Here is a 72,089-nt window from a genome sequence, read left to right as displayed (position 1 = left end):
TTGGCGGAGGTTATGAAGTTCTGTCCTCTGGATGGGTGGTCGGGTTCCGCTTCAGGACAGCGGACTGGGTTTCCACGGACGAGACGTAGAATGGGATTATCTGAAAAGCTCCTCTGCATCCTCTTTCATTTGTTTGCGTCTGAATCTTCAGCCAGGAACCAGAAAACGTAACGTTTGTTTGGATCTGGATGCTCTGGTGATGCCGTGGACGTAATGAAAGCCAGTTGGAAGTGGACGTGGTGATTTTCTGCTCAGGTAAGGTTGCAAATTTGAGGGATTTCAAGGTTCAGATGCACGTTTTGGCCACACATACTTGTGCTGATTATGAGCAAAATGAATTGTTTGTTGGATGAGTGAAAGCAGGCCTTGAGCCGTCGGCAGAGCCGGGTTTTTCCCTCCGGTGTCTGACATGAATAGACAAGAACAGAACGTCCTCAGACTGACACACAGGACTCTCATTGAGTCATGTGAACACAGACAGGGGGACTTTCTGATGGCCCCTATTGTGGCGACAAAAGACCTCACTGTCTGAAGAGCGACGTACCTCCAGGCACTGCCAAAAAAAAACAAAAAAAAAAACAGAGAAAGGGCCGACCTCCTGGTTTTGGGACCTGAACAGTTGCCATCAAGCGTTGTTCCTCTGAAAATGAAAATCCCTGCTCCTCCACCGGGCCCCTGGTAACCTGTTCAGGAGCAGCTGGTGACCACCTGTGGAGAAAGTCAAATTAGCGAGGGAGTCCTCCTGCTCTGGTTATTGTCTGGAGGGTTTTCAGCTTTGGTCCTGCACGGCGTGGCGGCGGGTCAGCTGGCACCGCAGTCCCACAGAGGGTGCAGTATTTGTTCTTGTTGCTCATATCAGGTTTTTCTCACAAACCAACCAGGTGCAGTGTCAGAGAAACAGACTAATGAAGTGAGAATGATGCACTGCAAAAAAAACAAAAAAACAAACCTTGTAAAACTCAGCTAACAAAATTCTTTAAAAATCATTTAAATGCACAACTGTGTTCACCATTTTTATCTGCATCCACGCAAAGCAACGCCTGGGCTTCAGCATGCACACCTCAGCCAGCGGTGTCTGAGCCGCACACGAGACCCAGGATGCCCTGCGGACCAGTAAAAAGAGGAGAAACGGCCTCCGTCCGTCTTCCTGTTGATGATCCAGTTTGGCCTCGACAGCCTGCAGACTCAAATTCCTTTTTCCTTCCAAACAAGAGACGCTGTTGTTCCGTCCGACGTGGAGATAGAGAACAGATATTAATCATGATTTGGACACACCGAGAAGAAGAAGAAGAAAAAAATTACTTCTGGGTCACGTCGGAATGAGTCAGTGCGGTCAAACACGGCGCTTCTTTGTGCTGTGGTTTCCTGTTCCCAGAAATACGCCACATCTCATGACTCGAGGTGAATGACTTCACCGGTTGTGCTCAAATTTGAATTCTGACACAGTGGCACCTTGTGTTCCTGTCGACCCCGCTCCGTCCTCTGTGAGGCCCAGATTGTTTGGGCTCGGCCTTTTCTTTTGCGCTCAAAGAATCGCTCCTTTTCTCTTGCTGCTCTCAGGCAGCTGCCGCCGTATGAAGTGCAGAAAATGACACTCCATCTCATGATGAATGGTACTTGACCTCTGGACTCCTTCCTGCGGGGCTCACACAGTGCTGCATTTACTTCAACCAGGAGATCTCACGCACGCACTTGTTTACATCCACGAAAAACAACCAACGCGGTGCTGCCACCTCCGCCGCCGCCACGGTGCTGCAAATGAAGATTAAATATTTGTGGATCAACCTTTTCTGCAGCATTTCCCTCTCGACTCTCGCTTCCAGGTTTGACGCACATCAGCAGCAGTGGGGTCACCTCACTGAGAGCCCCTTTGTTCCATGATTAATTACTCTGTGCAACAGTTATGGTGAGATTAACAATTAGCTGGAGCTGTCAAACAGTCAGTCTAAGATGGCAGACTAATTGAGCGGCTGGTTGGCCATTGTGTCCCAGTATAAGGCCGAGGCAGTGAGGATGGTTCACGAGCCTTTCATCTCTTTTACAGGCCTAATACCGCCGCAGAAAAGGGCCCGATATCAGCCGTGGCGAGCTCGGCTAATTTTTCATGAATATTCATACGGCTCCTCGATCCGCGGTGAACTTTACAAAGTTACCTTTATGGTGCATATCCAGGAACGTCTGCGACAGACAAGAACATCCACACTTTTGGAGGGAAAAGGGGGCAGGGGGATCCTAAAACCAGAGAGGGAGAGGGATCCCGTAAGAATCAACATCTTGCACTTCGGTCTGCAGGATACTGGAAAGCTTCAACCAAAATATGTGTGAAAATCTTTCAAAAATTCTACTTAAAAAAAAAAAAAAAATCTGTCATGTCTCCCACTAGGGGGCACCTCAAACAAACAGGAAGTGCCACTAAATGTGATAGTTTTAATCTCATAAGCTGCAGAAATCAGATACATCTGACTGCTAAAGATGTCTTTGGGCCCTATCTTGATATTCCATAGCATATGGTCAAAAGTGCATATCATCAAACTCCTTGTTCTTATTTAAACAGTACAAAATGTGCAAACCAGCCATATATACAGTCAATTAATCATGGGTGCATTTCAGATTCTCATCTGTTGTTGCCTTAAGAAAAAAAAGACACTAATAAATACTAAAAATTAGCATGAAATTATAATTATTTCCTCAGGTTAAAACAAGATTTTACACAGCACCGCTACAGGCTGGCACACATTGATGGTGCCATCACAGATGTGTAAGTTGTCCATGCCATGGGCACTAACACACCCCCATACCATCACAGATGCTGGCTTTTGAACTTTGCGTTGGTAACAATCTGGATGGTCTTTTTCCTCTTTTGTCCAGAGGACACAACGTCCATGATTTCCAGAAACAATTTGAAATGTGGACTCAGACCACAGCACACTTTTCCACTTTGCGTCTGTCCATTTCAAATGCGCTCGGGCCCAGAAAAGGCGGCAGCGTTTCTGGATGTTGTTGATGTTTGGCTTTCACTTTGCATGGTAGAGTTTTAACTTGAACTTGTAGATGTAGTGACGAACTGTGTTAACTGACAATGGTTTTCTGAAGTGTTCATGAGCCTACACAGTAAGATCCTTTACACAATGATGTCTGTTTTTAATGCAGTGCCGCCTTAGGGATCAAAGGTCACGGGCACTGAATGTTGGTGGTTTTACGTGTAGAAAGTTCTCCAGATTCTCTGAATCTTCTGATTATATTATGGACTGTAGATGATGGAATCCCTAAATTCCTTGCAATTGAACATTGAGAAACATTGTTCTTAAACTGTTGGACTATTTTTTCATGCAGTTGTTCACAAAGTGGTGCTCCTCACCCCATCTTTGCTTGTAAATGGCTGAGCCTTTTGGGGATGATCCTTTTATACCCAATCATGACACTCACCTGTTTCCAATTAACCTGTTAACCTGTGGAATGTTCCAAACAGATGTTCTTAGAGCATTCATCAAATTTCCTAGTCTTTTGTTGCCCCGTCCCAGCTTTTTTGAAACGTGTTGCAGGCATCCATTTCAAAATGAGCAAATATTTGCACAAAAACAATAACGTTTATCAGTTTGAACATTAAATATCTTGTCTTTGTGGTGTATTCAATTGAATATAGGTTGAAGAGGATTTACAAATCATTGTATTCTGTTTTTATTTACATTTCACACAACATCCCAACTTCATTGGAATTGGAGTTGTAGTTTTTTATTTTTTGCATTCAGACATCATAAAAGGAGTTTGTTTTGTTTTGTTGTTGTTTTTTTGCACTACCTATACAAAATATACTCCAAATATTTGTCTTATACTGAACAGTTATATTATTGTACTCTAGTTGTGTTTTGCACATCATTATTCATTAATTTTCTGCCTTTAACTCTGGTCCGGGTCTCGACATTAAGCGTCCCTACGTCAGATGTTGATGATGATGTCATTGTTTGTACTGTTCCAATATTTATTTAAAAAAAATGTGCCGCTTAACTGTTGGGCCACCTCATGGTATCGAAAATTGTATCAAGTATTTTGTTGAGTATTGGTATAGTTAAAAATTTTAGTCATGGAAACAACTCTTGCTGCAACAGGGTGCATTGCCAGCCAACAGAATCAATCATGTGAGTGGAGAGCAGACACAAAAGCTCCCTGAGGTGAAGCAGTCAGGCAAACTTTTGCATTTTTCCATTGCTTAGTTTAATTTTTGTTTTGTTGTGTGTACAAGCAAAGTGTATATGCAGTATGAAGCTGCCTGTCTAAATACTGCACTGCATAAACAACAGAGGAACTCAGTGCCTGACTTCAGACCAGGTTTTCGTTGGTCTCTGGTGCAAATGCTTTCTGCTGCATCACAAAACCAATGCACACCAACACTGTATCTGACCTCACCCCGTTTATAGGCCACCATGCCCACGGGGTGCACAGATGAACGCTGGTGCAATTGACAGTGTAAATCCTTAACTGCCAACGACTGCAGAAATCCTCTCAAAGTCAAAGAACTTGATCTAAACACATCAAAATAACATTGCAACACTCGGTTATAATCTGCGGCTTATCCCCAAATGACAAACGGAAAAATCTGAGGTCAAACCTTCAGGATCAAGTAACGCAGTCACAAAGATCTCGTCCATGTCTGTAATATATCATCTGAATAAACCACATAAAGACTTCAGCACCAACAAAGAAAAACCATCACGGTTCTCCTGAAGCCAAGTTTTGGACCACAAAACAAAAAAAGAGAAACCTGCGACGCGGCACAGCTGAAGTGGTTTCCTCAAAGAGTCTTAGGCCCCGGTGTCCATGGGAAGAACCCCGGCAGAACAGCTGCAGCAGTGAGCCGTGGCTCCTCATGAAAGCTTTGGCCTGGAGGCAGACGGCGTGATCGCGAAGAAAGTCAATTGTTCCCCCGCTGAAAGGCAAAAAGCTCAGGAGGAGCAGGGCAGCCATGTGGGGGACATATCAAAATATCTGACAGACTTCAGCATCATGAAAAACCTTTTTTTGTCTTTCCAGCCATCGCCAACCTGTCACACTGCCATCAGGCCCCCTGACTGTCCCAGGTCATTGTTCGGGCCCCGAGAGTTCAAAGCGGGCCCTTCAGCAGCCGCTCAGTGTGCACCGACACCATGTAATGAAATTAGAAGTTGCCACTAAACAGGTTTCAATCAAAGAAGCTGAGCCAAAACTGAGTTCCGGCTGCTCGACAATCGGACGCTCGGTGAGTTTCGGTCGTCGGTTTTGTCTTTATTCAGCTGTCACTCACACAGGTAGTCCCACCGGGGGGGGGGGGGACAAACAAAAAACACCAGTGTTCAAAGAAATGATAAAATATCCAAATTCAATCAAATCAGCAGAAATAATCTTATTCAAAACTTTTTTCTCCGGACTGAGCTCCAAAAGTCACATTTTCCTCAAGTTCAAAAACAAAGAACAAAACAATGTTTGATGGAAGTTTAGAATCAGATCAGAATCAATAAAAGTTTGTGGAAAATCCACCAACAGTTCTGCACATGGTAAAAAAAAAAAGATACATTTTTATTTTTACTGTTGTAATTTTTTAAGAACATAGAGCTTTAAAAAATATAACTTCACAGATTTTTTTGTCATCTCAGATTTAAATCATCTGCAGTGTCAAGAAATCTGCAACAAAATCTCATCCGTCTGCTTCGTCTTTTTTCTTCTATTTCACAGCTTTGATGGAAGATAGAAAAAGGACATTTTTTTAGAAATGAAGCCATATTTTAATATTTTTCAACATAAAATATGAGATTAAAAAAAATCCAAATATAAAGTCAAAATCATAAGAAAAGCTGCTCGCACACAGACGGTGTGTTTGTGGTGTTTTATTGACACGTGCAGCACTCGCCACAAACACGCCACAGAACACCACAAGGCCACACAGTTGCCCCTAAAATGCCACTAACATGCCACACACACGCCGTCTGTGTGACAGGCTGAACAACACCAGGTTCACAAACCCCAAATTTGTAATAAAATGAAAACAACAACAACAACAAAAATGCAGTCACATGACGCACACACACTGGTATTGGAGTTGGTTACAGCTTGCCGACGGTTCCCACAACAGGCGGCATGTTTTGTGTGTGGGAGGGGCTAAAGTCAAAATTTGATCATTCAAAGTCACATTAAGAGATACTAATCTATTTATAATTATAAACAGAAATGTCAGTTGTGTCTGTATCATGGCCCAAGCAGAGGGTCGCCCTTCTGAGTCTGGTCTGCTTGAGGTTTCTTCCTCAAATCCTCAGAGGGAGTTTTTTCTTACCACTGTCGCCTGTGTTCTTGCCCTGGGGGTTGGTAAGGTTAGACTTTACTTTACTTTGGCGCTATATAAAGTTGAAATAAATTAAACTGAAATCATAATTAGACTTGAATTTAGACAAATTTTTAAGGTTACAGTCACAAGTTCATAAATCTAAATTTGTGAAGTCAAAATGTAAAAAAGTAAAAATTGGAACTTTCTAACTTAATTATGAGGTTCAAAACATTTTAAGATGAACTTTGAGGAAACCGTTTCTGCGTTGTCACACCGACATAAAAGGCATCTGAACATTGAGTTCTGCGTTCGTGTGATGAGTCGGTTCACATCCAGGTGTCAAAGATACGCAACCGTGATAATGCAGCAATACAGTGTGTGTGTGTGTGTGTGTGCGTGTGCGCGCAGGAATCATCCTTTAATGCATGACATGTGCACAGCTGCACTAACAATGGCCTCTGCCAATCAGTGCCACTCGTCACGTGTGTACATGAGGCGTGTGATGCATGTGTTTACATGTGTGTGTTCTTGCCCCGAGGCTCGTCTCCTGAGCCACCGACCCCCTCCCTAACCGCTTACCCCCCCCCCCCCCCCCAAAAAAAAAAACACACACCTACAACTGATGGCTCTGACTCACTGGCAGCCCTGCTGCTAATTTATTTGCGCTGAGCATTATGGGAATTAATGTACCTGACATTCAGTGACAACAGCCGGCGCTTTGTGGGCCTTTTTACATTTCATCACATCGGCGGCGTACACGCTGAAAAACGTCCACGTGAAAAGAAAGAGACGCACGGCGAGCTGTGAACCTCTCGGCGCAGGAGGCTGTTAGCGCTGGCGGATGATAGCAGCAAAACATTAACATAATAATTAGTGTCTTGTAATTGTTTCATTAAAACCAGTTGTTCCATTTCTCCTCTTGTTCTCCCAGAAGACGTGAGACGGAGTTTGGACGGCAGCCAAAGGGAGGGCCGGTCCACGTTTGTACCCGCTCGGGATACTGCGGGCGCTCCGGCCATATGTGAAGACAGGACATGTGCAGCAGGAGGGACAGCCGACATGTTCGAGGTCTGCGACTGAAGCGCACACACTTGGAAACAAATGAATTTGTTGCATTAAGACAGATTTTGCTTTGATCTGGAGCTTTATAGCATTCTTTCTTTCTTTATGACATCACAGAGACGTACAGTAATAAGGAAAAAGGCCACATGTCCAGCTGAGCTCCTCTGCTGGTTGGTGGAGTTGATCGTGAGTGCTTTCCCAGTTTTTGATTGTTGCGTGAAAAGCATAACCCCCACCTTTATATCTGTGAGTACGTTCAACATTTAACACGCTGCCGCTGCCGGTTTGCAGCTGTGAGCTCTCCGCTCGCGCTCCCTCTGCGCCGTACACCGAGAAGTCACGGGAGGCAGTCAGAGGCAAACATCTCATTGTCCACGTGTGGGAGGGGTGAGCATGCGTGTGCACGTCAGCCGTCAGATAGTTAGATACCACCGCTGAGGAGTTGACATTTAGCGGGTTTTTTTGACAAACTTGTGACGACTGCCTCCCGCGGATCATTATCAAAGCATTTCTGTCTGTATAATCAAGACGAATGCTTCGGAACACAACCGGGATCATTCTGTGGAGGAGGAACTCTCCAGGATCCAAGGGAGGAAGGAGGGGCTGGTGGCGGTGGCGTCACTTGGGCATGCATTACACATACATTTCCATTTTCCCAAAGACAGATCTGTTGGCAGTGTCGATATAAAGCGACACCCCAGTGCTGACAATGTTTCTGTCAACTTATTGAATCTCCAGCAAAAAAAAAAAAGAAAAAAATGAGGGGGCAATCTCGGAGGCGGCGTGCAATCTGAAACATTGATAAATAAATATGGGGGCTATGAATACGTTTGTTTGTTTGTTTGTTTGTGCAGGGTGTCAATTTAATACGTGCTCCCCTTGAAAACCTCCCCAAAGACTGACTGGTGTCGCACACTGCAATTAACTCGGCGAGCACCGTCTATAAATCAACTTCCTGAACTCGGCGTGGAGGAGATGATGTTTTCGAAATTAGCACCATCCACCAGCATCTCGCTGAAAGGGAGGGGACGATCAAAATAACGTCCCTCTGATAAAAACATGCAGAAACAACTTTCAGAAAATCACGTTCATTCTTCACGCACGGCGGGGGGAGACGCACGCTCGTTTAACCCAAGTTTGAGCAGTGAACTTTTTTTTTTTAACTGATCGCTTCTTTAGTTGCAATTGAGACATCGACGCCTCCCTCATATTGGGCGCACGTCTCCACGGCGACATGAGGCATGAGTCGCTGTCAGTGCCTTCACAGAAGAAGAACATTTGGGTCAATTATCATTCCATTCAAAATCAGGTGTGACGACTCCGATTAAGAAAAACACTTGTTTATCCGCGCAGTCCGAGCAGACTAATATTTCTTTATCGCGTTACTTATTCATGTTGCATTTGTAATTGTGTTTGTTCCTCGGCATCCTCAAACACAGAAGCAGGAGCTCGGGTGACTTCTCGCCAGCGTTTCGCCCTGCGCCTTCGCTCGGCGCAGAAAGCAGCCGGCACTGAACAACGGGAGTCTCCTGACAGTCTGAGTCGCTCTGTGAATGTGGAAAAACGCAGACGAAGTGCCAGAGCTATCTGGGCCACTGACAGGCCTCCCCTGAGGTCAAATGAAGCGCCACCTCCTCCTCCTCCTCTTTCTGTAGTTTGCGGTAGATAACTCGTGAGAGGAGGGACAGACGCGGCTGATTCTGTCTCAGAACGTGTGTGAGCGCACTTCCTGTTCAAGAAGGGGAGGTTTTTATTACACTATGGCCCCGAGGCTTATGTTCAGATTCCGTAGGGTGAAGCCAGAGTCTGTAGCTCTCCCTGGAAAAGGGCGCCAGTCCAAAGTAGATTACTTCCCCAGCAGAGGATAGTACCCTCTTACAGCTGGGTGGACAAAGAACACAAAGACAGGCAACATGAGCGGGATTCAAACCCAGGTCTATATAACAGCAGGCTGGATTTTTATCCACTCATCCACACGGTCCAAGTGATCTACATCCAAGATGTCACCTTGCTAATGTGCTTGTCACTAATTTGAAGGGTGGCTTTGTCCAGAACACTGACTTGGAATCTCCTACATATTTTTTTTTAGCAAGGTGCCGCTGGCATTTAGGGGTGATGGGGGCTACTTTAAGGATCCCACAACAGATATCAAGTTGTCATGGTGACAATATTCATTACACACAAATACCAAATGTCAAATTGTTTTGTGATATCGCTAAACCAGGAGCTGCCCAACATCAGCCAGGGAACACTTTAAATCACAAAGCTAAACAAGCGTTTCCCCAAACCAGAACTCTGTTAACTGGACAATAATAATAATGTTAATAATTTGACAGACCATCGTAGGGATGAGCTAGCTTGCTTGCTAACTGGAAAAAATAATAAGCTAACAATTCATTGATGGGAAGAATCGCAGCTATAGATATAACTTGTGTTAATAATATGATTACTGTGCAGTCATTTACAACATGTCAACTATTAGCCAGAGCGCCATGGAGTGTGTAGCATGATAACCACAGGGATGCTATTTGCCCTACTGACGTTTCAAATTCCACAAAACCTCTGAGAGGTCGCCGCGCTGCGAGATCTCAGTAACATTGAGAACTGCATTGAGACGCTCTGATCACGCTGCACTTTAACCGCTGCACACGGACAGCACCATTAACATCGCAACATAAAACTATTTTTATATTGTGCCTAAAACTCTCATGAATATATTCTCTGGGTTTATAGATGTTGTTATTGTGTTTGTTTTATGTAAACATGTGAGAATCACAGTCTGTCTCTCCGTTATTTTCAGTGGGAGCTGCTGTGAGCTGTGATCGCTTCCTGATCATGTCGTTCTGGGGGAAAGTGAAGTTTGCTCTTTAACGTCTTGATTACTGTTCTTTACAACACTGTTTGTCCTCTTTGTTCCAGACTGATATATATAATATGTCTGAAATTCGGTTTGCATTTATTAAATTCCACGCAGATTAAACGTAACAGACACAGATTATTTGTTATAATTGTTTTAGCAGGTTTTCAGGGTATCATGCAGGGTTATTATTAACGTGACGAAAAGCATAAAAAATACATTTTTGTAGTATAATATTCATTTACAATTGTCGTCATGTGGATTCTCTATGTTGTTTTGACTGCGACTCTCTGGCACGCAAGGGATTATGGGATACGTCAATAGGCTGAATAAATGTGGAATCAAAGAAGAAGAAAACACTCAGCCAGAAAAACAAAAAAATCCAAATGAAGGAAAATGAATCTGCACAGAAGCCCGGTTAGCGCGGTTGCTAAAATTGATTAGCCTTTTATCAGGGCGCTGAACTCGCTAACTACTGGAAAACTCATTGTGGATTTTGTAGCGATATCCTAAGAAGAGAAAAATGTGTTAATTTCTGCACAGTGATCAACAGTGCAAATGTTTTATATCGTCATATACGTTGAAGATTGCACATGTGCGTTTTGTAACTATACACAAACTGACAACATTCATCTGTGTCAACAAGGGGTGCAAAAAAAGAACATCTGTATAGAGAAGATAACATTATGTCATTTAGTATGTTAAAAGGAACATTTCATTTGGTTGATAAAGGGGATTTCTGGAAATATTTACAGATTAGGAGTCATGTGGGCTCGGTGTTTGGCTTAAATCAGATACAGTAAAAGTACATTATAGGATTGGTTGAACACACACAGGTAATCAGCAAACTGCGTCAATGCTTTATAAGAAGCTTTCCAGTAATCACAGTACATTATGTAATGGTTTAAGATTGATCTGACAAAGGGATTTATAAACTGAAATTACCAAAGAGGTGTGGAGAAATATAATTTCAAATATAGGCTGGGCAGCTCGAGATGCTAGAAGCTAATTTATCCATCACAAAATGATACATCGATATTATTTTACACCATCAAAGCTGTTCAAAATGGGATTACTACAGAGTCATATTTGTTGGGCATAGATATTGGAATGCACCTTCACTGTTTCTGGGAATGTCCACTGGTCTTTTTATTTTGGACGGAGTTTATTAAAAATTTGGAAAAATGGATTTGATAACTATTCCAGTAGTACCATAGTTGTGCCTCTTGGGAGATAAGTCCTTCCTGCCCCCTTCATCTACAAAAGAAGTGTTCAGATTTTTGATGGCTGCATTTATAATGGCCATCAGATCAATCCTACGGATTTGGAAGAGTCTTCACAGGCCGAAACTGGAGGACTGGATTACACTGATGTCAGAGACCGCGGCCTATGAGGCGTTCATCTACAAAATACATAACGTTCATGATAAAGCCAGAAAAACATGGATAGATTTCATGTCATTTCTTAAAGAGAAAGACTCTGCTATCATCAAAATACCATGACTGTGTCATTGATTAGTTTGTTGTATGCTTATTTTGTTTTTTGTTTTTTTGCTTTGTTTTGTTGTTTATAATCTTTTTGTTGTGTGAAAAAGGAAAAATAATAAAAACTTGAATGACAAAAAACATTCATCTGTGTCCTTGTGAATATTTGCTTCTTGAAGTTGATGCTTTGCAGCGAGTCATAAATAAATATGTAAAAATGACTCAATTAAATTCAGTAAAATCCGTATTACCGATGAGCACACGCTCGTATATCAAACGATACTCTCACGCGTGCCACTAGCTCAGGCAGTGGACGCTCTCGTTTTGGCCAAACAATGCTACACAGTTTTTGTATATTCTGTGTTAGTACGCGCCTGCGGCCGATGTGCTTGATGAAATCCTGCGCAAAAGTAGTTGCTGTATTTGTGATTTGCGTTTTCATGGGTAACAAAAACATCAGGAGTATATCTGGCACAAGAACTTGTGTATCTCGTGTGTTTTTACGCCTAAATGATCGTAAGTCAATACTCCAGCAGCATCTTCTCATGTCGGCAAATTCAGCGCTGGGTCAGGTGAAAGTAGTCCGGTGAGCTGTCCCACAGTGCCAAAACAGCAGAGATGTCACTCCAATGAGAGTGCCACGCTGAGCAGTGTGATGTTAAACTTGTCGATTATCGAGCTAGCAGTCCTGCCACACGCCACTTCATAAAAATAAAGTGACTCTCACACCCATGCTGCACATCTCAGATACAAGTCGCCTGCAAGCGTTCACAGCCGGGTGCTGCTGAGCAGGCACACCACTCGGAAAACATCAGAAAAACTTTCTTTTTTCAAATACTGCCCACACCCAGCTTGATGCAACTCCTCGCAATCTTGGTGAGCAAACATCCTGCGCACACCTTCCTGAACTCTTGATATCTCGGAATAAGTCTTTCATGCAGAGTTGTTTCGAGTCTGCACCAGGTCACCTAGAGCCAAACAAGCAGTTATTCATATTAGCGTACCATCCTCATATACAAACCATGCCAAGGCACAGCTCGGGAAAACTGCACCAAACTGATCCAGCTATGAGAAATGCGCTTATGTATCTTGGTGAGCTATGCAACTACCATGCAGCTGGCTGATGTGTTGGTGGCTGAACAACTGGAGACCCCAGAGCAGAAAACAACACTAATGGGAAAATGAAACATTATTTACAGTCAGGGAGAACCAAGGCAGAACCAAGAGAGAGCAGTTAGCAGTCGGTTCTCAACCGTGTCCATGTGGAAACACCTGGTGATGTGGTCGGTAACAAAGGCGTGAGTTTGGCACACAGTTCGAACAGCAACAGTGTCCCTGAGGACAGCAGCAAAATCAGAATCCAATAACATCAGCAGAAGGTCATTAAACCAGAATCAAACATACAAGTCCAATAGACACCAGGCTGAATTTGAAAGAAACAGGAAGGCAACAGAGGTCAGCAACTGGAGCTCAAAACACTGGAGATAAATGCAGGAAAGCTGGTAAACACACATGGGAATCTGTGATGGTTAAACACAGTCTAACTCAGTTCATCTGGAAGTCAGCGTGGACATAAAACTGGAAACATGAGTGTCCAGGAAGTAAAGCCAACAACATGTACACAAAGCAGAACTGTTAAAATAAAAGCACAAGGAGAATAATAATAATGTGGAAGAGACACAAACTACAGGATAAACTCCAGAAATCTAACACCTGAATGTGAACCGTGACGGCTAGTTCAGGTCCTGGGAAGTCAGTAACCTGGAGGATATTTGCGTCCTGGTTTATAATAACTTTATCAACTTTTTCAACATTTTATAGTCTGGTCGAGCAGGATTGAAAATAATTGCACGATGTCATAAACATTTAAACGTGATTTGCTTTTGTTTCTAAGAAGGTCAGCGGGATCAGAAGAGTTTGTGTTTTGGTGCAATTTCACATGTCAAAGTTCACCAATTTTGGCACAAATTACTCAATAAAATTTCTGTTAATCTGTAGAATGTGTCAAATTTAAATGAAATTAATTCAGATTTGGTGCAATTTTTTTTTTTTTGGTTTGGCGCAACAACACGAGTTTTTTTTTTTTTTTTAACCAGATGAATCATCAGCTAAAGCTAAAAATATTCCATCTCCAGCTTTACTTTCCTCCAATGACACAAAACCCTAAAGTCCTAAAGTCAAATTTTATCCTCAGTTCTGCGAAACGTGTATCACCAGGTTCAGATGAGCCCGATTCTTCCACGCTGAGGATATATTCAACCATTTGTGATTCCTCTGACCCGCTGGCACTGCCGGGGCCCCTCTTGGCCCGTTCCTGGTATCAGGGGAGATCCTGACTCACAGAAGCCATGGCTGCTCCTCAAACCCGCCGGCAGATGCTCCCTGTCTTCTGCCTCACCAGCCGGCAGTCGCCGACTCGGCTGCCTGTCTGTCAGTCTGACGCAGTTTGTCCATTCGTCCGTCCATCTGTCCGTCAAACGGCAGAGCAGCGAGGCCTCCGTTATAAATATGCATGTTTACAGCTTCTCTGCAGAAGATCGATAAGATACCGATATGCTCCCGTCAATTATTTAGCAGCCGTCATGTTTCCACGTTAGAGAACTAACGATTGATTGATTTGATTTTCTGATGCTTTTTTTCCCATTTTCCAATGTTTTAAAACCATAACATTAAAGTTGTGCATTAAGTGCAGCAAAAAAAAATTAATTTTGTCATTGTTGCAGTTCATATATTTTACCAGCAGGGGTTACATCTTTTTTTAAATTACTTTTGTTTAAAGACATCATTAGTTTAAAAGGTGTTTGTGTGTTTGCATGTATAATTTTCTTTCAGGAACAGATAAATAAAATGAATATATAATACATTTTAAACCAATTTAAAAACATTAAACATTAAAAAAAAAAATTTCTCTTAACTTTACCTAATTGCTAAATTCGTTAATTCATCACATTTTACAAACTTTGCAAAGTTGTTTTTTATTCTTTGCAAAACAGACAGTTTTTAGATTTTGCAGTCTTTAATATTTCTTTAAATACAGTCTGTGAATATTTTAACTGTCAAATTTGTTGTTTGCAGGATAAAACAAAACAAAAAGGTGATTTTTAAATGAATAAAAATAAAACTGCATTTTTGTTTTTGTTTGTATTGAGCATAATTGATCTGGACATTTGTCATAAAACCTTGAACATTTAATTAAAGCCACAGAATGTAAATGCTGACTTTAATCTTAAATAACTCTTTCATAAATGTTCAAACGTCATAAACCTGGACGGTGGTTATGAATTTAATTTAAATCATTTAACGGACAACATTAAGGAATCTTGTCACTGTTGAGAAGTTTGTTGATTATGAATAAACCATTAATGACTGAAAATTTGTTTTTTCGTTGTGATGAACTCTGGAAAGCATCTCCGGCCATCTGCGGCCGTATGTGTGTGAAGCTCTGGTTCGGTGTCCACTGGGGAGACTCGGCTGCTGCCCCACTTTCCTCGCTCTCATGTCGGACCGGGACCATCTGACGAGGCTAAAGACCACTGTCACATGTCTATATTTGGCTGCCGCCGCCACTGCTGCCAGAACTCAGCACTGCAGTTGTTTTCTAAAATTGCACGGGGCAATCGATGATAATGAGGAAGGACATTTTAATTAGGACTGTCACAACCGGGGGACGACATGCGGGCTCGCTCACTGGGGGGTGACAAAGGAGTCTGGTCACCCTTACACCTTCTGGTCCTTTAACTGCACAAAACTGTTGCTGTGCACCGTAAATATAGATTGCATTAACGACACACCTGTGCTGAAGATGCTGTAGCTCCTGTAGAGTTGTCAGGGGCGTCTTGGTGGCTTCCCTCACTGGTCTCCTTCGTGCACACTCACTCAGTTTTTCAAGACGACCTGATCGAGACAAATTTACCATCAACTCCAGGAGGTAGGTAACAACTGTAACCAACTTCAATTTGCTGATTTATCAATTAGATATTGACGGAACAACACACACCAGGAAATGAAACGCAGATGTCCAATTACTTTTGGGACAGTTTGCACAGTTATAACTCAAGACTGAATAAATCAAATATATTACCTTCATTTGCGAACTTATACAAACAGCAACTAAGCTAGCTTGCACATTCTCCAGAAAAGTCATTAAAAGGGTTCAGCAAGCCAGCTAGCTTAGCGGATTAGCACATAGCAGGCTTACAAAAAAGTGCCTGCTGAGCACATGTTCAAGTAATTTATGTCCTCTGAAAACACAAGTATAATGTTAAGGCTTTTTTATGCTTTGACGACTCCGTAACTCCGTGGCAATGCAATCATGAACCTTTTGAAGTTCTACGTCGGGACTGGTGGGTGCTGCAATGCAATTCACCACCACAACAGTAGGGGGCACAACATTTTTTGTGAATACTGACGTACTATCCCATGAAAGTCAAGTGTGAAACCGGAAAATTATGATTCCAGACCAATCACAGCCCGCGTGGTCTCAGTGCGGTCACAGGTGCATGTTATGGAGAGGGCACGGAGGGGGTTCGCAACCACGCAGAGGGCTCTGCGTAGTTACGGAGGAGCATAAATCAGGATTTAGACTTCAGCCTACTTAATGCATAGAATAATTTAACAGTGTAGACATAATATTAGATATTTACCTATGATAATTAACTACGTACTGACGGCACATTAGCTGCTGCATCACACAAAATGTCGCTACATTACCAACATTCTAGCCCCGCCCACATCACTGCATTACATGAATGAAATTTGCTTTGATGGCAAAATTAGCTGACTTTAAAAGATCACTTTGTCCAGTCGCTTCCAAACTGGAGGACTTTTATTATTATTTAGGACTTAAAAACTTTGTGGTTCATTCTGGAATGATGTACATTTTGGTTCTTCAGGCTGTTAACGAGCATAGAAATGAAAGAATTTAACATAATTTGAGCAGGAAACAAATCTGGTAGAAATTACTGCAATTTGCAGAAGATTCAGAGTTCTAAAAAAAAAATAAGATTTATTCCACATTCACAGCCAGAACAGCTTCAAGAGAAGAATAAACCTAAATTCTGAGAACCAGCTGTAAAATATTCCTTTTGTCTGTGTAATGTTTATATTAAAGCAACTTGAGGAAAATAAATCTTTCATGAATATGTGGAATTGTAGTTTATATGTAGGAGCTCCACGGGAAAATGCACACTTCCCGAATTCACAAGAAAACAAGGCAACAATCCTGCTGCCACCTTATTTAATATTCATCCTACGTCCCCGAGCAAAAGGTGCACAAGGTCTGAGAAGAGACGCTGTTAAAGTAGGAGAAGTCTGTCCCCGTGTGCAAAAAAACAAAAACAAAAAAACAATGCTGACGCCAATCTGCGAGCCGCGACGCTTCTTCACCTTATGAAAAATGAAACCGTGTCACAAACCTGGAAAAAGCCAATGGCTAGTCACACTCACTAATCAACGGAAGGCAACTTCAGAAGGAATGACTAATTCAAGGCACAAAAAGAATAAGTAATTTGGGAGGCTCATACCCAAGTGGCCAAATTATTTATGCCTAATGGAACGGGGAGAGCGTTCGTTTGCAATTAACCAATCTGCTTTATTACCTGGCGACTGGCAACAGATGAAAACCTTTAACAATTACAGCGTGTGTGCAGGTCAAAGGTCACATAAAAATAAAACAAGTCAATCACATACTCCACTGTGACCCTCAAACAGGAAGAGGCGTTAAATGTCATGACCCTCATTCTACCAGCAGGGGGCATTGTTGCAGGATGAAATATCAAAGTTTATGGTCATAAAAAGGAACAGGTGCCAACACTGTGTAAAATACATGTTTTGTTTTGAGAAAATACATTTATATATTTCATAAATTATGACAGAATTGTACTTCATCACTTTTAATCACATACTAGATCAGATTAATGGCTGAAAATTACATCTGTGGTCAAAACACATCACATGTGACACCACATTTTTGTCCCCAGAACACGACATAACTGTGTGTGAGATGAATATAAACTATTTTGTAAGGAAACACATCTTGTTTTGGAACCAAACCAAAATTCACATTAAAAAAAAAATCTACAGAAAGTATCTCGTAGCCCTCAAAGGGTTACTTTTGGACAAGGTCAAGGTCATTGGACTCAAGGTCAAGGGATTAGATTTTTATCCCAATATGGACAGAACATGACCACATATGTAAACTAGAAGCACTGGGAGAGTGCAAACCTCCGCCAAGGCTATGGGGTCACTGACGCCATAACATCTACACGCCGTGGAATCATTGAACCTAAAAAAGTCTAACAATGATGTTTGCTCAGCAGTAAAAGTTTCATCTGCTGTGACTGGACAGCATGTATCCTTAGCGCTTGGCATCACAGTTTATTGCAACTTGCACCTTTCCCAGAAGCTACTGTCATCTGAGCACTGATATTGATATTGCATGTGCTTATAGACAAAAACAAATAAGAGACAAAATTCAATTTATTATTCAACTAAACTGCAAATATATGAATTTTTTAACATTTATGAAACACTTCTCTAAATAAATAACAGTATATTCTGAAATAGAACTATTTTTTTAAGTGTTGCATCTGCTACACAAGGCCATAGGGTCACTGACCCTAAACAATTCAGTGTTACAACCAAAACTATGATACATACACTTTTCTTTCCTTTATATTTGACATCCTTGACCATGAAAACATACCACTAGAACTTGGAACCACTTTTATGTCTTTATTAGTTCAAAAGTTATTGTACAAAAACGATTTTTCGGTAATGGTGGTTTTCTTCTGGATCTAGCTCCATAACATTTGAAGCTACATCAAATCTGATGACACCTTACTGAATCAGTACAGATTCAGCTACAGTTTGGTGTTAGTTGTGCATCTCTAGCTTCATTTGTCACCTCACACTGACACATTTTCCATTTTCCCTATAATTTTGCATATTCTGGATCACCAGATCCGGAATCCGGATCCGATCATCACCAAACTTTGTTGTTTGATAGAACATTTGACTATGTTACACCCTAATGTTTTTCAAGCCTTTCTGCCTTGTTTTTGTGGAGTTAGAAACTAGAATGTCAAAATTCCCCCTATCCCGCCTTGGTGAAGAATCCTTTAAAAAATTCCTGGATCCGGACTGTGATCCAGATCGCCACTAAAATTTAATCACTTGTTCCTCTTGTCATTTCCAACCACTCCACAAAATTTCATCAAAATGCGTTCAAAACCTTTTGAGTTATCCTGCTGACAAACAGACAAACAAACATGACCGAAAACATAACCTCCTTGGCGGAGGTAATGAGTCCAGTTCAGCCAAAGCTCTATCACTCAGGACACTATGTAATTAGTGTCAACATCAAGCAGGTCAAAGGTCAGATTTTCACCAGCCAAACAGAGTGACCTCATCGTTATTGACGCTTAACTCACACGAGCTCTTTGCCCTTTGTGTCTTTATGCCCATGAATACGGCAGTCTGGTTTTATGTGACAAAGCTTAAAGCGCTTTGTTCCCTGTTGGATGTTTGTGATGTCACAAAGCTTTCTCTGTGGTGGTGCTCTCAGCTGGACTTTGTGAATGAGAGAATAAAAGTTGAAGCAGTTAAGGTGCAGCACAAAGACACACAAACCCTCTAACGCCTGTTGGTCTTAATTACACACGGAAACCTTTATATTCCCCAAACGGTCCGGGATATTTAAGGAAACCAGAGCCCTCCTGACTTCTCCTCTCAGGGAACTTATACTTAACGAGAGTTCTGCTCTTAAGGGAGCGCCGTCTACGTCCGCGGGCACACAAGAACCAATCCCAATCACCGTGCCAACGTTGCCCCAAAAGCTCATTAGGTTTATATTTAAGAAGCGACTGTGCAGATGCAGATCTGAGCAGAGGATAGTGTGGACAGAAAACATCCTCACAACGATGCGTTTGGGGTATGCACCGAAAATTGACATCTCTGCAATTTTGCCTCGTTAAGATGTGGAATTCAAACCTTTATTCTAAGTGTCATCAACTCCGCTCTCTTCTGTTGATTGATAAACATAACTGCTGTCAGTCAGTGAAGAAAAACCAAAGAGCAGCAAGAAAATGTGCTTTTTGTTCCCGTCACGGTCCCAGCGGTTCCAACGTGATCAGCGACTTAATGAGGCCAACAAGGCGCCCCCACCTGGCTCAGGGTGCAGCACCAACACCTACTCTCAGACCTGAGAAGATGATTTACTGAAGGTCCTCGTTCTGTTCTGATCTACAAAGTCTGTCCATAAAAGTGGTTTTCAACACAAACCCCTGACCAGATCCTTTTGGACGGACTTAATCATTATGTGGACAGTTTACGGACCCGTCGCTGAACGAGCCGCTGCTCGTCGGCCTTCGTCCGCCCTGTGACTCAATGTCTGTGCACTAAAACTTTAGAAGCGCGGTGAGGGTCCAGCGGAAAAAACTAGCACTAATAGAGCTAACGAGCTTATTTGGACAAGCCCTCATTTCTCCCTCTGTTTCTTCTCAGCGGCACCAGCGGCCATCTGACTTCCGCTGAAATGAGGCGCGTTCGGGACGGGCCGCTCTGACGCTGACAGGCCCCTGGTTGAGGTTTGGTGCGCGGCGACCTGGAGCATCCATCAGCAGTAATAAAGCTCGGTGACAGCGGCCCGCTCTCATCCATCATCGCTCATTTAAGATACACGTTTGGCTTCGGCGTGGCACAAGTGAGGGATTATTGCCATTAGAGGCAGATCTTTTGTTTTGATGGCCCCTCGTAATGGGGTTGCATTAGGGGGAAGTCCTAGGGGCCAGTTTTTGGGTGATTAAGCAAGCAACACATTTACAAGTCTCTAATTGAGAAAACAATGCCAGGAAGCTGCAGAGTGCAGAGCCCGTAATGAACCCGTGCTCCCTCAACTAGCTTCACGATTAGCTTACGATGCTGCAGAGCAGCAACACACCTAAAAAAACAAACAACAACAAAGAAACAAGTTACTGTCAGCACTTGCAAATGAGGAAAAGTCAAAGGTCTTTTTCAGACTGACAGTAAAAATATGATTTATGTCTGAATCTAAATCAAAATTCACATTAAATTGCATCAAGTCTCATCTGTAGGCGGTGTGAAACATGATTCAAATGACATTTTTACTAATTTGTTTTGGTCTGAACACGCAGATCGGATTCTGAGTGCATTCTGTTAAACTGGTGACTTTTCACTCCACAGGGGAACTTTACATTGTGAGAAATGTGGTGAGAAATGTACACTCCCCTCCCCCCCAACACACATACACACACACACAGAAAAGCCCAAACTAGCTTTGTGTCATGTAAACTTAAAAATAGAAATATGTAAATATATAAATACATATAAACTTCCCATAACCTTTATTATTTTTTCTAATCCACATCCTGTGAGTCACAAAATTGTCTGTGGGTTAAGCTGGAGCATTCAGACGCAGTCTTGTGACTGTTTTGGTGTGTGACTTTTATTACTATAGCAACCGATGTGGAAAAGACTCACATCAGATCAGGTCATTTGCTGTATATAATGTGAACATCCAGTCAGTGAGATTAGATTTAAATCAGATACACAATGAATCAGATTTGAACTGGCACTCTGAACAAAGGTGAACAAACCCAAAAGTGTCATGATGGACGGCTGTTGAGATGTTGGCGCCACTGAAAAACATGCTACAGGTGTTTTTGTATATCAGGGTTGACTGAACTAACCAACCTGAGGTCAGGTCCACTTGTCCTGACGTGCCTGAGAGCTGAAACAATCAGGAACTGTCAACAGTATTTATTTTAAGTGCTTAATCATTTAAAATCAGAAACATCATGTTTTCGACTTATACAGATTCTCAGATTCTCGTGAGGATTTGCAATTTTTGTTGGGCCTGTCAAGGTCACCCAAGGTCTAAGGTCATATTACCAATATAAGTGTCATTATACGACTTCATAAGCTTCTTTAAGAGTAAGCACATGTACATCTTTAACTAATTTCTCAGTTCAGGCATCCTAAATATCCCATGTAAGATTCTGACTTTGGCCCATGTGACCTTGACATTTACCCATTTGTCTCAACGTCAAACCACTTTCTCCTTTGCAGAGTGTCAATCATTCCACCAAGTGAGGTCCAAATTACATCCAAACTCTTCAAGTTATGTTCTTTACAAAGAGATGGATGGACATTAATTAAAAACTGCTTGGCAACAGTCCACATGGGTATGAAGACAATAACCTTTGAAAACCTGACATTTGACTGGTAATTTTGAAAACCAGCTAAGTATCCACCACTTTTAGTCCAAATTAAGTTGAAAATCAAATGTCTTGACTTTGCTCTCAGTCTTTGCCAAACTGAAGTCTGGGTTAGCCTCCACTGACACACCACGGTTGGTACAAAATCAGAAAATCAGGACCTGGGAGGAGCATCAACAAACAGACAGGTGGATGACCTTTGACCCCCACCTGCAATTTTAACCATGTTGTGCAATTCCAGAAGCCACCTGCACATGTGCTTGAGCACCTCAGAGGATTAGTGAAACAAACAGGTTGGTTAAGATGTTCAGTCCTTCTTTTAAGTGCGTAGAATTCTTTGAATATCAACTGTCAATTGAACCGTTTTGTGGAACAGTCGTCGTGTTTGTTTGCGCCGGTCTCTCGGTCCTCGTCTTTGTTCACGCTGACAGAAAAACCCGGTTAAGTGGATGATAAGTCTGGGTGAAGCTCTGGATCGCAGGTTGTTTTGTGCCGTCTTGTGGCCTAATTAGGGCGCGTTTAGGGGGGGGGGGGGCACAGCATCCAAATGAAGCAGAAGTCACCTGAGATGAAGGCCACATCCTCAGCGCCAGGAGACGCTTCACATTTGATTTTTTATTTATACTTCAGCGCTGAGAAAAAAAAAAGTGGGTCATTGAACAGATTTGCAGAAACCAACTTCGGATCATCGGTGTTGTCTGCGTGTGTCTGGTTAAACATAGTTTTGTATCTGATTCCCTCGTGTCAATTACTCATTAAAATGTTTAACAACATTTTAATTGAAGAATTAATTACCTTCGGCTGTGCAAAATCCTCCTAAATTTCATCAGGGGAGTCATCAAATGTGCAGAGGAGCAGCCGTCAGTGAAGTGTCAGCGAGTGGGCGGTGCTGATTGGTGCAGCGAAATGACATCAGTGAGGGAACGGAGTCCGCTGTGACTCAACGGTGAGACGCGCCTGATAATTCATGAGCAAAGCTCTACGATGTTCCCCGCAACGTGTCGCTGTGCAAAGTCCCTGCCAAAACAAACACCATTCACGGGCTCTGCATTATTCACACCGTTCAACACACACACACACACACACACACACACACACACACACACACACACACACACACACACACACACACACACAATGATCTGAAACAAAAGCACACAAACTAAAGAAGCAAAACTAATCAATCAATCAGAGGGAGAAAATGACATGAATATTTCAACATCATTGAGAAAAGAAGCTTCCAAACAATATTACAAGTTTAAGTAAAGACTGTGGACAGAAGGCGAGAACACTGGCGGCTTTAGGATGGGGCTCGTTGGGGCTGAACCCCCCTCGAGTCACAGATGGTTTCTGTGTTGAACCCGGCTGTAGATTGGGGTCATATTGACGTCCTTTGTCCTCTGATCGTCCTGCTGCATCGCTGCAGTGCTGGCGTCACCGTGGGCTCAGACATCTACTACTTTGATTTTTCCAATTACTCTAAAACATTGAAATCTAGAACTTTCATGATTCATACGGAGTATAGGTATGAATACAGTACCAATTAAATATGACTAAGTCCCTCCCTACTGGGGGCACATTTTGTTGAGGATTTAAGATCAATCAATGGAAGAGTAATAACAAGATTAAAAATTATTTTATTGATATAGTGGTTTTTGGCTCCATGGTATCTTAGCAGTTAGCGCCGTTGCCTTGCAGCCAAAAGGTTGTGGGATCAATTCCCACCTGGGACCTTTCTGTGTGGAGTTTGCACGTACCGTTTGTAGTTGTGAATGTGTCTGTTTGTCTGTATGTGGTCCTGCGACAGACTGGCGTCCTGTCCAGGGTGAACCCCGCCTCACGCCCTATGACTGCTGGGATAGGCTCCACCCCCCACCTGTGACTCCTAACTGGAGTTAGCAGGCATAGAAAATGGATGGATGGATAGTGTTTTTTGATGATTTCCCATTTCATATTGTGCAAACGCCAGATAAAGGCAGTGACATCGCTCCGTACATAATTTAGAGTTCAAGAGAATTAAAAGATCTACTCTTCATTTGAATGGCTTTCTTCAAAGAGTTGGGAGCCATCATAGAAAGCCCATTCGGCTGCTCCCTTATTTGCATTCAGGGTTGCCACAGCGGATCTAAAGTATGCATGTTAATTTGGCACAAGTTTTACACCGGATGCCCTTCCTGATGCAACACCACATTTCATGGAGAAATGTGGCAGGGGTGGGGTTTGAACCAGGAACCTTCAACACTGAAACCACACACTAACCACTTGGCTACCAGCCCTAGTTATGAGGCATCATGAACTATTAAAAAAAATACACCAGACAGTATCATGAACAATGTCACGGACCTGGCTGACTTGAGGCACGGTGGCACCTGATCAGTATCACTTGAGAAGCTACAGCTGACAGACTATTATTTTTAAAGCTCTAAAACGGTGACATGTAAGCAACCGACGATCCCTTCAAGGTAACCAAGAGTTAAGCTCTCACATCCTACTTATAGCTCTGAAGTGGTTTTTTCCACCAGGTGGTAATATTCCATTTCAAGAACCTTGGGACACACCAAGGCCCATTCTGTTGCTTATAGTACTAGATATGTACACATACCACCAGTCAAACGTTTGGACACACCTTCACATTCAATTCTCATTATTATAGGAATAAAACATGAAGAAAAAACTGGTACATTACTCAAAAATCAGGACTGCAGTCATGAATCCAGTTAAATCTCAATGACTGCAAGAAAAATGTGTCAAAATTATTAACTGGTTCAATAAGCAGCACAGTAGAACGCTGCTAGTGAACTAAGTTGCAAAATAACCACAGTAAGGTTAGTGGGCGTGTCTTACAGAGCACGAAGGACATGTCTAAAACAAACTGATTCAGGGTTAAAGTTTGTTGTCGGGAGAGTTTCAGTACACAGAAATGAGGGACTTCAACAGATCATTTATACCACATTTAACTACTAAAATCTTCAACGGATCCAACTGTCTCTGCCCACATACATCACTGGCACAGTTGTTTAACAAAACATCCACTAGTGGGCACTGCACAGGCTCAAATCAACCGGTGACGCTTGAAAAGGTATAAAAATGTACAACTCCAAAAGAGACATAAAGCATAGGTGGCGCTGGTCTGTGAGGCCGGTGTCGCCGACTGAACAGCCCCCCCTAAAACTCGATCCGCCCTGCCTTCACTGTGCATACGTCATTTCGGAGCATCAGCAACGATTCACTGATTTTCGCTCTGATCACTTCCCCCGTCTTTTATGATGAAATAATGCTGAGTTTATGTGGAAATGGAAAGCTTCAGATATCTGTCGCTGAGATAAATGATGACTGGAGTGCATTTTGAAGCAGAAACAAAGCGATAATCGGCGAATTGCTGCCGACGCTCTGAAATGAGGCATGTGCAGTGAAGGCAGGGTGGACCAATTTTTAGGGGGAGACCGTTCAGTCGGTGACACCGGTAAATACTTCATGACAAGGTCACATACATGAAAACTCTCTGCAACATTTTCCACCGCCGGTAGCCATTTTTGTTGTGTCCTTTTGCTGAGGAATGTCAAGGCTTGTACGCCCCCATGATTTCTGGTGGAATTGTGCTGGTTTGTCTGTATTCATAACGATGTGTTCACACTGTGACAACTAGCTTACCATTTGCTGACAGAAAATAAAAATTTGATTGACGTCAGCAAGCGGCAAAGTCCACCAGACTCCACATCAGTCGGCCAGCGCTGAAGTTTTTGTGGTCCCAGAAAAAATTTTCAACATCCTTAAAATCTTCTGCATTTACGCTAAAATACTGGCAAGAGTTGAGCTCTGATACCGCTATGTCATCTCTGCTTATACGCAGTTAGTGCTCCGTTCGCCTCCGCCGGCCAATGTCAGAGACCTGGCTGGATCCACTGCCTCCTCTGAATCCCTCGGGTATAAAGAAATACCGAGAACCAGTCTTGAAGATGCACCACTAGAAGTGACACAATTGCAGAGTTACGGTGAGCTTATATTAGCTAGGTCACGTGACATCTGAAACGTGAACTGCCAATCAACTCTGCTAAGCTATGCTACTGCACCGCGGAGTGTGTTACCAGTGCACCTGCCCTCCAACGGTAGAAGGTGAACTCCGTCCTATAATAAATCAGTAGACCGTTGCTCCTCCTGTATAGCGTCGCCTCCGCTGAGCTATGTGTACGTACGTCACAGTATGAATAAGCCCTAAGATTTTCAGAAAACAGACACGGATATGAAGGAAATGAACGCATCGTGCAGTCAGGTGGCTCCGCCCATATCTCTCGTTAATGTTGAGTATGAACAAGGTTTAACATGACGCAAACATACCGACTGACAAAAGGTCAATAAAAACCCCTTTAAATGTCCCGATTGACATCAATTTGCCCCAAATCAACATGGTTTTGGTAAATCTTCTTGCTGAAGCCTCTCTCCTTTGTCTCGCCTCCTATTTAGGCTGCACATTTGATTAGTTAATCGCCCCCCCCCAGTCCTCAGGTGGAGGCAGAGCGCTCGGGCTTCTCTTCCAGCCAAGCTGTTCTTTTGGAAGGGAGAGGAGGCAGCTGTGTTTACAGCCCGGGTCCTGGCGTACATTTAGCAGAATCTATTATTCATATCGCTCAGTATCAGAGCGAGATCTCCAGCCACCTGTCTCGCCGACAAGCTCGCCCCCTTTTGTGGCACTTCCCGTTCGGAGCAAATTACACTCGTCTTGATGAATTGAGTTTTTATGAGCGGTGCTGTAGCGCCTGGGCATCCTCGCGCCAAGCCGGGGACCATCAGGGGCCCTGGGAGACTTAATTCCCATCAACGAGCAAACGTTTGGAAGAATGTGGATTCTGGAAAGTGATTTTTACCTAAAGCCTGAAATGTCTGGAGTTTGTCTTCCTGTCTGGCGTCCTCGCGTCCTTATTATTGTTTACCGCGCGCGGCCTGATCCGAGATTTGTAAAGTGAGCCGCAAACACAAAGAGCCGTTTTCTCTGTGACAGAACTACCTGATGAGTCGGCCGGCAAATCGTCTCCTCGCCTCTGACTCCGTGTGAACATTTTTAATTAATGGGGAGGTGCGTTAACTCCGTGATAAGCACCTCCGATAACTTATAACATCATTCATAATTTATAAAGACTTTTGCTTTCATCTTCACTAGTTTGCATAAAACTAATTACACCGTAAATGGCATTCAATACAAATTTTTTTCTTTTTCTCTCCTTCCCGTGCAGATCACAGCGTCCAGCTTTGCTGTGGGATTGGTTTGCAAAGCAGAGATGAGATGTAATGATGAGTTGTTAGCAGCGGCGGTGGCGGCGGGAGAGCTGCACGTCTGTGCATTCTGTCAGACTCATTATTCAAACGGCAGCAGAGATTCACCTGAACGACTGCACTCAGGTAAATCACACGCTTTAGTTTACACACACAGCGAAAAGCTGCCAGTTCATAAGTGTGTTCCGTTACGCAGTCACATGACTTAATGATGTGCTGCTGCTCGTTAACAAATAAATCTGGATGACACACGCGCGCACACACACACACACACACACCTGCACTGAAGACTGAAAAGAAAAAAAAAAAGAGAAAAAAACCCTGATGTAATTCGACACCACACATACAAGAGGGCGGAGCCAAAACACCAATCAGCAATGACAGCGAGGTCCAATCACAGCGGGTTAGTGGAAGCTATAAGCCAGCTAAGCATGTTTCATTAAACAAACTGATCTCAGAACAGCTCGTAGTACTGCAGTACTCTCTTCCAAATACAAGACGGGGACAAACACACAGCAGGAACATAGACACGTATGAATGTATTCAACCAAATTTCCATATTTTCCGGAATATACACATTGGAGTTTGAGTCACACCTGTTAAAAAATGCCTCCTGAAGTGGAAGAACCCATATGTAAATCAGACCGGAGTATAAGTCGCATCCTTTTTTCTGTGTTATCAGCTCTGTAATTTGAGTTTTTTTGTGAATTGCTGTAGAGTTCTTTTGATTATTGCCATTTATTCTTTTATGACTGGAGGTTATTATGTTTAGTGCTGTGATTCCTGGGAAAGTCTGATATAAATAATCATAATTACTACTATTATTATTCATTCTGCACCAAGTCAGAAGCAATCGCAGAGTTGCAGCGAGCTTATACAAGCTAGGTCATGTGACACCTCACCCCTGTTAACTGGGGGAGGTGATGGTCTAGTGGTTAAGCACTGGGCTTCAGACCAGAGGATCCTCAGTTCAAAACCCAGCCAGACCAGACCCTGGTTGCTCCCGGTGTGTAGTGAGCGCCTTGTGTGGCAGCACCCTGACATAATTGTGTGAATGAATGGGTGAATGTGAGGCATCATTGTAGAGCGCTATGAGTTTCTGCTAATGAATGCGTGATTTTTCAGTATATAAGTTGCATTGGTGTATAAATCACAGGACCTTCTAAACTAGTAAAAAAAAAAAAACCTGCAACTCATACTTTGGAAAATGTGGTAACTTGGTTCATGATGAGAGCAAGCTGTCCATGTATTCAATGGGTTTGTCCAAGTCATTTCAACCAAGCTAGTGCGCTAGCCCATAACTAGGTGGCTAGCTGGGTACATACTGGTGCAACTGTTTAAACGTGTAGCCAAAGCAAATGTCAAGAGTGATTTCTTTTTAGATCTATCTTGCAATGTAAAACAAACAAAAAAACACAGTTGGCACAATCAAGACTGTCCTTATTCATGTTTTGTGGCTAGCAGAAGCTCACTGTGGATGGCTACTTTGGTTTGACATCCAGAAGCAAAAACCAGACCAACACAGATGAATCCTGTCGACCGCGTCCCAGTAACCTACTAATGATGACCTTCGTCTTAAGAGCATGTCTCTGCTGGATACCACTCAAGCAAGAAGCAGTTCAAGCAGCCTCCAAAAGATGGAGCTGGACTCAGAAAAAGTTGGTTCCTGGGAGTTTAGTACTGTGCTGAGTGCTCCACGGGTTTGATTCCAGAGATGAATGATCTTTGCTCAGTCTCTTCCTCCCTGCTTCCTGTTCACTTCAACTCCAATAAAGGCTAAAAATAAAAAAAGATGTTGTGATTTTCATGGACAGTCTGGAGGTGCAGCTGTGCATTTGGGCACTAACGGGAATGTGCAGGTTTATGGCCGCAAAACGTCTGGAGGGCCGTCAGACGTGCAGCTCGGTTCCTCCACACAGGTGGATTTGTACCTCTTTGAAAAGAGTAAAATAACTTTAGACTTGAACAAGGTGGTGAGAAAGAGAGAGAGAGAGAGAGAGAGAGAGAGAGAGAGAATGTGTAAATAAACATGGCGAAACACAGCAGCTGCCCGCCGAGTCTGTTTTCAATTCCCATTCCATTAAAGTGTCCCTGCAGGAGCCGGTGAGGTTGGGTACGAGGTGAGGTGCGCAGACATAAATCAAAGCGGTCCAAGGAATCGTAATCCTCGCTGAACATTCTGGACTGATTGATATAAATAACATTGTCCTCACCATCTGTCCAAAGAGGGACCTTTCCAGTTAGTGTTGAGCGGCACCGGTAGAATAATTAATGAATGGTGTCCTTTGTGTTGTAATAAAGAGGAAACAGATTATGTTATAATCCAACTGCTGCTCATTTGTCACAGCCAAATAAAATGTCAAATAAAAGTGAGGGGCCACAGTGTTTGTTTAATGGAGTGCAGCTACCTGCTCCAGACCGACAGCCGGCCGTAAGAAAAAATAAAAAGAAACCTCTGCAGGAATCCTCCAAACGTTTCCTACAAAAAAAAAAAACAACCCAAACACACCTGAAAACCATCAGTCGAACTCAAACCTCAATCTCAAAAATGATTAAAATCAATAGCATCATTACTCTGCTTTTATCAAAAAATCAAAGACACAAGTGCCTTTTTTTATTTTTTGGTAAAATCTTTCATCAGTTTAATTTATTCCAACTGAAAAATGAACAAAACAAGGTTTTATGATGCATGGAAACATCGGTGAGGATAAATCTTGAACCACATCACTGCTGGATTACTACGTGGTCACACTCACACTAACGACTTCAGGAGAAACGTTTAATTAAAAACTGATTATTTTTGCAAATTGCATTCAGTTCGGCTTCAGAAACAAGACGGGCCTCAGATTGTTAATTGTACATTTGGAAACTTATTTTATGTGAAAAACAAATGTCAACAAAACAGATGTTTGCATCTGTGTACAAATAAAAAACAAACAAGACAACATCCTCAGATTGTTTAAGGCAAAACTCCCGTAAACATTACTGCATCAGTGGACACCAGCCTGCTGCTGGACATCACCCGCAGGGTACTCATGTATATTTTTGCTGTGTGCTCGTCTATGTTTTGCGGTGTACTCGTGTGTGTTTGCGGTGTACTCGTGTGTGTTTGCGGTGTACTCGTGTGTGTTTGCGGTGTACTCGTGTGTGTTTGCGGCGTACTCCTGTGTGTTTGCGGTGTACTCGTGTGTGTTTGCGGCGTACTCCTGTGTGTTTGCGGCGTACTCGTGTGTGTTTGCAGTGTACTCGTGTGTGTTTGCAGTGTACTCGTGTGTGTTTGCAGTGTACTCCTGTGTGTTTGCGGTGTACTCCTGTGTGTTTGCGGCGTACTCGTGTGTGTTTGCAGTGTACTCGTGTGTGTTTGCGGCGTACTCCTGTGTGTTTGCGGCGTACTCGTGTGTGTTTGCGGTGTACTCGTGTGTGTTTGCGGCGTACTCGTGTGTGTTTGCAGTGTACTCGTGTGTGTTTGCAGTGTACTCGTGTGTGTTTGCAGTGTACTCCTGTGTGTTTGCGGTGTACTCCTGTGTGTTTGCAGTGTACTCGTGTGTGTTTGCGGTGTACTCGTGTGTGTTTGCGGTGTACTCCTGTGTGTTTGCAGTGTACTCGTGTGTGTTTGCAGTGTACTCGTGTGTGTTTGCAGTGTACTCGTGTGTGTTTGCGGTGTACTCGTGTGTGTTTGCAGTGTACTCCTGTGTGTTTGCAGTGTACTCGTGTGTGTTTGCGGCGTACTCGTGTGTGTTTGCGGTGTACTCGTGTGTGTTTGCAGTGTACTCCTGTGTGTTTGCAGTGTACTCCTGTGTGTTTGCAGTGTACTCATGTGTGTTTGCAGTGTACTCGTGTGTGTTTGCGGTGTACTCGTGTGTGTTTGCAGTGTACTCCTGTGTGTTTGCAGTGTACTCGTGTGTGTTTGCGGCGTACTCGTGTGTGTTTGCGGTGTACTCCTGTGTGTTTGCGGTGTACTCGTGTGTGTTTGCGGCGTACTCGTGTGTGTTTGCGGTGTACTCGTGTGTGTTTGCGGTGTACTCCTGTGTGTTTGCAGTGTACTCGTGTGTGTTTGCGGTGTACTCCTGTGTGTTTGCAGTGTACTCGTGTGTGTTTGCGGTGTACTCGTGTGTGTTTGCAGTGTACTCGTGTGTGTTTGCGGTGTACTCGTGTGTGTTTGCAGTGTACTCCTGTGTGTTTGCAGTGTACTCGTGTGTGTTTGCGGTGTACTCGTGTGTGTTTGCGGTGTACTCCTGTGTGTTTGCAGTGTACTCGTGTGTGTTTGCAGTGTACTCGTGTGTGTTTGCGGTGTACTCGTGTGTGTTTGCGGTGTACTCGTGTGTGTTTGCGGTGTACTCCTGTGTGTTTGCGGTGTACTCATGTGTGTTTGCGGCGTACTCTTGTGTGTTTGCAGTGTACTCGTGTGTGTTTGCGGCGTACTCATGTGTGTTTGCAGTGTACTTGTGTATGTGATCTGTATGCTTTACATCGAGTATCTCCTCAGGTATTCATAACCTCAGATCCAGTTTGGATTGCTGTCATTGATCGGCACAAATGCCTAAATTGAATTTGTATCCCTCGTTTCACCTCTCTGCCATCTGTCACATCAGGAGCCCGAACCTGAACCTTAAGCCCCCCTGACGAGAGGTACCCCCCCCCCAAAAAAAATATTCTGCCTCCATATTCAGTCAACAGATCTGGATTCGGTATCATCACAAGTGTTGCCGTAACTGTTGGAGCAGATCCAGTGAGAGCAGCAGATTTACAGAACCAAGTCTGCAGCAAGACGGATTAAAGACAAACTCCAGTTTCACTTTTTCACAACAACATTCCTCTGATTTCAGGAGGAAACATCTGACAACAAGAGCAATCAGAGATTTCTGACGTCTGCCAATCCTCATCCGGATCACCTCCAACATTAAGTGGACTCTTCCATGGCCTTATATCTATCTGTGGTGAAAATTTCATCAAAATCTGTGCAGTATTTTTGACGTAATCTTGCTAACAGACAGACAAATAGATTGATCACAACGCAGATGATTTTATTACATCCTTGGCCAACGTAATAAGACAAATATCAAAAGTAAATCAATAAAATACTCTAACATGAAGATAAAATGTTTTTCTCCACTTATAAAATAGACTTTAAGACTCAAAATATTTTATAAATGCGAATTTTGGCCAATTTTAAATACTGGAGGACAAAAGCTGTTTTGCCCATCTATCCATTTGCGCAGACAGACAGACAGACAGACAGACAGAGAGCCAGACAGACAGACCCAAACTGGTTCAAAACCTCAAGGTTCAAAATGCTTCAAATAATGGCACGTTGTTCATTTGGAATTCAGCTGCAGTACCTGGTTCTGACAGTAGGCCACACTGTAACATCCAGAGGAACTTTAAAAAAAATTCTAAACTATAGTTGTTTCAAATGTTTAGAAACGGCCTCAAAGTCTGTGTTTAAAGACGCCTGTAGGTTTAGTTTGAGTCAAAGTTTGATTTTATGGTGCAGCTAGTTTTGAAATGAAGAAAAAAAAAAAACTTCCACAGCCGTATTTTTATGTTCCGTTTCACACAAACGTAGCAAGAGGCCGCGACATGAAGTCACATGATGCCGTAACGCTCACTGGATACTTCTGGTGACGTCATCATGAACAGCAAAGTAGCAACAATTTGGACTTTAATGACAAAAACTACACCCACTTTGGGGTGGACCCAATATCCACATCGGAGTGTGTCTGATCTGAACTAACGAGCCAGGACGTAAAAAAAAAAAAAAAACCTCTTTAAATGAAAACAGAATCTGACTGAGTTTTTAGTTCCGCATAATCTGAGTAAAACGTGGCGGAATTTGCAGTATTTGTTAACCTCAGGTAGAGGTGACGGTTACTTAATTTAACTGCCGTCACGACACACGCTGTCCTTTCAACGCTCCTGTTTTTGGATCCACATACGATGTCACCAATGTGGTTCATTTTTATATGAAAAAACTGGAGGAACACAGCGACGCTCGCAAACCAAACCAAGGACAAAGGGCAAAGTGAACTTGATCTCTGGGAAAGCTCGGAGGCGTCCTGGGAGGCGAGGACGAGGGAAGGATTGCCAAACGGTGCCAACTCACTAAAGGGTGGAGAAGGCAAGCTAGAAGAAAGTGGAGCGTTTCGTAATATCGCCTCCAGGTCCATCAATCACAGCGCACATTAAAGGCGAGGTGAGGCTGAGGCTTTACTGGACACGACTGGTCTCAGACGGCGAGGATCCTCATAGGTACGCTCATTCAGCCCACGTCCGCGTCTCGCGGGGCCTCGTATTATCCGCACCAATAAAAGGAGGAGCCGCTTTGTGCAATCAGCGTCGTTCTCTACATATTAAACAGCAACATTCTCAACTCAGGTTGGTTTTAATTAGAGGGGAATTTGATCACTGCCGTCTCCCACTGGCGCTTTGATGTTAATAAAACAAGCTGTACCTTAACGGCGAGGCAGCACTCTCACTCCGAATCGCCCCTCTTCAAGTTCAGACTGCAGGGACGTGTCAGACGAGAGGCTGTGATCCTCAGCCGCGATGGGACATGACGAGGGATAGCGAGCTGAGGGATTACCGTGGTTAAGAAACTGAGTCACGACCTTAAACATGCAGTGCAAATCATAAACAGCTGACACTTTCCCTTTTACTGCCATGTTCCCCCTTTTACCGCCATGTTTGCCATATTACCGCCATGTTTCCCCTTAATGCCATGTCCCCCCTTTAATGCCATATTACCACCTTAATGCCATGTTCCCCCTTTTACCGCCATGTTTCCCCCTTAATACCATGTTCCCCCTTTTACCACCATGTTTCCCACTTTACATCATATTCTCCCCATTTTCCTGCCATGTTCCCCCCTTAATGCCATGTTTCCCCTTTTACCGCCATGTTCCCCCCTTATACCAACATGTTTCCCACTTTACATCATATTCTCCCCCTTTTACCACCATGTTCCCCCTTTTACTGCCATGTTCCTCCTTTACCACCATGTTTCCCACTTTACATCATATTCTCCCCATTTTACTGCCATGTTCCCCCTTTTACCGCCATGTTCCCGCTTTACTACCATGTTCCCCCTTTTACCACCATGTTTCCTACTTTACATCATATTTTCCCCATTTTACTGCCATGTTCCCCTTTTACCACCATGTTCCCCCTTTTACCGCCATGTTCCCCCTTTTACCACCATGTTTCCCACTTTACATCATATTCTCCCCATTTTACTGCCATGTTCTCCCCTTTATCACCATGTTTCCCACTTTACATCATATTCTCCCCCCTTTACTGCCATGTTCCCCCTTTTACCACCATGTTTCCCACTTTACATCATATTCTCCCCATTTTACTGCCATGTTCCCCCTTTTACCGCCATGTTTCCCACTTTACATCATATTCTCCCCATTTTACTGCCATGTTCTCCCCTTTACCGCCATGTTCTCCCTTTTACCGCCATGTTTGCCCTTTTACTGCTGTGTTTCCCGCTTTAACCACCATGTTTCCCCCTTAATGCTATGTCCCCCACTTAATGCCATGTTCCCCCTTAATGCCATGTTCCCCCTTTTACAGCCATGTTCTCCCCTTTTACTGCCATGTTTCTCACTTTACATCATATTCTCGCCATTTTACTGCCATGTTCCCCCTTAATCCCATGTTCCCCCTTTTACAGCCATGTTCTCCCCTTTTACTGCCATGTTTCCCACTTTACATCATATTCTCGCCATTTTACTGCCATGTTCCCCCCTTAATCCCATGTTCTCCCCTTTTACTGCCATGTTCCCCCTTTTACAGCCATGTTCTCCCCTTTTACTGCCATGTTCCCCCTTTTACAGCAATTGTTCTCCCCTTTTACAGCCATGTTCCCCCTTTTACTGCCATATTCCCCTTTTACTGCCATGTTCCCCCTTTTACCGTCATGTTCCCCCTTTTACCGCCGTGTTTCCCCCTTTTACTGCCATATTCCCCCTTTACCGCCATGTTCCCCCTTTTACCGCCATGTTCCCCCTTTTACTGCCATATTCCCTTTACCACCATGTTCCCCCTTTTACTGCCGTGTTTCCCCCTTTTACTGCCGTGTTTCCCCCTTTTACTGCCATATTCCCCCTTTACCACCATGTTCCCCCTTTTACCGTCATGTTTCCCACTTTACATCATATTCTCCCCATTTAACCGCCATGTTTCCCACTTTACCGCCATGTTCCCGCTTTTACTACCATGTTCCCCCTTTTACCACCATGTTTCCTACTTTACATCATATTTTCCCCATTTTACTGCCATGTTCCCCTTTTACCATGTTCCCCCTTTTACCGCCATGTTCCCCCTTTTACCGCCATGTTCCCCCTTTTACCACCATGTTTCCCACTTTACATCATATTCTCCCCATTTTACTGCCATGTTCTCCCCTTTACCACCATGTTTCCCACTTTACATCATATTCTCCCCCCTTTACTGCCATGTTCCCCCTTTTACCACCATGTTTCCCACTTTACATCATATTCTCCCCATTTTACTGCCATGTTCTCCCCTTTACCGCCATGTTTGCCCTTTTACTGCTGTGTTTCCCGCTTTAACCACCATGTTTCCCCCTTAATGCTATGTCCCCCACTTAATGCCATGTTCCCCCTTAATGCCATGTTCCCCCTTTTACAGCCATGTTCTCCCCTTTTACTGCCATGTTTCTCACTTTACATCATATTCTCGCCATTTTACTGCCATGTTCCCCCTTTTACAGCCATGTTCCCCCTTTTACTGCCATGTTTCCCACTTTACATCATATTCTCGCCATTTTACTGCCATGTTCCCCCTTAATCCCATGTTCTCCCCTTTTACTGCCATGTTCCCCCTTTTACTGCCATGTTCCCCCTTTTACAGCCATGTTCTCCCCTTTTACTGCCATGTTCTCCCCTTTTACAGCCATGTTCCCCCTTTTACCGCCGTGTTTCCCCCTTTTACTGCCATATTCCCCCTTTTACTGCCATATTCCCCCTTTTACTGCCATGTTCCCCCTTTTACCGTCATGTTCCCCCTTTTACCGCCGTGTTTCCCCCTTTTACTGCCATATTCCCCCTTTACCGCCGTGTTTCCCCCTTTTACTGCCATATTCCCCCTTTACCACCATGTTCCCCCTTTTGCCTCCATATTCCCTTTACTGCCATGCTTCCCCTTTCTATCAACATGTTCCCCCCTTTACACCTCATACAGACAGGAGTGTGATTCCAGGAGTGTGTATCAGGGTATCTGTCTGTGTCCTTGGATAAGATCCATCATCTGCAACATCTCGGTCCACCCAGCTGGAGATGGGCTCCAGTAACCTGTGATGGGCCGACATTTTAATCACTGAAGAAGAATATAAAAGATGACAAATGGCATCACTGCAAACACTAAGATCACTTCACTGCAGAAAATAATTACAAGAATGAGAAGTCAGAGAGCACCACAGCTGCACCTGAAGGTTTTGACACAAATTCATGAAAATTATTTATTTCTGATTCAGTGATTGTTTATAAAATTCTGCCAGAAATGGAAGAACTTTATTCTTGACTAATACACAACAATTCCAACCTGGTTAATCTACATCAGCATCAGACTCTGACTTTAACAGCTGTGACCTTGAAATTGACCTTTCAAGGTCACCCAAGTTCAAAGGGCATATAAACAACAAAACACTAACGTTTGACTGCCTGTTACTGTTTAATAGTTACCATCTGTGCAGTTATTACTTATTGGGACAAACCTTTGACCTTTGCTGTGACCTCAGCATAAACTGATTTTGCACAAATTGAAATCACTTTGTCCATTTGTAACCGTGAAACATGACACCACGTTTGGTTCAAAGCGAATCAAAACCTCAGTTATTTTGTTCACACACGGATGGACGGACACTAACGACAGAAAATGGCGCCCCCTGTCTGTGACAATGCAGTGCACCAGTCTAAGTATAGAACTAAAATATGTAATTCACAGCTTAAAACACCCACTACTTCCTTCTTCCAGTTGCAGCTAATGACCAGTAGGTGGCAACAGTGAATTTCACCACCTTACCATCCACGAACCTACAAAATGTCTCATCAATCGGGCAGCGTGAAGTTATGCACGCACATGACTTCATTCCCAATTTTGATGACATTTAAAAAAAATGCATCAAAGCTGCTTTAGCTCAGATTTCTGTACTTAAAACTGTTCATTAAACATATTTTTCAAATGCATTTTTTAAATTTCAGGCAAACCAGCATCATGAAAAAATGGTTTTAGAATTGATGTGTTACGAAAAACACGTTTTACAAGTGATTAACGGTGCAAACGCATAAAACCACCCATTCGGGCTACAGAGTCTCTAAAGATGTTTGGCGTCATAATTGTGGGAGAAAACACTTCACGGTTTTTATTAGCAAACACTGTTAGCGGCATTTCCTGTTATTTTTCTAATAAAAGACGCGGTCATCTGTCCCCGAGCTCTGCCTGCAGGCGGGTCATTAAAGGGACGAACATGCGATGGAATGAGTAAATAATTCAACAAATAGATGAATAAATAAAAGGGGTCGGGCTGTACGGGCTTGGGGGGGGGGGTGCGTTCAGCTGTGGAGCCCCCTACGTGAGGCGGTCTGTACAATCCCGAACCTTGGCACCAGTACAGGCATCTGCTGCCGGCGCGCTGCTGCCAGCTCACCGTGTTCACACAAACATCTGCTTCCCCGCACAAAAAGGGGACACGCAGCAGCACTTGACAGGTCTGCATTTTGCCCGCCTGGCCCCGCTCGCCGGGTCTTTACACAAAAACCTTAATGCATCCTGTCAAGCCATTAGGCGGCGATACGATCAGCTCACAGGCCCCCATTAAGCCATCAGTGTCCACCTGTGATAAAGACGACCATTTGTTTTCTTAAAGCCCTACTTAATGTCCGTTTAACTCAATTTGTCAGGAAATGTGCAACAATTTCCTCCCCCGCGGTCCTGAAATCTGGTCAGGGTTCAAAAACTGCCACAGAGGAGGCGAGGGGAGGACCCATATTCAAATGAGGGGGTTAAATTGCCCCTCATACTAACGCATGGCTTTGCGCGGCCTGTGTTTGCCTTCTAAAAGCTGATTTTTGGAGCTGGAGGTTGTTTTGCTTCCATTAGCCTCGATCCGTGGCTCTGACTCACTGTCCTGACGCGTCTGTGACAGCACTCTGAACCCGGCCGCACCGTTATTACTGGCATAAGTGCCACACGGCAGCCGCATAATGACACCTTTTAAAGCCACGTCGTTCCTAAGTACGTGGCGAGCTCGCCGCCGCTCGTCATCTGCGTCCCCGGTGAGGACACCGAACATCCACTGCAGCATCTGCTGATGTTTTGTCTACAGAATCATTGTTTGGTTTTTGAAGGAGTGGTGATGGCGGTGAGAATGAGTCATAATGATCCGTTGCTCTACTGTAATCCCATGAGCCTCAGCGGTCAAACAGAAAAGGGAGATTTTTGTAAACTAACCCATAAGTACCGCAGGCTGGCACCGTGTCCACAACAGCCCCGGCTGCCCCTGCTGGTGAGGCGGCGGTTTGGCCAACCAGGCAGGAAGTGTAGGAACCCTTGGTAGTGGTGGCGGCAATGTTGACATCTGTCGTGATTGGAGAGCTGAGTGCACAGGAAATGGGGTGTCACAGCGCGTGCTAGTTGGCCATTATCCTGGCGTCCTAATGACGTGTGGGAAGGCCGCAAAAGGGGGTCTCTGGATGGCATGTTGAATGCACGGTTGGGCAGAGGCAACACTCACGCCCTCACTCGCGCTCTCACTTTTTCTGGCGCCTGTAGCCCATCTGCCTCAGCCTCCCTCAACTGCACCCAATGGGACGGAGGCTGGCCATGAGCGCATGCGCCGTGTGCCGGCGCCATTAGGCATCTCGGCGCGGCCGGTGTGTGATTGGAAACACAGAGTGAACAAGTGTCGTCTCCGCATGGATGCTGTCTCACACTAGGAGAGACGAGCTGCGGTGGCGCCATCAATATACCTGACCCTAATGGTCTCCGCTTCACAGATTAAGTGGTATTTGGCAGATTCCCGTCGGGCCTGAGGTGGCTGTTTATCGACACAACAGAAAACACTCCCCGGACCGACGGATTTCAGCACAAGACGACTGGAATCACACGTCCACATATCACAGAAAGAAACAAATAAAGCAACAATAAAAAGCTCCAGAGCAGCAGAGTGCGGCCATCTGGAAACAGATAAATATTTTAATATTTAGCACAGTTAAAAATAGAGAAAATGAGTGTGCATGTGCTGCTAAATGTTTCTTTTCTTGTGCACCTTCATGCTGTAGACATTGTCTTCTTGGAAGGAGAAACACACACTTTACTCTGTTATTCAGTTTTTGCAGGTCAGAGTGAACCGCTGTAATCCAATTACTGCCACCAGAAGAAACACCTAATTTTAAGTAAAATATCAAATGATGCAGATCGATTCAGGTGTCATATAAAACAAATAATGAATGTCTTTTCCCAGTCATGCAATAAAAATAATATTTTCATTCACCTCTGCTGATGAAAAGGGTCATGCAGAGGTTAAATGGACTGCATTTATATAGCGCTTTTCCATCTGCATCAGATGCTCCTGATGCAGATGGATGCAGATGCCTCACATTCACCCCGATGTCAGGGTGCTGCCATACAAGGCGCTCACTACACACCGGGAGCAATAGGGGATTAAAGGCCTTGCCCAAGGGCCCTTAGTGATTTTCCAGTCAGGCGGGGATTCGAACCCATGATCTTCTGTACTCAAGCCCAACACCTTAACCACTAGACCATCACCTCCCCTTAGGTTAGGAATGAAATTTGCCGCTAAATTGACATGTAAATCGGCATTGGCTGAAGGCAGTGGAGGGCACGTCCGGTTGACATCACTGGTTGGAGTCGTCCTCTGCTGGGGACGAGTGCAGTTTACTGAGCTTGCTCATTGAAGTTCTGTTTGTCTCGTCAAGAAACAGGTGGAATATGTTGGAAAGCTGCATGTCGGCAAAGCCACAAATGGAGGAACAAGGGAGACAATATTTCCTTCCATAAGTAAGTGGTTTGGTTCTGTCACTTTGTCCGTGACATTTGGTTGATAAACAGGTGTATGTTTCCTGCCCGTGCCGGTGTTGTCTGAGGACACGGACCTATATAAATGTTTGGTGATGGTTTTAGGAGCAGCACTGTGCTGAAAACAGCAGCAGCTCAGTTCAGCCCAGCAGTGCAGCTTAACAATGCAGATCCGTGTAACTTTCCACACTAATAATTGGGATTATTATCACTTTACCAAGGCGGTGCTAGGCCGTTATCGTAGATTTCCGTCGACGCTACCTGGCTATACCCGCCCGCTGTGCATAAACAAATGACGTCATAGCGCGCAGTCCAAGAACTGTCTGCAGAGGAAAAGATAAAAAGGCAAGGTCCCAATATGGATGTAGCCCACCTTTACCCAAGGTACTAGGTAAGGGCTCCCCGAGCTCTTATATTTAGTATTAGAGACTATGAAGGTTAACTACTTTATTTAACTTACTGTCTCTTTAGTCTCATGTGCCCTTTAAGCACAGTATTACACTTAATTCACCCTTCAACACACAGTGGTCAAATGAAATCACAGCCACACACACTCAGACTTCTCCAAAATGACCAAACCATAATTAAGCTTGAACTTATTTACTGAACATATAACAGAAAAAATACAGAGCTCACAAAACACATTTTATCCCACATTTTGCACTATATACTCTATGTGAGTGGCCCACTCACCAACCACACACACTCACACCAGCCAGCTTATTCAGTTACCAAAAGCTTATAGTTGCAGGCCTGAGTGATGCTTGGAAGCGGCGAAGCCCAGAACTTAACGGCCGCCTCACTCTCGGAGCAAAACCAAAATAAAGAGGTACCTGGTTTAGTAGTTCAACAGGCATGGACTCTTGTCCAAGTTCAGGTGAAGAGGAAGAAACCAAACCATGTCTTAAGATGGTGATGCTGCCACCCGTCTGCTGGTTCAGGCTTAAGCTCCAGTGAGTGATCTCCAGGAAAGGATATCTTCCAATGGCACACTTTTAGCACTTCACAAATGACTAGTCGTCATCTCCAGGCCGGAATGATGAACAGGTAGTCTCTGTAGCCAGCTGACTTAGCTGAACTAGCTCTCATCCAATGCATTTACTTAGCCAGGAAATGCTAAATGTCCATATGCTAAACCACTTTAAAATGATACAGACACCTTACTGCAGGACAAACTTCGAGTTGAAAAGTCCTCAGGTAGTCCAAAAAGCATTAACCAGGGTCCATTACCAACCATATTCCGGATGATTTTTCTCATGGATAGTATGACAATGAAGAGCAGCTAAAGCAGGCAGCTTGATGAGGACGCCCTGGTGAATTTGGAGAGCAGCGCGCCAGCTGACACGACAACAGTTAAAATGAGCCAACTTTTTATGTACGCGTTACGTGTTGTGTATCTCACTAAGTGATAATAATGCAAATAACATGCTGTTGTCATGCGGTATACATTTTCAGGGGTCCGACGTTCACGCCCAGTCACCCAAATTCGCCCTCGGGCGAATATCTGTCAGAACGGCATTTTAACACATATTTTGCAAGTGTTTTTCTGAGTGTGTTCAGTTGTGAATCCCCACTGAAAATGCATTAACATCTGGGAACATCCCGGTTAGGAGGTGTCATGTCGCTGTCCATGAAGGGATGTTCATGTTTAGTGGGCAGCATTGGGAGTGTGGACTCTAGCTCTCATATATATAACCTTTTGCTGGTGCCTCTGACAGGGAATCTCAGAACGAGGCTCATCTCCCCCCAAACCAGTGACGACACCCACCTGACCTGCATAAATGGCGGCAGCCGGTCGATGTCAAAGCCTCTTAGACCATGACTAAAACAAAGTTTTCTGTAGATGTTTTATGGTCTTTAGTGTTTCTTGAACTATCAAAAGAACACATTTTTTGTGTTTATTAATGCTATAAATAATCCGTGGACATTAAGTCTACTGTTTAAAATAAGGCAACACTGTAACTTAGTTATCGCCTTCTTAAGGATGAGAACTGATGTTTTTGAACTGATTTTGATGTCATTATTATGCTGCTTATCAATTCCTTGATTTGCTCATGAATTCCCGATCAGTTTCCTGTGTGCAAAATGAAGGTCTACAACAGGTTTTTCAGATGTGACGTCACAACACAGACGCCTTTGCAACGCTTGTCGGTATTGATAAGAGGAATTGGCACCATCTGAGGCATACAGATTCAGATTCAGAGTGAAAAACCTGCTTCCCATTTCTACATTTTATGTTACTATTAAATAAACTAGAAGCACTCAGAGTGCAAACCTCCGCCAAGGCCATGGGGTCACTGACGCCATAACATCTACACGCCGTGGAATCATTGAACCTAAAAAAGTCTAACAATGATGTTTGCTCAGTAGTAAAAAAAAGTTTCATCTGCTGTGACTGGATAGCATGTATCCTTAGCGCTTGGCATCACAGTTTATTGCAACTTGCACCTTTTCCAGAAGCTACTGTCATCTGAGCACTGATATTGATATTGCATGTGCTTATAGACAAAAACAAATAAGAGACAAAATTCAATTTATTATTCAACTAAACTGCAAATATATGTTTTTTTTTTTTTCTTCTGGATCTAGCTCCATAACATTTGAAGCTACATCAAATCTGATGACACCTTACTGAATCAGTACAGATTCAGCTACAGTTTGGTGTTAGTTGTGCATCTCTAACTTCATTTGTCACCTCACACTGACACATTTTCTATTTTCCCTATATTTTTGCATATTCTGGATCACCAGATCCGGAATCCGGATCCGATCATCACCAAAGTTTGTTGTTTGATAGAACATTTGACTATGTTACACCCTAATTTTTTTTCAAGCCTTTCTGCCTTGTTTTGTGGAGTTAGAAACTAGAATGTCAAAATTCCCCCTATCCTGCAATGGTGAAGAATCCATTAAAAAATTCCTGATCACCACTAAAATTTAATCACATGTTCCTCTTGTCATTCCCAACCACTCCATAAAATTTCATCAAAATCCGTTCAAAACCTTTTGAGTTATCCTGCTGACAAACAGACAAACAAACAAACACGACCGAAAACATAACCTCCTTGGCGGAGGTAATAAAACACTATACTATTGCAGATGAGGATGACACTATGGATTTAATCCATTTCTTTCCTGTAAAATTTTCGCAATCTTGGAACCCTTAATTGGAATAAGCGGCTACAGAAAATGAATGAATGGACCACACAAAAGCTACACAATTTCAACTTCAATTTATTCATTTTATATAGCAACAAATCACAACAGAATCACCTCAAGGTGCCTCACTCAAAACAATTCAAAAAGCAAAACAAAACAAAACAAAAAGAATTAAAAGATTTAAAAAGCACAGCAAAAGATTTTAAAAATGCACAGTAAGAGTAAAAAAAAGCATAGTAACATACTATGCCAGTATGCTAGCCATACAAAAGGAAAAATAAGAGCATCTTAAGTCTGAACTTGAAAGTCTCCACAGAATCTGTGTTATTGATGCAGGGAGATCATTCCACACAACAGGGGCATGATAAGAGAAAGTTCTGTGACCTGCAGACTTTTTATTCATCCTAGAGACACAAAGCAGTCCTGCACCCTGAGAATACAAAGCCCGGGCCGGTACGTAAGGTTAATTAGGTCAGCTAGGTAGGGAGGTGCCAGTCTGTGAACAATTTTATAGACTAGTAGCAGAACCTTAAAATCTGACAGGAAGCCAGTGAAGAGACGCCAAAATGGGTGTAATGTGGTTAAAGTTTCTGCTTCATGTCAAAAGTCTAGCAGCAGTATTTTGAACCAATTGGAGAGCCCTAATGCTGGACTGTGGTAAACCAATCAATCAATCAATCAACTTTTTTCTTATATAGCGCCAAATCACAACAAACAGTTGCCCCAAGGCGCTCCACAAAATAGAACAATGTTGTAGTCCAATCTAGAAGGAAACAAACGCATGAATCAGGGTCTCAGCATCAGCCATAGACAGGATGGGACAAATCTTCACTATATTTCACAGGTGGGAGAAAGCAGTCCTCATAATATCACTAATGTGGAGGTCAAAGGACAACATAGGATCAGAAATTACCCCAAGGTCCCTCACTTTGTCTTCAAACCATTCCATACTTTTACTCCAGACACTGAAACACTTCGATATTTGACATTTCTCTGAGCTTCACATATACCTGAAAATGTCTTCTTCCTGGTTCAAGCCAGTATGTGTTAAATTCTTACTTCTACAGTATAAGTTCTTTGTGTGCATACATGTGTGTGTATGTTCAATCTCAGGTCAGATATACATAATATGTGAATGGACCAGACTGGCTTGACCAAGACCAGTTGATCTCGGATCTTTTAAACCGGCCACAAACATTCTAACGGGCTAAATAAGGAGAGGAATAAATACAACCGTGTATCAATTCTTTTAGATTTAAGAACACTTATGTAAATGCATTTCCCAGCCATAAACGAAATATATAAATGATAAAAAAAATTATATATAATCAAAAAAACTGACCTCACATGTGGAGAAAAACTCGGTTGCTCCACAAATTAAAAAGTTCACTCTGGGGTCAAAGTGGAAGTAGAAAAGGCTGTTGTGCTTATTAAACCGACATCAGCTGGTGTTTTTATGTTGGTGGCGGTGGCAGCGACACTCTCAATACAAACGATTCCTCTTCAGGTAAACAGTCTCCTCTTACTTGTGGGCCCATAACAGTAATGTGCTAATGTAGCGAGTAAACGCAGCACTGCGGCTCTGAGTGCTTCATCAATACGTCCGACTGATGCAGGACAGAAGGCGGATTATCACGAGCGCCAGATGCTAAGCCACTGAAAGTGCAAACAATCAATTAGCCGCTCGGTGTGTACAGTAGCATCACGGCGAGCGGCGTTCATCACACACTCATCTCACCGAGTTCACGTCCTCGTGCTCGGAGCCCCTCAGTGTTTTCAGACGGCAGAGCAGGTAAAAAAGGGGAGGGGCTCGGTGTGACGTACACACACACACGCACATTTCCAGCAGAGCTTTAAAAACAGGGCGGAGCCTCCACGTGTAGATACAATGCCCCACAATCCCCTGTAGCTCATGAACCACATCAACAACGTGCCACAGAGGAAGATGCAGCACTCTCGGGGTCAAAGGTCAGATGATCCCCTCCCCCGGTTACAGCCATTAGACACCTCTCTCACTCTCACAGCAATCTGATACCTGATTGGCTCTCAGAGGACGCGTGGTTTGATGGCTGTTGATTAACGCCAACCGCCACAACACGAGCTGAATGTCTTCCTGTAATTACTGCTCCAGTTCAGGTGTCGTCCAGATTATTGTGCTCCAAAGTGTGTTAACTTAATAACTTAAGCTTTTTGATCTAGTTCATGTCACACAGACGGCGGTGTTTCATGCGATATCATTTTTCAGGCAGCTAATCAGATTGGCTAAAACTTGTCACCCTGACAACCAAGAAAATGGAAGAAGCAGCTTGTTTTTCTCGTCTCCATCTACAATCAGCTGACATGTCACAAACAATCCACCGCGAGCAAAAATAATGTCACTGATGGGTGCAGATCGGCCTGAAATGTTGCTGGTGAGGGTGAGTGCTTTTATAGAATAGAATAGTCTTTATTGTCATTGTACCGGGGAGGTTTACAACTTAATTGGGGGTGCTCCCACAGAGCAACTGTACACCACAAAAAAAGACATCTTATACACCACTAAATTGTGCAGGGAGTACAGTAGAGGGCTCAGAACCTGTGCTGAGTGTGAGTGTGGCGGAGTGGTGGGGCCGAGTCTCACAGACTGTGGGCGGTTCATCAGAAAGTTTTAAATCCAGTTACAGGTGGGGAGGGGGGTTCTGTAATTTCAGCAGTTTGGTGATGAAAATGTCCAGTATGATGGTGTTAAATGCTGAGCTGTCGTCCACGAAGAGCATCCTCACATAACTCTTCTTGTTCTCCAGGCGGCTGAGCACTGTGTGGAGAGTGAGGGCGATGGCGTCCTCCATAGAACGGTTTGCCCGTAAACTGATGGGGGCCGAGGCAGGGAGGGAGGTAGTCTTTGAGGTGCTGCACAGGAAATTTGGCTGAGTAAAATTTACTCTGCTGGGATAACATTTGGTCCCAGTCTAAATAGAGTTCAATATACTCTACCACAGGGCTAAATCAACTCAACATAGTGTAAAATCAACTCTAACTGGAGTAAAACCACTTGCATTGACTAGACTGTGGCACCAACCGAACGGTCCCCCCTGCCTTCACTGTGCATGCGTCGTCAGCCGCGGTTCACCGATTATCACCTCGTTTCTGCTTCAAACTGCCTCCAGTCATCATCTGTCTCAGCGACAGATATCTGAAGCTTTTGTACAACAATCATTTCCGCATGAATTCTGCATTATTTCATCAGATAAGACGAAGGAAGTGATCAGAGCGTCGCAGGTACATAGGCTGTTAGCTGTTGTGTTCACTGACTGTCCGTTATTTCAATGCGTCACAGATTATAGCCTCGTTTCTGCTTAAAACGACCTTGTTTCTATTTAAAACTGACTTTAAAATGATTTAAGAGGTTTTACGTTGTCATCTGATGGTTAATAATCACATTAATCCATCTGATCGCTTTGGGTGAAGAGGGTCTGTCCACAGAGCTCCGAAATGACCCATGCACAGTGGAGGCAGCAAGGGCAGGGGACCGGGGTTTAACTGTTCAGTTGGTGACACCGCTAGAGCTAATTTCACTCTTTAATAGAGTGTTTTTACTCTGTTTCGACTGGGATCAAATGTTATCACAGCACTAAATTTTACTCAGCAAAATGTACTGTGTGAGAGACTGATGGCTCCAGACACTTCATGATCACAGACGTCAGGGCGATGGGTCTGTAATCATCCGGGAGGTCTATGGCAGGTTGTTTTGGGGATGGGGACGATGGTGGAGACTACAGACGTGGGAATGGGTGCATGTGTCAGGGAGAGGTTAGCATTAGCATTAGCTGTTGACTGTAGAGGTGTAACGATACACTAACTCCACAATTTGATCCATATTTCTTCAAATAAACACAATATCCTGAAGTATAAACTGTAATCTTTGATGTGATACATTTGCTGTTTGTATATTTCATTCATGATTCTTGCACAAGAGGTTGCTATTTCTTCCAAACAGTAGTCAACTTTTCACGGGATCAAGACAGCCACAAGAAAAAAAAAAAAAGATTTGATACAGACTTTATGGTACAAGTTCAAGGTTTGCTTTATATGTCCTAAAGCAAAAAATAATAGGAATTAATTTTCTACCTTTAAGACATCATAAACGTGAGAATGTTAACTACTATGTGACCGTGGTACAGAAAAAAAATGTTTGAACTTGAAAAAAGGTGAAATGATCACACACACACACACACACACACACACACACACACACACACACACACACACACACACACACACACACACACACACACACACACACACCTTCAAGATCTGGTCATGGGGGGTGGAGCCTATCCAATCTACCGAACCTGCATGTCTTTGGATGTGGGAGGAAGCTGGAGAACCCACACAAACACAGGAAGAACATACAAACTCCACACAGACAGAACGCAGGTGGGAACTGATCCCATGACCTTCTCACTGTGAAGCAACAGTGCTAACCACTAAGCAACTCTAATGCTCAGGTGATGACAGGGAGGAAAAAACAAAAAACAAAAACTGTAACTAAATAAAAAATGTAATGGGTTCATTCTGATCCGTGTTCTGCTCTTTCAAGCTCCACCCATAATTTTGAGGTTTTTGATGAATAACCAAACAAAATAAAGAACCAAGTGGAGGTAACAGTGTATGGCAGTGCCCAACGTCCTGGATGCCAACCACCCAAGCAGACAGCCAACCCATCCTCACCCACTGAAAGTGATTATCTACTGCAGCCAGGTGATATGTGGGCGTGTTCTGGACCATCTCCAGCCTCCAGGGACTCAACACTGAGGCACCTATGAGCTGGATCACATCCAGACAAACACACCACATGGCCAGGATGTGGCAGCTGATGTTCCCTAATAATGCAGAGTGATTCCAGCAGCACCAAAGGACCCTCTGAAGAGACCTGGTACCAAAGACATCCAACACAACACAGAAACACAATCGCACAAACGCTCAGGCAGCTCATCTGCATCCGTGGAAGAGTGGCGGCGGTAAAGAGAGCACTTAATGTGCCTGAAATCAAAGCTGGCAGGCATCTGCAGGTAGGTGTGGCCTCACGCTGGGAAGCAGTCAGCTCACGGCTCTGATCAGCACGCAAACGGCCGCCACATTAATATTAACTGTCCTAATCGGGCTGCAGAGCGCCGCCTGATCAAAAAGCATTCGAAGGTAAAGCTCAGCACCGCGGGCACCAACTCGGCAGGCGAGACCCGGTAGTACATCAAGGTAACCATTACCCACAATGCCCTGTTTGAAGTAGGAGGGAAGAAGACTGCCTTTTGTTATTCCTAATTACCTTCTTTACCAGCAACAAAGAGGCGTTCCCGCCCGGTGGAGTGACTTCCTGTCTGCTGCACTTCTTCTGACCTCCTCCTGTTCCACATCTCAGGAACTACATGAGATACTAAAAGGTGGTTTTCTGCACAGATTGTTGGTCTGCTGAGGTGAACAAGCGTATCGTCATGCCAATCCCTCGATGACGAGGGCAACTGTCTCCAGGTAGATTCCTGGACAGGATGGTGGAATTCTACATTCAAGCATCCATCCAGAGACGCCTGTGTGTGAGTTTGTTTAACGTGGGAATGTTGTTGCATGCTAACCAACACGGCCTGCAGGCTGGTCCGATGGTTATGAAATCCAAAACAATCAGTGCCTGAGGACCTGCTGCAGCCTTCATCCACCTTCACAGCAGCCTGATGAGCCGTTGAGGACTTCTTGCTTAACCAGAGTCTCGTCAGCCATCTTGTGTTTTGCGTTGTTGTCGGGCCTTCACGGCTTCCATAGTGGCTACAGACCACACAAGGTCCCCAACGTATTACACCCCAACAGGCAATCAATCCCAGGTGTCGCGACGGCTGTGAGAGGTTCTCGATGCAGAGCTGGAGATGTGTCAGGCAGGGCAGTTGGTGTAAAAGTTATCTCAAATACTTGATCTCGTGTAGCAACCCAAAACACCTACAACAACCCAAAAGACGACAATCTTCATATTTAATATCACGCTAAATTGATATAAGTGCTGCCTCATTATCGCTGGCGGCGGGGTGGTGGTGAGGCACTTCGCCCATCTGGATGCTCATTCTTTTTGTTCACTTCCTCATGCCGCCTGGTTTTTGCTGTCGTGTTTTTATCCTTTCTTCTTCGCGGCCTCCATTCCTCACTTCAGTGTTTATCTCACTCATATCTATGTCGGGCTCCACGAAGCTGACATGACCCTGGTCCTGACAGAAGACCGGCGGACTCCAGCTCACCGAGCGATGATTAGTGAACGTTTTCGCCCTACGTCGCCCAGACCTCCGAGACCTTGGACTCAGTGTGTGGAGTGAGCGAGCGGTCGGTCTTATCTCCCCGCCTCACACGGAGGATTACTTTAGCGGAGGAGATGTGGTTGAGGATAAAGTCGTGCCGCTTCACCTGTCATTGTCCCGAAACTAAACGATGGCTCAGGAACCACGTTAACTGTTATCAGATAATGACTGACAAACACGTCCTGCGTCGTCGTCCAGTTATTTCACCATTGCTTATTTATAAACCGTCCTCCGGACCTGGAATGTGGCTGAAGTATTGTTAAAATTCTGGAAGAAGCAAAGAGCTGTGGTTGAGAAATGGCTCCAAACTGGCCGCGGCAGCAAACGACTCACAGGACGCTTTTTCACAGGAAGAAATGTGTAAACAGCGTGCAGGGGAGGTGAAAAGTCCTACACTCAGCAGCTCCGAGATGTGAAAAGTGACTGGTTGATTTATCACAGGGGAAACACCACCACAAAGTACAATTTTCTACCTTGGCTGCAAACAATAATTCATAATGATGTCGCCTCCTGATAGCAGACCTTTGCACCATGTCGGCCCTCGCTGCAAACATGACGGTAATAAATGTCAGGACATTGCAGGTAACTACTTTAAAAGCCATTAGAAGTCGTGGTGATGAAAGATACCGCTGGACGCTTCATATGTTGCAATAACAACTTGGTTTTGCAGATAAACGTGCGGACAAACAAGCGTGGCGTTGTTTTATTGGGAGGTTACAGCAGCTCAAGGACCATTACAGAGGAACATGTTATGTCAGTAGGAGTAGCCACGCCCCTGCTTCATCCCGAGGCCAAGGATCTCCGTCACACATCAAACCCATGAATCTCAATCCCTCGCTCAGACCGACACATATGAACGGCCAGCCGAGGCGGAAAGTGAGCGACGCCCATTTGGCATGTCTCCCTGTTGACCTTTCAACTGGAAATACTTCGAGGGAGTCGTCCCAGCAGCGGCCATGCATCACGCTTTAATGGCATGTCAGGCGCTTTTTGTTGGTACGTTTTTTTTTGTTTTTTTTTTATTGCCACATCGGCAGATTATGAGCATGCTAATGAACTCTGGGGGGGGAAATCACCCCGTGTTTTTGCTCCAACTTTTCACGCTTGTGTTCTTCTAAAAGTGGAAACGAGCCCATATTGAGCCGGGAATCTAATACAAAACTAATACTTGTAAAAGCAAATCAGCAACTGCAGAGGAGCATTGGTCTTTATGTACGCTCGCCGCCGACGCTCCGAGAATATTGGATCTTAGCGTGCTCAATGTCATCCGTTTTACTCTAAGAAGGGCTCATAAAAGCAGCACTTGATGTGAGTTTAAAGTTCCCCGGAGACGAGAGTCAGACTGTTTAAAGACTCTTCAAAGCCTCCATCAGAAAGAGTTCCAAAGAAACGGAAATTCTTCACAATGAAATGAAGGTTACCTACAGTTTCATCTGCGTGATAGAAAGAGAATCTAATCACAGCCGCGTTTAGATGGAATGAAAACACGGCACTTACAGGTAAAAAGAGACTCTTACACGTCGGTTTTTCTCGATAGCAGCACGCACGCGCACACACACACACACACACAAATAGTTTGTTCATCACAGGGATGTCCTGATCAGGATTTTTCCACCCGATCATGATATGAGTCATTTAATAAAGACTCTGCTGGTCCTGAGTCCAGATCTGATACCTCTATCTTCCGAGATGTTGCACGTACACAGAGGACGTTAAAGTTAATCCACTGTATGTGTTTACCAGCTCTGTCACACATTAAGAAAAAAAAAAAAAACACCTTCAATCCAAGCTGCTCTTTAATGTTTTCATTTTTCATTCATTTTTTCAAATACATTTTTTTCTTAATATGTCTCATCAATTCCACTTTGTGCAGCACTGTAGTCATAACAGGACACAGTCATTCCAGTGGTACCCAAGGATCCTCCAAAGAGACCCGATACCAATGACATCCAGTCATCACCACAGGGACCCTGAAGGCTTGGAACTAGGACCGAGTCTTCAGGAGTCCCAGAGACATCCACACCACTGCAGAGATGTGTGAATGTCTCCACAAGTTCAACACCTTCACCACATACAGAGACACTTCTGATGGACGAGTCCAGAAAGATACCGAAAGCCTAAATTTTAGTCTTAATCCAGAACAGTTGCAAACCCGGAAACTCAGATTCTGCATTCTACTACTCAGAGTACCACAATTGATGGCATCGATTGCAGAATCAATGGATACTTTGATTCTGCAAAGATCACAGCATCTTCCACGCCATCAAAGTCAATAAACCTTTACTTGGCAATAAATGCACCGAAGCCAGCGGGTTCCACAATCCCACCCAAAACCCAGTTCAAGCAAATACTGACCAGTGTAGGAACCAGAACACATCCCTGACAAATGCCAGAATTGACTGGGAAGAAATCACAGACTCAGAGAACTCATTGGTCCTCCACACTGGGAATATTTGACAGTAGAATCCCGAATGACTAGTTGTCCATTCCTGAATCCTCAAACTCAAACGGAATCTAGACATTTCCTTTGGGGAGGGAATGGTCCCAAAAATCACCTGACAAGTCCTCTGGGACTTTTCTTAAGACAAAAACCCTGATCTCCTGGAGCGGGTCTGAGGTCCGTGTCCAGTGGACTTGAGGTCCTGGTGAGTCATCCTCAGTGCTTATTTACCATCTTTGACATGAAAAAAAAAAAGTCAAACAGCGCCCACAGTCAGTGTCGGCAGTTTTTCTGATAAGGGAATTAACTTATTTTAAAAACGAGGTGAGCGACGATTAAGTAACTTATGTATGCAATTAAATGATAATTATGTTTTGGAATTAGATCCACAGATATTAACTTGGCTGGAAATGATCTTTCTTGTTTTCCTGTTGATGTCTGACGTGAAAATAGGTCTGTCTATTTTTTATAATTTAGAATTCATTTGTATGTCATGGATGGTTTAATTTCATGATGTGTCTTTTCGAGATGAGCTCTTTCTGGATCAGAATTTCTTTAAAATATAATTTCACCAGGTCATTTCGATCTTGTTTCCCAAAAGTTACGTAACATTTTTCCATCAGATGATCCACTCGCTGGGTTTCGTGCTGGTGCAGAAAAAAAAAATGACACAAAAACATTTAAAAGGCAAAATTTTCACATAAACCTGTAAAAATATTTGATGATTATTAGTCAATAAAATCTCACATTTTGATGTAAATGTTCCATCTACTTCATTCAAACTGGCTGATATTGTTTTTTACCGTCACTTTTCTTTTGGATAGAGACTCAGATTTAATAAAAACTGTTTGTCTGGTGTGTTGATGGAAAACACACACACACACACACACACACACACACACACACACACACACACACACACACACACACACACACACACACACACACACACACACACACACACACACACACCACACACACACACACACTCTGACCTGAAGATGTTTCACATTAAAATTCAATAATCTCCATGTTTCACCGTTTCCAGCCTCTGATGCTTCACACACACACACACACACACACACACACACACACACACACACACACACACGTGCTCTTGTCCCACTTTTGACGCTACATCACGGAACATGGCTTTAAGGGACGCGCGCGCAGACAGAGAGGTGTATGGGTAATGTGGCGTGAGACTGTCTGTCATATCACGTGCAGGACGTCGCCTGCAGGACAGAGGAAGGAGAAGAAAAGGTGGAGCGGTTGGGAGGAATCGGCGTCCCCGTTGCCTCGCTCTCGTCCTTGCCTGAGATCTGTGGTCGTACCATCTGAAGGGCCATGCAGGAACCTCCTCTTCTGCTGTCCCTGCACCCTGTGCAGGGCTTGGCAGCACCAAACCTTCTGTGCCCAGCCTGGGGTCACCCTGAGAGGGAAGGGAAGCGAGATGTGGTGGGTGTTTTGGCTGGAAAAGGTTTAGGAGCTGACTGATCCTGGTCCAGGGCTGGGCCGGGTGACGGTGCGTCTTTGTGGGGACAGAACCTTTTACAATTTAATGCATTCAAAAATGAAACAATCTGCAGGCACTGGGAGAACCTGTGCAACAATAAATGTGAAAGGCTGCTGGAATTAGGGCGTCCAAATACAGGGTTCTGAATCTCAATAACCAGAAGGAAGATCTGAAGGTGAAGACCTTTGCCTGGCCAGGATCACCAGGGTAGGGATTAAGGATTCAGTGCTCATTTCAGGTTTGTTGTCACCTGCTGGTTGTTCAGCTTTACCAAATCCACCTCATGAGGGAACCAGCTTGGGTCCTCGATGGCAACCACCCAGGCAGACAACTGGTCCATCCCCACGTTTCCAAAGTAATCGTCTATCTGCTGCAGTCAAAACTGAGATACCTGCATGTCGGTTCGTGCACAGAGTAACACACCATGTGACCACAATGTTGTAGCTGATGTTCCCTCACAGTGCAAGTGAGCGTCCTCATCTGAGTCTCCTGAAGTAACTGTTTGTCCGATCAAAAGTCATTCCAGCGGCACTCCAAAGAAACCTGGTACCAAAGACACCCAGTCGTCACCTTAGGTCACTAGTGAGTCCCACAACCACAGAGTAAGACAGGAAGAACTGGACATTTGTTCTTCTGCAAAGACTTCAGCATCTTAAAACCTCACAACTCCACAAGACCTCAGGATTCTCTGGACCTGAGAGGTCGAGGACCAAGAGACATGACTGTCACTGCTGAGACACGTGAACAAATCTCCAAGTTCAACATTTTCACCACTGAAACCACAGCTCCAGCTGGAACATGGAGTGGATGTTTCTGTACCATCAGATACACGTGTGTCACCTGAGCAAACGCTTTAATTTAACGTCTGCAGAGCCAGAAATGTCTCCATTACTTAGCGCGGCTCCGTGAAGTCTGTTCACGTGGAGCTGACGTGGGTGAAGAGACCAGAGACCCAAGCAGCTTCATTTCCATCTCATTTGTTTGAATGACAGGTCATTTTCAGAGTGGAATCCTGTCTGGGTGAAGGAGGAGCGCTTAGAAGTGATCATGTCCTCCAAAAATAGAACTATTACCAAAGCTGATGTCTTCAGCTGTCCATTATGTCCCTCTGCACTCTAAAGTCCGTTTGACTTTAACCAGAATGAGGTGTCACTTTCTTCAGTCGTCTCATATCTGATAGAGGAATAAAAGTCCTGCATTGTGGATCAGATGTGGAATTTTTGCTAATAAAGGAGGTTTTTAATTAAAGACTACCTGATTCACAGAGAGACGCCGTGTGGGGACATTGTTATCCAGCACCAAGGCCCTCCTTCAGTCTGCCTCATTATTAACAACAGGAAACCTGCTTCAGTCCGTTCACGCGTCTGACAGTTTGACACGACCACACGATGTGTTTCTAATTAAGAAAACAGGAGAAAATCAGGACACAGTTTGTCTGCTAAAATTATCTGATCCGTGAGACACGTTTGGGAATCATGTTCCAACGCTGGACATCCGGATTTCTGCTAAATCAGGCTCCATGTGCCAAACGTCACATGCAGCGAGCCGCGTTGTCTCACTGATTACAGTCCACACTGAAAAACATCCAACAGACCAAAACACAATGTTTTAGGTTTGCTATGACCCTTGACCTAGAAAATGATTTTAATAAAAAAACAAAAAACAAAAAACAAAAAAAACAGCAGTTTGACCATGAGCTTCAGAGGCAACAAAACTTACTCAAGGTACTTAAATAATAAATAACTTGAAAAATACAACTCAGATTTATTGAAAGACAAAGCAGCAATGATGTCTGTTTCTTAGGGTCTAATGACCCTTCATCCAAAACAAAAGTACGCAAAAACAGTAGTGTGACCTTGAGCTTCAGTTGAAACTTATCTCAAGGTACATATGTATTAAAACAAACCTTACAGCTCAATTTTGTTGACTGATTCTTCATCCAAAACATAAAGCCCTGGTCCCACCGAATAATGAAGGATGAATAATGAGCCACGTAGCATGTCTTTTTTTGGTACAAGTCCAGTTATTCAACAATTGTGGGTGAACAGTGGCTCTTAGAGGCAGAATATTCGGTTAACAAGGCTCATCTCTGAGTGTGGCGCTAATTTCAAGAAGTTCAAAATTTAGCAACAACAGCGTGGGGCAGTTTGTGTACGAGTTACTATGAGGACAAACAAGGATTTTAGAGGCATGTTAGTGTTGAGGACGAGACTCTTAAAGCCCATTATCCGAGCACCTGGTGGCTACGTGGACAGGACAGGCTAATTTGGACAGGTTACTTTGTCTCCGCCCTCTTGTGCACTTCAATCCTACCTGCTTTGTGTTTCAGGTGCTGTAAATAAAAGAATTATTTTGTAGCGGATTAATCCTTTTCTGTCAGAATTTGGATGTTGAAAACACCTCTAATCACTTCTGGAATCACAGAGGATATTTCGAGCTGTTTTCCTCTCTCTGTCTCGTGCACTGAGGTGGAGAACATATTTGGAACAGCCTAAAAGGAAATTATTTGTAATGGTTATATTGTAATAGCTTGGTAAAACAGTTGCATGTTCATTCCTTCTTTATAAGCAGCTGTAAAAATATGGTTATGGTAGATTTAACATCTTGTTATAATCAATCAGATGAGCTCCTCGCTTGTGTGTGCGCACTAACACAATGACTCGCACTCAAGACAAGCATTTATGCAGAACGCCAGCTCACAAAAGAACAATTTTGGCTTATTATTCAGTGGGACTGAGGCTTTAGGATGCAAAAACAGTAGTTTGACCTTGAGCTTCAGTAGCAACTTATCTCAAGATACATCTGTATAAAAAAACCTCACCATTCAAATTTGTTGAAACACAAAACACTAATGTTGCTTCCACTGATTCTTAATCCAAAACATAAGCAATATCATAGCAATAGCATATGCAAAAACAACAGTTTGACCAAGGTGCAGTAACCTAAATCATTTGAAAAGTATAGCATAATATTGTTATAGGCCAGGGTGGCAATGGTGTTTCTTCTTCTGTGCCCCTTAGTCCAAAACATATGTAAGCTACAACAGCAGTTTGACCTTGAGCATCACTAACAACAGAACTTCTGTCAATATGCAACTATTTCAATAATTGTAAAACCACAGCACAGTTTTGTTAAACATTGTTTCTAGTACCCCTTAAACCAAAACATAAGGATGCAAAAACAGCAGTTTGACTTTGAGCTTCAGTAGCAACATAACTGAATATGGTTTAACATCAACAATTTGAAAACAACAGATTTTTGTCAAAAGCCAGAGAAGTAATGACTTTTCTGATGCCCCATAAACAATGACACTCTAAAGTAAACCAGGTTAGCTGTGCAAGTCCAGATCTTCTATCCACACCAGATGGTGCCACCAGCACTGGAAGGCAGCACAGAAAGTACTATGAGAGAAGGATGTCAGCGAACTGAATACCCCGTTGCCTTGGTAACTGCCAGCCATGATCTGGAAGTTCTAAGCTTTGTGATAAGACATGTTGAAGTAAACTGACCAAGTACCATCACTACAGTGCTCCTCTTTGTGTGCTCAAACATCCTGGAGCGCTTTTGCCCCTGTGCCACCTTGCCATTGGCTGCTAGACCTGGGTGGAGCTTGGAGAGATGGTCTAGCTGGGAACTAGTATGTATACACAAACAACGGAGTTACAAGTCTGAGTGATGGATGACACGGCGAGGGTATCGTGACATGAACGCAGTGAGAAACTCTGCTGCCAAACATATTTACAACCATAAATAAATTAAAGGGGTTTTTGATGATGTTGTTGTGGCTGCTTTGGAGTGCTGCTGCCTCCAAACCACATTTCATCAGAACACTTCCAAACTTTTGGAAACTGGTTTTGTGGTGTAACAAAAGAATAAGAAATAGTAATATATATTTAAGAGCATCTCAGCATGTTTTTTTCCTCACAATATTAAAAAAGGTTAAAGGGTTTTTAGTTCTTGGCTGCAAACCCTCAACAACCGAGAGTTTATTTCTCCAAGTAGAAGTGGAGGTACATCAGGAAAGATGTCCAACATAAAAGTTCTACATCTGTACTGGATCCACTGTGGTGACCCTGAGTGTGTGCACGCACACACACAAAGGATTTTCTGCCAGCATTTGTGACAATGGAACAACCCAGTGAGGTAATGTCCTTTTTTCTTGGACAAGCTTCCATTCTTCAATCCAAAATAATAAGAGTTCGGAGCCAACAAAACATTTTACCACCAGCATGGTAGCATGTACTGTACACGCTTTCCAGTGCTGCCAAAAACAAGAGGGGAGAGAGAGACAGAGAGAGAGAGAGAGAGAGAGAGAGAGAGAGAGAGAGAGAGAGAGAGAGCAAGCGAGAGAGAGAGAGAGAGAGAGAGAGAGAGAGAGAGAGAGAGAGAGAGAGAGAGAGAGAGAGAGCAAGCAAGCGAGAGAGAGAGAGAGAGAGAGAGAGAGAGAGAGAGAGAGAGAGAGAGAGAGAGAGAGAGCAAGCAAGCGAGCGAGAGAGAGAGAGAGAGAGAGAGAGAGAGAGACAGAGAGAGAGAGACTCAGACAGGGAGGGGACGGCCATACTTCCACAAACGACCGCAATCTCATTGGCTGTGGTCTCGTCAGATAGGTGGCATCGTCAGCTAATCCCGTTTTAACCGTGTGCCACTCAGCACGGCACCCAGCCGGGAGTCACCGGGGCCACTCTGGCACAACTGACCGGACATGTGGCTACCCCAAAATCCCCCCGGGAGGTTCGTAACCCGGCCATGCTGCAGGTGGCCTCAAACCGGCGATTACCACAGCGGCACACAGACAGCCGGCGTTTGACAAACCGCTTAAGCTTCAAAAGCTGCAGACGCTTCCAGCACAGAGCAGAAAACTGACAGGCCACAAAAACATCTAGTGTTTGGTTAAAGGTGGTAAAGAGCCAGATCGGCCACTGCTGCTCATAAAGGGAAACAATGTGGCTGTTCTTAAATAGGCTTTGGACAGTGGATGCTAATAACGAGGCAGAGACAAGAAATTTTAAGATTTTTTTTTTCAAATAATGAGTTCTTAAATGTCTTATCATTGAAAGAACAATATTTTACAAAGGTAACAGGTTGTGGTGATATGTTTGGATTGGCCCAATAAAAGTCTTTATTTGAAAAAGAAAACAGGGAAGCATCATCTTTAAAAATTAAAAACTTTTTTTTTTTAATGCACAACTGAAGAAAGACAAAATAAAGTCATTTATTAAAAGAACCAATGATTTGTTTAAAATATTGTTTTATGTATGTTAAAGGTATAGATAGCATTTAGATAAGGGATTTGTAATATGATATTACCAATATGATTAAACTTCATGCTGTCTGGAAACAATTTAGAATTTCAACCCCTGAGGGGAAGAAATGCAAGGGATCAGGTGCTATGACCAACATTTGGTGGATTTGGAAGTGATTTACAAGAAATCTTACAGATGGTAATGTAAGATGGGTCACTGGTAATCTCAAAATCTCACACATGTGGATGCACTTCTTCCTGTAGTTAGTCTGCATGACTGTGATGAAGGAAAAGACTAAATTCACTATGGAATTAACCCCCAGATAAATGTCCTCAACATTAAAATGAGCGGTATTTTTGCAAGGTGTTACAAAAATAAACTTAAATTATAATGCTTGGATTTTGGTAGAAACTAGATTTTCTGAATTTTTTGCAATTTGAAAGGCGCTGTACTTGAATGTAATTGTTACTAGTTACTGCCTGCATTTTATTTTTTCATTAAAAAAAAAAAACACCTTTAATGATATTCTGTTGAAATGCAACAAACAAAAAATTGTCAGTTGTCTTTTTCAAAATAATTTGGAGCAACTAAGGACTTTAATTTTACATTTTAAAGTCATCTAAACAGCTTTTTGATTTTCCTAAATCACTTTAAAATCTGCTTCATAAAAAAAAAAAATATTTGTTGCATTGACTATATACTTGATTTTTTAAATCTTTATGTACAATATTTTTCATAACTTGTTATTATTATTATATTATCATCACAATTGTTATCACTATACTTATTGTTGTCCTTATTATTATTATTTACATAAAAAAATCTGTGTTTTGCTTGAGGACATTGTGACCGACTCTCCTCCAGTGGAATCTCAGTAATATTTGTTCATTTATTAATTTTTCAATTTTTTTTCAAATCTACTGTATGTTTGAGTTTACCTGTAGATTTGTGCACGTGACCCTCCTGTGGCTGCTCAGTGGTAATATTTAATGATATGTATGTTTTTCAAAATAATTTGCTTTAAAAATGTTAATTTTATCTTATTTTTTTAAACTTTGATATTTGTGTCTGTGGTTCTCCTCCTGTTGAAAGATAGTAATGTTTGTTTTAAAAATTTTGTTGTGTTTTTAAAAAGCTATTTCCCCCTGTGTTTGACTCACAGATTTGTGCCTGTGACCCTCCTCGGGTTTGACTGATTGTACGATTTGTCGTTGCGCTCATTGTCAGCTGTTTTACCCAAAATGTAAATGTAAACATTACACCTCCACAATAGCCGTAATATTCCACTGCGGTAATCCTCAATCAACAGGCCTCGCTGGGGGAAAATGAGGGTTTTGTGTTTGTGCGAGCTGGCGGCAGGCCAGTTTGTAGCAAACACTGAGCCCAGTCGGTCGCTTAGTGTGAACAGACGAGCCAAATCGCCGCTGACTGACCCTTTTTGTCGCCGTGTGCCGCTGGGATCGGCGTTTCACTGAAAGCAAGCCGAGGCTGCAGAGCCACGTACACTTCACGCTCAGAAAAGCTGAAAACGGGTCGGTGGACGTGCAGCTCCAACACCACACCTACTGATGTGGTCCAAGGCCCCCCCCACCATGCCTGCCCCCGCCGCTCTTCTTCAGAGGCACCTAATTATGAAAATCCTGACTCATTTACATGACTGTGTTTGATCTAAATTACACTCCAAACCACACCAAATTAGGATCATCTGTGAATGTAAAACACTTTTTTCTCCTCCCCCTCCCATTCTTGTCGTGAGCTCTGGAGGGCACATGTTCGAATGATGAAGGGCAGATTTACAGTTTTTTAAGGTTCTCTGGAGGCTCGGGTCCTGTCCCACCCCACAGGCTGGGAGCGACTGGAGTCATCCACAATTATCCCAGGATCTGATCTGCACCCCCACCCATCCGGCACCCAAATTAGACTGAGTCTCTGACTGATTGGACGTACAGACTGCACATTAATTATAATATGCCAATGGCTGGCCCGGGCTAATTGCAGTCACTTATTATGCATTCATGTTCTCATAATGTTCATCATCTTTCTGCGCTCTTCCGTCTCATTTGAGCTTCTGCTGTTTGTTTTGTTCCATCATCATCTGTTACTGTTTTCTCAAATATCTCACAGCTGAAACAGTCTTTCTCTGATGTCACGCTGCATATTTGAAGAGGTCTCATGCAACTTTGTCACAGCAAAAACTCACAAGTACAGTCCTGCAGAAAGAGACAAAAAGGCTTTTAAACTTCCCCCTGGTTCTGCACGTTTTCCTTCAAAATTCAACATATTCCAGACCCGACCTCCTGACCACTGCCACAAGAATTTGGTTTTGAGTAATCCTGCAAAAATTCAAAGCATAATCTACAATATGATTTGGTGGTTTGAGTGTTAAAAACCATAAACTCCTGGTTGCCTACACAGCTCCCCCCAGTGGCTGGTTGTGGTATGCATCATTCACTTCACATCTTCCATGCAATGAATACAAAATACAAAATATGCTTAATTGTTAACATTTGCATGTTATCAGGTTAGCATCATATCGCTATTGTGCAAGCGTGCTCATGTCATACTTTTGCAAGTATTCCACATACATCTAAAGGCATTTTTTATGCTTCTTCTCCACAACTCTGTGGCCTTGCAATTGTTTCGACGCAGTCGTGAAGACATTGGTGTGTGTCACAATGCAATTCACCACCACAACAGTAGGGGGTGCAGCATTTTTCGTGAAGACTGGCCTGTTATCCCATGATGTCTTTGGTTGTGAAAGTCATTGATTGTGAGACCGTGTGGTCTCCATCACCTCGAAGTTATACAGTTATAATTTTTGGGAGGTACACATCAGGCGACCGAGCGGGGGTTTTCATATCGTATCAGCTATATATAGCGTGTCCTCGTATGGTGATCAAACCTGAACAAATCCAAAGTCCAAAAGTTCTCAGGCAGGCATGTTTCGCACATTAATGTCTTCTACTGTCATGACCAATTTATCATTTGGCTACAAGACTCACGGAGCATGACGATAAAAAAAAAATTGAATTACTTTCATCCCATGAATTTAAAATGTCAATTCAAGTTATTTAAAATTTTGTGATAAAGATGTAGCGTATTCTGACAGACACTGGTATAAAGATATTCCTTTTCAATATTATATTGCGTAAAGCACTAATACCACAAATGTGCAGTACACCAGTACAGATGACATCAGCTATATTTTGAAGAAAATGTACTCACATTCGCACGCTAACATTTCAAAATTAGCCTCTTTGTTGACACATCCTCGTTTCTGGATCTGCCCAATAGGCCATGCTAATATATAAAATAATGTGTATTTGCTAGGTTCGCCAATGCAAACTCAACAAATAACTACCAGTCTAGTTTAAGTATTTATTCTGCTATGAGTTTTATATGGACCATTTGCACCTCTGTGCCAACTCTGTCTGAACATGCTAATAGCTGATAGCTTGGTTTTCATGTACAAGGTTTGTCCCCTTCTTAGACATTTGCTTCATCCTTTGTAACACCAATACCTTTAATATACATTTAAAGTATTTTTATTTACACCCCCTCCCCAAAAAAGGTTTTAGCATGGTGCCATGCTAACTTAGCATGCTAGCAGCTCTGCTATGGAAGGTTCAACCCTTCAGCTTGCCAAGTCACTCCCCCCCCCCCCCAACACTGCTGATTCACACAATTAAAAACATAATGAAACTATTTTCATGCAACTTGAGAAAGAGATAAAAAATGAATCATGAGGACAGAAAAATGTTTTAGTTTAATTAGTTTGATTTTTGGCAGAACTGGCTAACCCCAACTTGTCAAAGAGATTGACGGGTATGTGAACTGGAACCTATCTGACCGGGATGGTAGGAGGGCGGGGCTACCACTAAGGCGCCATTCCCAGTGCAAACAGTTGCCTCTTCCCACCATGTGGAGGTGCTAAAGTCCTAAAACGTCCAGTGAGGAAAAACCTCTGAATGCTGAGCAAAGATCAAACATCTTCACAGGATTCTTTGAACAGGCGGCCAAACGACAGAAGACTTCTATTCTGAGAAGTTTGTTTTCATGTCTTCTGTTGTGGTTTGACTGTGAGGGTGAGCCGTGCCCCTTTCCCCCAAATCCACGCGGTCTGGATCCAATAAGAGTATCTGACTGCGGCGATGCGGTTGGCAAAGACAGCACGCTTCAATCTACCTACTGTAGCCCCGCCCCCGCCCCCCTCACCCATTCATGTGGCAGGCTAGGTGCTTTGTCTCTTTCAATGTTCTTTCTCCCCCTCCGCCTCTTAATTCACAACAAATGTTGGAGCCTTTGTTCCTCTGCCTCGGTCCCGCGGTGGTAAATAAACTCCTTAAAGACAGTCGACCCAACAAGTCAAAGCCTCGCAGGTAAACAAGGCCGTCTCCACTTCCACAGATCCGTTTCTGTACGAGCCAATCCGGCACCAACAGGTCCTGACAGGACTGCTGAGGTCACCAACAAATGGAACACCGCTGGATCCTGGCTGGTTCTGCTGGGTCCAAACCAGAGACTTAATTTGATCAGTTCTGCTCTTCTGTCTTTTGTCATCCGCCAACGTTTGGCTTTCAGTTGATTTGCACATACAGAGAAAGGAGAGAGGAAAAATACAAACAGTGTGTGGTTGAAGAAACATAAACCTCCAGGGGTTTCGAAAAACATCTTACCCAAAGAGAAGAAGAAGAAAAAAGTTTCGGCTCAGATTGTTGCTCTCACGGAAAATTTATACCTGAAGTTAAACTTTCCAAAGTCCCTGCAGAGAACATCTAAAACCCGTGAAAAACAAGACGGAACAGTTTTTTTTACAAATGCATTTCACAGTCGGCTTGACCGTTTTAAATCCAATCTGCAAATGCTGCTTATTTTGGTGGTTGCTAAATCATAAAACCTCCCATGTCGCCTCTGACCTCTTTCCATCTCAATCAGGAAAACGGGGCAAATGTCAGCGACACAAATGAAATGCTCAGCATTAAGAACTCCAATGAGACGCATTAGACGTTCCCCTTCCTCGCCTTTTGATCTCCTGCTCTGCGTTTACTGGCGCTGAAGCTGGGACCGTTTGTCGTAGCCAGGGGCGGTGAGTCGAGGACACGCCATGAAAATCTGACTGTCAACACACCCTCGTCACTTTATTAAGCTTCCCTCACAGTGACCCTGATAATACAAAGCCTAGAGGGGAAACGGCATCGAGGAGCGAGTTCCCCATCCTGGTGCACTGCGGTCAAAATGAGATGCTAATTAATTACCATTGGCATCTTTAGCCATGTGTGTCAGCTGCGGCTTGGAGTATCAATCTGTTACACCATCATCTGAATCTGCCGCTGCAGCCGCTCCGGTCATACGGAGGGGAAAGTTTCATCCTGAGGTCACGTGATCCCCAAAGTTTGGATCAATACCCATTGTTTTTTGACTTCTTCAAACAACATCATAGTTTCCCCAAACTTGCATAGTTGCTAAAAATGAGAAATCTATGATGGAAAAATGTATTCAACAACTGTTGACAAAGAGCTGAAAACACTTTAGCAACTGAGTGTTGCTTCCTGTTTCTGTCATCGTTTAATATCAGTTTCTAAATATATTTGTTCTGATTCTCATCATTCTGTATCTCTTAAGCAGGATTTATTTCATGAAGGTACATCCCATAATAATGAATGAATATCTCATCACATCTCTTATTTATGCCTTGCTTTAAAGTAATTATTACTTACTACATCATGACTTAATACTTCTTCAGTGTAACTTTGTGTCTCTTGTTACGTTCACTTATTATTCTCCCTTATTATGCTGCAATTATGCTGTTATTTCCGCTGTAAAGGATTCATATTTTTGGATTCTATTCTTGTATCTCTTGATCAGTATTTCAAAATTATAACTTCCTATCATAATTATGACACATCCTGTAATTATAAAATAATACCTCCGGAATGCTTTGTCACTGTATATAGGCCTCCTGGCCCATACTCTGAATTCTTAGATGAATTTGGTGCGTTCATCTCTAACTTGTCAACTAGTGCAGATAACATTCTGATCATTGGTGACTTTAACATTCATATAAATAAGCCCTCTGATCCCCTCTGCAAATCATTTATGGAAATATGGATGTATTAGGATTCCAGCAATGCATTCAGGATTTGACGCACATTAGTGGAAATACTAGGGGTGTCAGAAAAAAATAAAAATATCAATTCACATCCGAATCGCGATTCTTATTTATTATGATTCTGAATCGATCCAAAATGTCCAAGAATCCATTTTTAAAAAAGCATTTTTTTTAAACATTTTCTTGCTTACTCGCTGCGTGTACTGTTTGTCAGGCAACGGCTTCCATACTACAGCGTCCCCGTGAGAGGGGAGGGGGTGGTCCGGCGTGCTTCAAACACTCGTGAGCTGCAGAGTTCAGTGGCTGCAGCTTAGCATGGCGGACGAAGAGCTAATTCAGCCAGCACCGTCTTTGCTGAAGGCAAATGTTTGGGCGCATTTTGGATTTTATTATTTGCTGCGTAAGAAGGAGCTTGACATGACTTATGCAGTGAGCAAAATCTGCAAAATGAAAGTCAAGTACTTCGGAAACACTTCATATCCGCAAGCCCACATGCTACGTAATCACCCGGAGCTAAAAGAGGGGAGCAGCGTTATCTGCCGACTACTGACCAGCGCTTCGCTAAACTGCCAGCCAACTCTGAACGAGCAAAGCAGATAAGTAAATGTACATCTAGAATCACTTGATTAACTTTGTAAAGCTGCATTTTCTTAAACATAAACATTTTTTAATATAACAATTTCTCAGAGCTCTTTGAATCGAAAATCAATTCTGAATACAGCAGCTCTTGCTTGCCTCTACTGGTGGTTGGCTCTCACTGCGGTATTGTATCACTTCCTGTTCCGGAGCACAGCGGTGTTTTTCTGTATCTGTTAGCTGTTTAATCTGCGCAGTTAGATTGATCTAGTTATCTAGATTACGATTTGTTTCCCATTGTAATCTTTACGTGCCTTAACTAAAGCACTCCTTCTGCTGAATCACCTCTAAATTATTTACACATTATTCACTTTGGTATATGGCATTAGGTTAGCGTAGCTACTAGCTCTTAGCCGATTTAGCATGGCGGCTTCTCCTGTCTCTCCCGCACTTTTCTGCTCTGGGTGTGAAATGTTTAGTTATTCCTCGGCCTCCTTTAGCAGTAACGGTACTTGTAATAAGTGTAGCTTATTCATAGCTTTGGAGGCCAGGCTGGGCGAATTGGAGACTCGGCTCCGCACCGTGGAAAATTCTACAGCTAGCCAGGCCCCTGTAGTCGGTGCGGACCAAGGTAGCTTAGCCGCCGTTAGTTCCCCCCTGGCAGATCCCGAGCAGCCGGGAAAGCAGGCTGACTGGGTGACTGTGAGGAGGAAGCGTAGCCCTAAACAGAAGCCCCGTGTACACCGCCAACCCGTTCACATCTTTAACCATTTTTCCCCGCTCGACGACACACCCGCCGAGGATCAAACTCTGGTTATTGGCGACTGTTTTGAGAAATGTGAAGTTAGCGACACCAGCAACCATAGTCAATTGTCTTCCGGGGGCCAGAGCAGGCGACATTGAAGGAAATTTGAAACTGCTGGCTAAGGCTAAGCGTAAATTTGGTAAGACTGTAATTCACGTCGGCAGTAATGACACCCGGTTACGGCAATCGGAGGTCACTAAAATTAACATTAAATCGGTGTGTAACTTTGCAAAAACAATGTCGGACTCTGTAGTTTTCTCTGGGCCCCTCCCCAATCAGACCGGGAGTGACATGTTTAGCCGCATGTTCTCCTTGAATTGCTGGCTGTCTGAGTGGTGTCCAAAAAATGAGGTGGGCTTCATAGATAATTGGCAAAGCTTCTGGGGAAAACCTGGTCTTGTTAGGAGAGACGCAATCCATCCCACTTTGGATGGAGCAGCTCTCATTTCTAGAAATCTGGCCAATTTTCTTAAATCTTCCAAACCGTGACTATCCAGGGTTGGGACCAGGAAGCAGAGTTGTAGTCTTACACACCTCTCTGCAGCTTCTCTCCCCCTGCCATCCCCTCATTACCCCATCCCCGTAGAGACGGTGCCTGCTCCCAGACCACCAATAACCAGCAAAAATCTATTTAAGCATAAAAATTCAAAAAGAAAAAATAATATAGCACCTTCAACTGCACCACAGACTAAAACAGTTAAATGTGGTCTATTAAACATTAGGTCTCTCTCTTCTAAGTCCCTGTTGGTAAATGATATAATAATTGATCAACATATTGATTTATTCTGCCTAACAGAAACCTGGTTACAGCAGGATGAATATGTTAGTTTAAATGAGTCAACACCCCCGAGTCACACTAACTGTCAGAATGCTCGTAGCACGGGCCGGGGCGGAGGATTAGCAGCAATCTTCCATTCCAGCTTATTAATTAATCAAAAACCCAGCACAGAGCTTTAATTCATTTGAAAGCTTGACTCTTAGTCTTGTCCATCCAAATTGGAAGTCCCAAAAACCAGTTTTATTTGTTATTATCTATCGTCCACCTGGTCGTTACTGTGAGTTTCTCTGTGAATTTTCAGACCTTTTGTCTGACTTAGTGCTTAGCTCAGATAAGATAATTATAGTGGGCGATTTTAACATCCACACAGATGCTGAGAATGACAGCCTCAACACTGCATTTAATCTATTATTAGACTCTATTGGCTTTGCTCAAAAAGTAAATGAGTCCACCCACCACTTTAATCATATCTTAGATCTTGTTCTGACTTATGGTATGGAAATAGAAGACTTAACAGTATTCCCTGAAAACTCCCTTCTGTCTGATCATTTCTTAATAACATTTACATTTACTCTGATGGACTACCCAGCAGTGGGGAATAAGTTTCATTACACTAGAAGTCTTTCAGAAAGCGCTGTAACTAGGTTTAAGGATATGATTCCTTCTTTATGTTCTCTAATGCCATATACCAACACAGTGCAGAGTAGCTACCTAAACTCTGTAAGGGAGATAGAGTATCTTGTCAATAGTTTTACATCCTCATTGAAGACAACTTTGGATGCTGTAGCTCCTCTGAAAAAGAGAGCTTTAAATCAGAAGTGTCTGACTCCGTGGTATAACTCACAAACTCGTAGCTTAAAGCAGATAACCCGTAAGTTGGAGAGGAAATGGCATCTCACTAATTTAGAAGATCTTCACTTAGCCTGGAAAAAGAGTCTGTTGCTCTATAAAAAAGCCCTCCGTAAAGCTAGGACATCTTTCTACTCATCACTAATTGAAGAAAATAAGAACAACCCCAGGTTTCTTTTCAGCACTGTAGCCAGGCTGACAAAGAGTCAGAGCTCTATTGAGCTGAGTATTCCATTAACTTTAACTAGTAATGACTTCATGACTTTCTTTGCTAACAAAATTTTAACTATTAGAGAAAAAATTACTCATAACCATCCCAAAGACGTATCGTTATCTTTGGCTGCTTTCAGTGATGCCGGTATTTGGTTAGACTCTTTCTCTCCGATTGTTCTGTCTGAGTTATTTTCATTAGTTACTTCATCCAAACCATCAACATGTTTATTAGACCCCATTCCTACCAGGCTGCTCAAGGAAGCCCTACCATTATTTAATGCTTCGATCTTAAATATGATCAATCTATCTTTGTTAGTTGGCTATGTACCACAGGCTTTTAAGGTGGCAGTAATTAAACCATTACTTAAAAAGCCATCACTTGACCCAGCTATCTTAGCTAATTATAGGCCAATCTCCAACCTTCCTTTTCTCTCAAAAATTCTTGAAAGGGTAGTTGTAAAACAGCTAACTGATCATCTGCAGAGGAATGGTCTATTTGAAGAGTTTCAGTCAGGTTTTAGAATTCATCATAGTACAGAAACAGCATTAGTGAAGGTTACAAATGATCTTCTTATGGCCTCGGACAGTGGACTCATCTCTGTGCTTGTTCTGTTAGACCTCAGTGCTGCTTTTGATACTGTTGACCATAAAATTTTATTACAGAGATTAGAGCATGCCATAGGTATTAAAGGCACTGCGCTGCGGTGGTTTGAATCATATTTGTCTAATAGATTACAATTTGTTCATGTAAATGGGGAATCTTCTTCACAGACTAAAGTTAATTATGGAGTTCCACAAGGTTCTGTGCTAGGACCAATTTTATTCACTTTATATATGCTTCCCTTAGGCAGTATTATTAGACGGTATTGCTTAAATTTTCATTGTTACGCAGATGATACCCAGCTTTATCTATCCATGAAGCCAGAGGACACACACCAATTAGCTAAACTGCAGGATTGTCTTACAGACATAAAGACATGGATGACCTCTAATTTCCTGCTTTTAAACTCAGATAAAACTGAAGTTATTGTACTTGGCCCCACAAATCTTAGAAACATGGTGTCTAACCAGATCCTTACTCTGGATGGCATTACCCTGACCTCTAGTAATACTGTGAGAAATCTTGGAGTCATTTTTGATCAGGATATGTCATTCAAAGCGCATATTACACAAATATGTAGGACTGCTTTTTTGCATTTACGCAATATCTCTAAAATCAGAAAGGTCTTGTCTCAGAGTGATACTGAAAAACTAATTCATGCATTTATTTCCTCTAGGCTGGACTATTGTAATTCATTATTATCAGGTTGTCCTAAAAGTTCCCTAAAAAGCCTTCAGTTAATTCAAAATGCTGCAGCTAGAGTACTGACGGGGACTAGAAGGAGAGAGCATATCTCACCCATATTGGCCTCTCTTCATTGGCTTCCTGTTAATTCTAGAATAGAATTTAAAATTCTTCTTCTTACTTATAAGGTTTTGAATAATCAGGTCCCATCTTATCTTAGGGACCTCGTAGTACCATATCACCCCAATAGAGCGCTTCGCTCTCAGACTGCAGGCTTACTTGTAGTTCCTAGGGTTTGTAAGAGTAGAATGGGAGGCAGAGCCTTCAGCTTTCAGGCTCCTCTCCTGTGGAACCAGCTCCCAATTCAGATCAGGGAGACAGACACCCTCTCTACTTTTAAGATTAGGCTTAAAACTTTCCTTTTTGCTAAAGCTTATAGTTAGGGCTGGATCAGGTGACCCTGAACCATCCCTTAGTTATGCTGCTATAGACGTAGACTGCTGGGGGGTTCCCATGATGCACTGTTTCTTTCTCTTTTTGCTCTGTATGCACCACTCTGCATTTAATCATTAGTGATCGATCTCTGCTCCCCTCCACAGCATGTCTTTTTCCTGGTTCTCTCCCTCAGCCCCAACCAGTCCCAGCAGAAGACTGCCCCTCGCTGAGCCTGGTTCTGCTGGAGGTTTCTTCCTGTTAAAAGGGAGTTTTTCCTTCCCACTGTAGCCAAGTGCTTGCTCACAGGGGATCGTTTTGACCGTTGGGGTTTTACATAATTATTGTATGGCCTTGCCTTACAATATAAAGCGCCTTGGGGCAACTGTTTGTTGTGATTTGGCGCTATATAAAAAAATTGATTAATTGATTAATCAAATCGTCACCCCAAGAATCGGAATCAAATTGAATCGTGAGTTGCTGAACGATTCACATCCCTAGGAAATACCATGGATTCGGTTGTCGCACGTGGTATTGCTGTCACGAATGTTGACATCATGTCGCTTGCATCAGTGGTCTCTGATCACTCACTTATTAGGTTTACAGTTTCGCTGCCATGTTTTGTGGAACAACAACCTTATTTATCACTGCAGTGACGCATCAACTCCTCAACTACAACTGAACTCAAAGTCCGACCGCCTGATAGCTTCACGGTGGGAAAATGCCCAATCAGTAGCCAATCTTGTGGATAGTTTAAACTCAGCGCTCAAAACTACACTCGACATGATTGTGCCACCTTCAATAAAACCACACACCCCAAAACACAGTCACCTTTGTTCAATGATTACTGACGTGACCTCAAGCATAAGGCAAGAGGTCTAGAACAAAAATGGCATAGTTCAAAATTAGAAGTATTCTACCTTGCGTGGCGTGATGCTATCTTAGACTATAAGCATGTATTACTGGCTACAAAGCGGACCTATTACTCTGATTTGATGAACAAAAACAAGCATAACTCAAAGTTCTTGTTCGACACGGTGGCAACACTTATTCATGGACTACCACCTGTAGTTCGCTCTCCTTTTACAGCACAAGATTTCTTGGATTACTTTGAAAAGAAAATAGATGATATCAGGTTAAACATATACCTGCATGCCTTAACCCAGCCACTACACCATGCTATTGAGGTGGGACGCCACTACTGAGGTATTACCTAGATTTACAGAATTTGATAGTATCTCACTAGGCATGCTGATGAAACTCGTAACGTCAACAAAAAGCACATCCTCTTTATTTGATCTTATACCAACAAAACTGTTTAAGGACCTGGAAAATGTGGTTTCACGGCAGCTCGTAGACTATCTTACTGAGAATAATGTGTTTGAGCCACTGCAGTCTACTTTTAGAAAATATCATTCCACAGAGACGGCTCTCACTGAAGTAATGAATGATCTTCTGCTTGCGATGGATTCAGACACCACTACAGTTCTGATACTGTTAGAGTTCAGTGCTGCGTTTGATACAGCGGATCATCATATTCTACTCAACAGGCTGGAGAATGAGTTGGGGATTACTGGGAGAGCCCTTGCATGGTTGACATCATACTTGTCCAGTCGTTCTCACTGTGATTTTTACAATAACACTACCTCTAACCTTAGTGACAGAAAATTTGGGGTTCCACAGGGGTCCGTCTTAGGCCCCCTGCTTTTCTCCATTATATAGCACCCCTTGGGCAAATATTGCAGCATTTTGGGATTACCTTTCACTGCTATGCAGATGATACGCAGTTATACATGCCGATAACTGCTGGTAATCTCGTTCACATAAAATCCTTAGAAGACTGCCTTGCATCAGTGAAAAGCTGGATGTCTAGAAACTTCCTACTTTTAGACTCTGATAAGACTGAAATGATGGTTCTTGGTCCAGTGAGACATCGGCATCAATTTGACTAGTTAACACTCAGCCTAGGCTCGTGTGTCATACATCACACTGACAAAGTGAGGAAACTTGGGATAACTTTTGATCCTACGTTGTCCTTTGACCTCCACATTAGAGATATTACAAGGACTGCTTTCTTCCACCTGCAAAATATAGCGAAGATTCGTCCCAT

This window comes from Thalassophryne amazonica, chromosome 1, assembly GCF_902500255.1.
Source record: "Thalassophryne amazonica chromosome 1, fThaAma1.1, whole genome shotgun sequence".
Lineage (NCBI taxonomy): Eukaryota > Metazoa > Chordata > Actinopteri > Batrachoidiformes > Batrachoididae > Thalassophryne > Thalassophryne amazonica.
The sequence above is the reverse complement of the archived record's forward strand: the minus strand, read 5'-3'. Positions refer to the sequence as shown.